Source organism: Hibiscus syriacus, unplaced genomic scaffold, assembly GCF_006381635.1.
Source record: "Hibiscus syriacus cultivar Baekdansim isolate YM2019G1 unplaced genomic scaffold, ASM638163v2 tig00110788_pilon, whole genome shotgun sequence".
NCBI lineage: Eukaryota > Viridiplantae > Streptophyta > Magnoliopsida > Malvales > Malvaceae > Hibiscus > Hibiscus syriacus.
This window is the reverse complement of record NW_024062863.1, coordinates 2,620,657-2,692,579: the sequence shown is the minus strand read 5'-3', so window position 1 is coordinate 2,692,579 and position 71,923 is coordinate 2,620,657. Positions and strand designations below refer to the sequence as shown.

Here is a 71,923-nt window from a genome sequence, read left to right as displayed (position 1 = left end):
AACATTTATTTAATGTACTCCTTTTTTCATTCACTCTTAATTAAACATAATCATTTTCATTGTTTAACGAGTTATTATATATATATATATATATATATATAACATAATCAAACCTCATCATCATCATTAATTATAGGTTAATTATTTATCCAAATCAATATTTGTACAATACCTAAATCTATTCATAATCCGCTTTAGATTTCTAAACCAAATGTTTAAACGTAGTTGAACTTATAAAACAAATTAAGAATCAGTATAAACCAATACTTCATAGAATTGTATATACCTAACATTAATTTTAATGTACATACAAAAGCTTACTTTTGAGAGCGAAGTCGAAGCATAATGATGACGAGCTCAAAGCCTTCCCTATCGATAATGGCGTTAATTAGTTCTTTATCCAAGCCAAGTTGCGAGTATAAAACATCTTGATCTTCAAGCTCTTTATCACCGTCAACAAGCTTTTACTCTGTTTTTTGTGGCAAATCAGTTGTCTGCAGTTGCCTATTTTGGCCATCTTCAACATGGCCTGAGCCTCCGCCTCTTTTCGGCTTCGCAACGACCTAGCGCACTTGAGTTCTTCGTTGAACTCTTCCCACAGCATGTCCATTTTCTCCGGATCTCTCTTGTTCGCTTCGCTTTCCGATGAGGAGGAGATCGAGAGGCTCTTCCTTTGGAGGCTCGCTGGTCCTTCTTCTTCGTATTCGGGATAGATCAAGGAAGATACGCGCCATAACGATGGTAATGAAGTGAATTGAGGCAAAGGATTGGTGATTTTGGGGAAGCTAAAATCTTCGGACACCATTACTATTCGAAACCAGTAGAGAGAAAAATGAATTTTATCTTTGCGGCGGTGCTGGTTTCATCGGTGAGAAAAATATATACGTGCAGAAGGGGAAATTGATTACAGAGATGAGTCATTCCAGCTAACGCCGGATTCTTCGGAGTATAAATTTCATGGAAAGTGATACTGATACACCCGTCAATGAGTTCCACGTCATGTGATGTGATACCAGTGAACATTTTAGATAATAATATTAAATATTATAATTAATTAATTTGTTGATTTGAACATCGGTAATTCAGTAATTCATTTCTATGTAATTAGTAAAAATAGTATGAATTAAAGAATAGTTATTTTTAAATGGTTTAAAGTTTGAGTATCATAAATTATAAAAGTGTTAGGATTTTATTATCAAATGATTAAAAATTTTTAAAATAAATATTATTTGTAATCATCATAAATTAATAAAAAAATAAATAGTAAAAACCAATTTAACAATTTATGTATAACAAAATAGCAAACATTAACATCCTAAGTATTGTGTTTACGACTAATTTTTCACTTTTCATAAAGTAAAATAATCAAATTATAACGAATTAAAGTATTGAGATTAAGAATCTATTATAGTCTTTGATGATTTGAGTTCAAGTAAATACAATTTGCACGTATACATAAGTTTAGATTTAGACCGTACGAATCAAATGATCTCAATGGTTAAGAAATTTATTATTATCCTTTGAAGTTTTGGATTTGAGTAATACGCATGCAAGAGTATGTGCTTTCATCTTCAAAGTATTGAGAGTCTCTAACGGATATTGCCCTTTATATTCACCTTAAATTTATAAAAAAAAATCTAAATCTTTTAAAATATATTATAATTGATTTTTTAATAACTAGGTTAAATTTATAATCAGACCAAAATTAGATGAAATACATAACTATAAAAAGATTTATTTAAGTTAAAGTATATTAAATTAATAAATTGTATTCAAAAGATAGTTCTAATCACTAATTTTTTAAAAATTATAAAATATAATTAATTTAAAAAATATTTATTTTGAATGGCTGAAACAATTATTTAAATACATTTAAATTTATTATTTTTAAAACATTATAATTATAGCATCGATATCAAGTGAATTTGAAACATTACCGTAACAATTAATACAAGCGCGACGATAAGCATGGGGTGTGGGGCAAAACTTTAAAGATTCATTTAAAAACGATAAACGTGGCTGACTAGTGCAGAGGCTCTATAAAGCTAAGTGTTGGTCACGCCGTCCTCCCTGCGTTGGGGCGTACTTTTCCTCAGGAGTCGGGTCATTGCCAATGGTGGACTAATTAAGGACCCCCGACTTGTCTAATTCCATTTGCACATGCTTTTCTTAAATGCCTATCCAGTTCATAACCCCAACTCCACGCAAATCTTATGTTTCCTCATATGCATGTGCTCATACCTAGGGATAAGAATGAGTTTGGTTGAGTTTTTTTATTTATTTAGGTATTATATTTTTATATTCGTCATTATATCAATTGTTGACAAAGACAAATTGAATTCGTCGATCCTTGGCTGGTGTTTGGAGGAGAAAAGAAATGAGTCATTACGATGAAGAAGTTGATTGATGATGACCACTAGCTAGTGTACTAACAGAGAAAAGAGTTGGTCATAGAGGATGAAGGAGATGATGCGAAAACAATAAAGATTTTAGTCTCTACTTCAAGTATTTATAATGATCTTTAGTACGCTATCAGTTATAGAGCCATCATGTTATTTGTATGTCGACATGCTAAATAGATCTAATAGTCAGACTTTGGATTTCATTCTGATGTGTTACACGAGCCTATCGAAGATCTTGTTTTATGTGTCATTATTGGACAAAAGCATGTGTTTAGTAAATATAGATTAGCTGAAGGTTCTGGTGGACAATAGATATATTTCTAAAGGACTCTGATTGACAAATTTTCAAAAACATAATGAGAAAAAAAAATTAAGAGTTCGGGAGTCGATTATGTGTGGGGAATGGTGAACACCTCCACAACGTCCAAATTTTGGTACCTAAATGATTATATGTTGTTTAAATATTGAGAATTACAAACTTCGAAAATGTATTTAAATTATGACCTTCTATTTATCAAATTTATTTAAATAAGTGTCAATTTCTAAAAAAACAACTTAAAATAAGGAATGCAATGGACCAAAAAGATTAAATAGCCCAAAAAATATTTTTATAGAATAAAAAATATTATAAATTTTATAAAAGAAAATGTGTCAGTTTGTACGAACAACCCTTGAAAATGCACTTCCTTTATAGTTAGGAGATTTTTTCATAGATTCCCCTCAACAAAGACGTTATTTAGTAATTTTTTGCAAAAACAAAATAAAACAAAATAAAAGTGAAAAGAGGTGAAAATAATCAAAATAAATAAACGTAGAACAAAGAAAATTATCAAATACAAAACAAACATTCATGCAAAAAATCCTCGAAAAGACACATTCCCTTGTAGTTAAGAGATGTCTTTTGTGAAAACAAATAAAAGGAAGTTGGTGCGGAGGCATGGGGCTACAGTGGAGCTGGGCATGGGTGGTGGCAGCAGCTAAACGGGTTAGTCAATCGGGTCGGATCTCAGGCCGGGTTTGATGCAGTCGGGTCAGCTTCTGGATCATCTTGCTTGGGCCTACAATTAGGCTCGGTTTGGCTAGTATCTGGGTCAGGTTTTGCTGGGTCTGTTGGGCTTTGTAACACCCCAAATTAGGGGCTAAATTTAAGAAATTATAAAGTGATATATTTAATTAGTCTTTTGAAAGAAACAGTGGATTAAATTGTAAATTTTCAAAATTGGCAGACTGTTTTATAAAGTGCTGGAAATTCAGTGGCTAAACTCATAGTTTAACCATTTTTCTTTATGAGAAAATATAAACTCTCTCCCCGTGCTGCAAAATTCATTTCTTTCCCAGTTTTTCTCTCCCGTTGACCCTCCTTTCAACTCCGATCTACTCACCGTCCGACCTCCGATCGACGAACCGAAACCACCATCGTGTTCATTGTTGACCGAGGAACAAAACCCTCAATCCTTTCGTCGTGAATCGTCACCGTTCGTCGTTAATTTCAGTCAGAAGTATCATCGGTAATAACTCAATTTCAGTTGATTTTTCGTCGATTCACGACGATCTGATCATCCATTTACGACACCTCCCGCACCATCGTGTTCCTTGCATCGTTCCGAGTCCACCGATGTTCTCCGCTTCTCTGTTGTCGCCGGCGAGTGAAGGGGTGAGACTGTCAAAGTTTTCGACGTTTCAGAATCGAGCTCTCCACCGTTCAAAATTTTGAACCGAGCTTTGTAAGTGCCTTAAAATCACTTAAAATAATTTTTAGGAATTTTTTCCGGGAATTTATCAACACCGGGTTACTGTTTACGCGCCGCACGCGCCACCCCAAAAGTGGGCGTCGTCTGGGTGATAATTTTGTAATTAATTTCTGTTTGGGTGATATTTGTGTAAAATTCGGGTGTTAGTTTAGTAAATATTTGTAGAATGTGGCTAATTTGGTAATTAATTTCTGTTAGGGTGATATTTGTGTGAAATGGTCGACTGTTGACCGTTCACCACAGTTGACCAAAACTTTGACCAGCTTTGACCGGGCATTAAACGATCTTTGACTTTAACCGAGTATACTTATCTTGACGTTTTTCGACGTTCCAAATCCGATTCCACAGTCCATTTTTTCGAAATTCGGACCCGAAGGCCTCAAAATTACCAGTCAAACCCGTTAACATTGATTTTGACCAAAAATTCCAAATTTTTGAAAAGTCATATTTTATGCTTTTGACGTATTGAATCCGAATCCGAAGTCCGTTTCATCAAATTCAAATCCGATAAGCTATTTTTTACTGATTTATCATCTGATTCGATCCTTTTTTTAGAATTAAGTTTCGTTTTTTATGTAATTTATGTTGATATGGATCCGAGGAAATATTGGAAGATGATTTCAAGATCGAGGGTGTTCGAATGGAATTTAATGGTCGATCAGTATTACACGGAAATCGAGGTAATACTTTACTACCTCTTTATGCTTTATGGAACATGTAAATATTGGTAAATGCATGATTAAGATAATGTTAGTCTTATTTGTGTAGTTAATTAATTTCTACACTCGATCTGAATACGGTTAAAAGATACTTGGATGAGATATTATGAGAATACTCTTGTAGGGTAAAATTACGAAAATACCCTTATGTTATAAAAAGCCAAGATTTGAATATGGAAGTTGAATAAGAGGTTTTTACAGACATATTGATCTGATAAAAATATTGATGTGCATAAGAAATGTTAGTTTTACTTGGAAATTATGGATAACTGATTTTTAATCCTATGAGGGTTTGTGAAGGATACTAGAAGTCTGTTAAGGGAATCATTTCAAGATCAGAGAGTGTAGAATAGTTAAGAAATTACTAAAATGCCATTGAGAGGTAGAATAGTCTGAGTTGACCCTAAATGAGAAAATACTTAGAGGATTTGTACTTAACTCGATTAAGTACAGATTTGATTGTTAAGATCCTGACTTAGTGCAGAAAAATTCCTGATATTCTGTTTGTAAAATCTAAGAAGGCACTTGACCCAGAAATATCCGAGTTATGAGTAAATACCTGAAGAACAATTTATCGTGGGTGTTCTGTTGTCAGAATTGTTCGAAAGGGCTGAAATAAATGATAAGATTGAATTTAATATTAAGATCAGACGGAAGGAAATGATTAAAATACACTAAATCTGTAAAATGACCAAAAAACCCCTATAATAGAAATGACCCAAGAATACCACCAAGATCAAGAATGATTGGATATCTTCGAGCTCTGAAAGGAATGGAATAAAACTGAACACCAAAATTACCAAAATACCCTTGTGTCCTATTCTAAGTAAATGCCTTGGATTAATTAAGGAATCCAAATAAGCATAGGTATTGGACTACCTTTAAAATGTTATGGAACACAGCTTAAGTAAACCGATCAACATTAATGATATGTCAGTACCTGAACGACATAGATAATACTTGAGAGCGGCCAAAAATTTCCAATAGATTTGGAAACCGTGAAGAAATATTTGGAGAAAGGAGTTGGCGAAGACGATGACAAGAACGACTTGACTATTAATGGCATGCCTTCCAGATTCTTCGAGAACTTCATCATGCAAGGTCTCCATGTTGACCACATCGAACAGGGCCGAGTCATTTGCTCCATGAAAGTCCCTCCTCGATTGCTGGTATATTCTCTCAATTTCAATTCATCGATACAAATTTGATTTGTGTTGCTCTAAAGCGATACTTTAATTGATTATTGATGTTTTTTTTAATCTAGGTTTCTTTTCTATGTGCTAAAACAACGCTGGTAATTTCTTGCATGGTGGAGCCACGGCATAGCTGGTGGATTTAGTTGGAGCGGTTGTTATCTGCACCTATGGAGTGGCTCATACTGGAGTTTCTGTTGAAATCAGTATTACTTACTTGGATGCTGCCTATGTTGGTGTTAATGACTTTCTCTTACTTATTTTTTTGATATTTTTATCCATTTTCTTCCCGAATTTGCTTATTTTTCCTGGTTGCTTGAATTGATCTTTTAATTCGAATCTTTTGAATTTCCTTAAAAGAAAAATGGGAAAAATGATTCATCATCGCTCTCCTAGTTCTGATAATAGGAATCTTAGAATAAGTCTAGTGGATTGATATTAGTTTAGAGAGCTTAGAGCTTGTTAATTCCTGATAATTGTTTTAGATCATGGGGGATGTTTAGCTCTCCCAGGCCAACGCCTATTGCTTTGAGGGGGTAAGAGATGCTAATTCAGTAAGTCTTGGTTTCGAGTATTATGAAAAGAGAACACAGGCGGTAGGAGAGCTTTCCTTATTGGGGATTTGACATGGCTTTATTCAGAATAGCCGCGCTCAATTTTGCTATTGGATACTTGGTAGTCTAAAAATAAGTCTCCCTCCCAAGTGTCGCATTGGTAGTTCAATTTTTAGTACTTGTCTTGGTAGTTCTGTCTAAGGAGAGTGAGTTTTAAGAGGGATCATTGTGACCCCTCCACTCTTTCCTGGGAATCTACATTGGGGTGATTTTTAGTACAATCGTTTTCACACTAGTCACCTAGATAATAGTTTTCAAGGTGAATTTGTTATTATTAGTGGAAATTAAATCGAATTCCACAACAATTGGTATCAGAGCTCTTGGTTTATTTTAATATGCTATGTGGTTGCGGCTTAAGCTGATCTTCCACATCAGAAAAAAAATTTCCTTGGGCTAATTGACATTCCAAATTGACAGCTATTAAATAAAATTTATAGCAGAAATGTTAGACGACACAAAAACATCCACATCGTCATCAACAACATCTTAATCTTCAATTTTGGCAAGAAATGTTGTGACAAATGTTAGATTTGCAGTGGAGATTTTTTATGGCACTGGTCATTTCGGCATGTGGCAAAGTGAGGTTCTAGATGCCCTATTTCAGCAGGGTCTAGACATTGCTATTGAAGGAGAGAAACCAGGTGATGTTGAGGAGAAAGAATGGAAGATGATCAATAGATTGGCATGTGGTACTATTTGATTGTGTCTTTCTAGAGAGCAGAAGTATGCATTTTCTAAGGAAACTTCTGCAAGTAAATTGTGGAAGGCACTGGAGGAGAAATTTTTGAAGAAAAGCGGTCAGAACAAACTCTACATGAAAAAGAGATTGTTCCGCTTCAACTATGTACCAGGTACCACTGTGAATGATCACATTTCTAGCTTTAATCAGCTGGTGACTGATCTGATGAATATAGATGTGACTTTTGAAGACGAAGATCTGGCTCTGATGTTGATGGGATCACTTCCTGATGAGTTTGAGTATCTTGAAACTACTCTACTTCATGGGAAGGTTGATGTGTCTCTCAGTGAAGTAACAACTGCCTTGTATAGTTATAAATTGAGAAAAAAAGACAAACAAGAAAACACAAGTATCGAAGCATAAGCTCTTGTTGTTAGAGGCCGTTCGAAGAGTCAGAGTAAAGGAAGGAAAGGGAGATCGAAGTCAAAGTCCAGATTGAGCAAAGATAAATGTGCCTTTTGTCGAGAAAAAGGGCACTAAAAGAAAGAATACCCCAAGCTAAAGAATAAAGGCAAACCTGAAAGGGGAAAAACTGTCTCAGAATCAAATGTGATCGAGTATATTGATGCAGATTCAGATTTCGCATTCGCTGGTACGTCATCAACCAGCTGTTCCAGTTCATAGCTGTTAGATAGAGAATGGTTCTTTTATTTTAAAGAACTAAAAGGTGGAATTGTCTACACAGCAAAAAATTCCCCTATTGACACACTTGGGATTGGTTCAATTCGCTTGAGGAATCAGGATGGATCAATCAGCACCTTAACAGGTGTCCATCATGTACCAGATTTAATGAGAAATCTCATCTCTGTGGGAACCTTAGAGTCAAAAGGTTTAGAAGTGAGGGCAAAAGATGAGATTATGAAGATTATCTCTAGTGTAATGGTGATAATGAAGGGAATCCAGAAAAGAAACAATGTGTATTACTTTCTGGGCAGTACAATTATTGGGACAGCAGCAGTGGCAGCTTCTACTGATAAACAGGAGTCTGAAGCAACCAGGTTATGGCATATGCGCTTGAGGCATGTTGGTGAAAAATCCTTGAAATTGCTGATAAATCAAGGATTATTGAATGATGCCCGGGCTTGAAAATTAGTTTTTTGTGAGCATTGCATCAAAGGGAAGAAGACGATGGTGAAATTTGGAACAACAATCCATGATACTAAAGGTATTTTAGATTATGTTCATTCAGATGTATGGGGGCCTTCCAAGACAACTTCATTGGGAGGAACACACTATTATGTCACCTTTGTTGATGATTTTCCCCGAAGAGTTTGGGTGTATATAATGAAGACAAAGGATGAGGTGCTAGGATTTTCCTTAAATGGAAAAGGATGGTGGAGACTCAAACAGGCAAAAAATCAAACGTCTCCGTACAGACAATGGTGGAGAGTACAAAAATGATCCATTTATGAAAGTCTGTGAAGAATACGGTATTTTCAAGCACTTCACTGTCAGATATACACCACAATAGAATGAGGAGACAGAGCGTATGAACCGGACATTAGTGGAGAATGTTCGGTGTATGTTGTCTAATGCTGGGTTAGGCAAAGAATTTTGGGCTGAGGCTTTGGTCTATGTTTGTCACCTTGTCAACCGCTTACCATCGACTGCTATTGGTGGTAAAACACCATTAGAGAAATGGTTTGGAGAATCTGCTATAGATTATGATTCCTTACATGTGTTTGGTTCCACTGCATACTACCATGTTAAGGATTCAAAGCTGGATCCAAGAGAAAAGAATGTGATCTTTATGGGGATTACCTCTGGTGTGAAAGGTTATCGTCTTTAGTGTCCAGAAACAAAGAAAATAATCTTCAGCAGGGATGTTACCTTTGATGAATCTACTATGTTGAGAAAGGTGAATTCAGAAAAATTGGAGCAGACAGGTGGAGTTTGAAGGAAGTAGAATTGTCCCAGCCAGTAAAGAAATTGATGTTGACTCTCTTATGGAAGAAAAAAGTCATATGAAGAAGAGGTTCAGACCCAAGAACCTCCACAGCAACATGAATCAATTACAGTTAGAAAGGGAAAAAAGACCATTAGACAACCTGTTCGTTATGTTGATATGGTCTCTTTTGCATCACCAATTATAATTGATGACGTTCCTGCCACTTTTAATGAAGCAGTCCAAAGTTCAGAACATAAAAAGTGGAGGATCGCCATGAATGAAAAAATGCAATCCCTTCAAAAGAATCAGACGTGGAAACTAGCTAGTCTTCCGAAGGGAAAGAAGGCAATTGGGTGCAAGTGGGTATATACAAAGAAAGATGGATTTCCTGACAAGAATAACATCCACAACAAAGCAATATTGGTGGCTAAAGGCTACGCTCAAACGGAGGGAGTTGATTATAATGAAGTATTTTCTCCAATTGTAAAACATTCCTCCATCAGAATTTTATTGGTTTTGGTAGCGTAGTTGGATTTGGAACTAGTTCAGATGGATGTAAAAACTGCATTTTTACATAAGACTTGGATGAGAAAATCTACATGACTCAGCCAGATGGATTCAAAGTTGCTGAAAAAGAAGAGATGGTGTGAAAATTATAAAAATCGATGTACGGATTGAAGCAATCTCTAAGGCAGTGGTACAAGCGATTTGACAAGTTTATGATAGGGCAGAAGTACACAAGAAGTAATTATGATCATTGTGTGTATTTACGCAAGCTACAAGACGGATCCTATATATATCTTCTTCTTTATGTTGATGATATGTTGATAGCTTCCAGGAGTCAGAAAAAAATTGTGAAACTAAAGACTCAATTGAACAGGGATTTTGAGATGAATGATCTTGGTGAAGCGAAGAAGATTCTAGGCATTGAGATATCAAGGGATAAGAAATTATGGAGACTTTGTTTGTCTCAGAAAGAATATATGAGGAAGGTACTAAAACGTTTTGGCATAAATGAGAAGTCAAAACCAGTTAATACACCTCTTGCTTCTCATTTCAAGCTCGATGCATCCATGTCACCTAAGGATGATACAGAACGGGAATACATGTCAAAGGTTCCGTATGCAAGTGATGTTGGTAGCTTTATGTATGCAATGGTGTGTACGAGACCCGATATTTCACAAGTAGTTGGGGTTGTGAGCAGGTATATGCATGATCCTGAAAAGGAGCATTGACAAGCTATGAAATGGATTCTGCGGTATATTCTGAACACCGTAGATGTTGGTTTGGTCTTTCAGCAGGACAAACAAGATGGTCAGTGTGTAGTTGGGTATTGTGATTCATACTATGCAGGTGATTTGGACAAGCGTTGATCAACTACTAGTTATGTGTTTACATTTGCAAAAGCACCAGTCAGTTGGAAGTCCACCTTACAGTCAACAATGGCTTTGTCTACTACAGAGGCAGAGTATATGGAAGTTACAGAGGATGTGAAGGAGGCAATTTGGCTTCAAGGGTTGCTTGGTGAATTGGGAATGGAACAGAAGCACATCAAAGTGCATTGTGACAGTCATAGTGATATTCATTTAGCAAAGAACTAGGTTTACCATACAAGGACAAAGCACATCGATGTTCGATATCACTTTGTACGAGATATTCTAGAAAAAGGTGGAGTCATAATCCAGAAGATTCGGACCACTGAGAATCCTGCTGATATGTTGACAAAAGTGGTAATTGTGGTCAAGTTTAAACATTGTTTAGACTTGGTCAAATATTGTTACAAATTGAAAGATGAATTTGCAGACACTACTGAAGATTGGATTTTTTGAGAGATGTGTGTGGAATTTGCCAAGGTGGAGATTTGTTGGTTTTTTGGCAAATTTTGAATCTCACATTGGTTTTGTATAAGGAGGAGGGGAAATTCTTTTGTTATAAATAGAGCCCTCCTCCTTAGTTTAATATCCCACAAATATAAGCATTATTCTATATTAAAGGCTATTTGTACTCTTTCTCTCTCTTTGTAATATTTCCTCTATTAGTGAAATATTATTTTAGTAGTGTTCGAGGACGTAGGCATAATTTTGGCCTAACCTCGTTAAATTTTGGTGTTCTCTTTTATGTCTATTTAATAGCTATTGTTGGGTATAGTTGTTGTTAATTATTGTCCTATTAAAATTACTTGTTTTGGTAGTTCTGTCTAAGGAGAGTGGATTTTAAGAGGGACCATTGTGACCCCTCCACTCTTTCCTTGGAATCTACCTTGGGGTGATTTTTTAGTATAATCGTTTTCACACTAGTCACCTAGATAATAGTTTTTAAGGTGAATTTGTTATTATTGGTGGAAATTAACCCGAATTCCACAACAGGGCTTGCAAGCCCCGTATCTTGCTGTTGGTTGAGTTGTGGATAACATGCTCTTAACTTTATTTGATGGTTAACATGTATGAAACATGGCCTGAACTTCATTTCGAAGTGCGTTTGAATATGAAATCCTTGTGATATAAAGTGATTTCTGGTGGTTTTGTCCTTTCCTTGTAGCTCTCTAATATCTGATGATGGAGTTTCAGTTGAATTTGTGATCCACGAGCAAATAATAGCATAAATGAGCATTCAATTGTACGGGATACATTTTGTTGGAAAAATAACGTTTTATAAAGTCCAGAGACCTCGGTTTTTCAAAAAATCTCAATCCAACATTTCTTTGTTATAGAAGTTTAAGCCTTAGGGTAGTGCACTTGGGCTCTGGTAAAAGCAGCTTTGAGGAGCCCTCTCATGCACTCAAAGAAAAAAAAATGTGGTTCCATTTAGTATGATGGAGAAAATGGTTTTGGCGGAAAAAGCAATTAGAATTACTTAATCGAAGCAAATCATCTGTGCATATTAATTCAAGGATTTAGAACATTATGGTTTTCACAATTAGAATAAATAATCAAGAAAAAACATATGTTGAAAATAACTGATTAGGAGGAGCTTGGTTTCTCTCACTTGACCCTTTAGTATTTGATCAATTTGATTTTGGAGAAAACTTATGTTAAAGATGACCGATTAGGAAGAGCTTAGTTTCTCTCACTTGACCCCTTAGTATTATGGGTAGAGAGAGGACCTAGTTTTTATTGAAGAGTTTCACTTGTTTATATTAACATCATAGCTCTTCACGTTCAACTCACATCTCTTCATATTCAGTTATTCTCATCCTTTCACAATAGGATTTAAACACTTAATATTATTAAACACAATTATGATTATATTTATACATGTTAACATCACATTTATTATGTAACTTCATATCTCTTCATGTTAACATCATATCTATTCATATTCACATTCCATCAATATGAATTAAAATGTCTCTTTAATTAACCAACAGGGTTTAAACACTTAATATTATTAAACACAATTACTATTATATTAATATATAAAATATAATTACAAACACTTACTATTATATTTATATATGAAATATAAATACAAAAGACTAATATCACATATACGACCAAATATAAAATTATCTAACAAAAGCATTGATGCTCTTTATGATTCTATGCTGGAATTCATGTAGAAAGTTATTTAAAGGCCTTTCTGATGTTTCTTTCTCGAGGAAAATAAAGCTCTAATTCATCTATAGAAAGAACCGATACATAAAGGCATTTATTAATGAGCATATTGCTGCTCATGCAGGAGGAAATTGAGATAGAGGCCAAGGCATTGCGTGTTGGGAAGACTGTTGCCGTCATGACTGTCGAGTTTCGGAAGAAAAAGACTGGGAAAATTATTGCACAGGGACGTCATACTAAATACCTCTCTGGCCAAAGTAAAATGTGAACTGCATTTCTATCTGAACTATTGTCATTGCATAACTCCTTTTACCACGAATGAATCACTGCATTTATTAATATATAACTTCACCTTCAGGCTTCAGCTGAATTGCATTTCAAGCTTCTTGCTTGCTCCTGCTCTGATATTCAGTGTATTGAACATCTTCACTAGTTGATTTCCTATTTATGGTTTCCATTTTCTATTGTGCACACATTATCGAATGCATCTCATCTAGACCGTCGACTGATCGATTAAGGCTTCGGGTTTATTTTCTTTGCTATATAATCTGAACAACTGCAGACTGATAGTATCTTATGCAGTTTCGATGCAACAGATACTAGGTTCGATTTTGTTGCCTTTAGTAGTTTGCATCCGTTCTTGAATGCACTCTGCAAAACCCAGTCATGGTTGTGTTGGAAGATTTGACCCTGTTTTTTTTAGTAGGATAGTTATTTTAGTTAATGGAATGGAATAAAAGGTTGTGTCTTGGAGCACATTCCCAAAGCCAGTAGCCTTTAGATGACAATATCCATACTTAAATGGTTTATCCTTTGTTTATTAAATAATTAACCATCGGATATCCATCATCTAAATCCTACATGAATTTTAAAATAACTAGACGAATTCGGATTTGAATATTATAAAAAATTCGTTTTTTAAACCCAACAATAGGATGACTTGGACCGAATCAAAGTCTATACATAAGGGTAAATTATTAATAGTTTTTAAATATTTAGGGTGTTTGCATTATAGTCATTACTTTTAAATTTTGCATCGTACTGAAGTAGCGTGGCTACGTGTTTAACAAAAGGTGAGTTAATATGTCGGTTGAATTAGAGAAATAATACTCTTCAAAAAAATTGCAAAATGAGGGTGCTCTAGAATTAATTAGGGGAATGAGATTATTGTTGCAGTAGAGTTTTTTTATTTATTTATAATTTTGGGATAAATAATAAAAAAATCAATTTTAAAAGACTAAACCAGGAATTTTTAAAAATCATTGCTATCACCAGCATCCTCATCACAATCATTTCCCTTAAAAGAGTTTTTTTTTGTTGAAAAATTACGTTATAATCTCATAGTTTTTATTTGTTTTTTCCTTTTAAGCCTATTCAGCCTTTCTGTTTGATTTTCCTTTCTTATTGGTAATTCTTTTAAGAGATTTATCTGTCAACTGATTCCAAAATCACTAGAGCACTTTCTCTTATTGAATTTAAGAGACTTTTTTTGTTATTTAATTTCATTTAACATTCTTTTCCGCAAAAGAAGTTAGGGTTTTAAAATGGATTGAATGTTGGTGTTTACCTCTCATTATTGCTCAAGGTAACCCTCTCTCTTCCGCCATCGCCGTAATTTCTCGTTTGCCAATCGTTTTCTTTTCCCCCCTCAAATGTAAATTATTTCATCCACTGTTCTGCTTGGTTGCCAGAAAAAAAGAGAGGAAAAAAACCAGGGAAATAAGATTACGAATTGAAAGTTGATGTTTTAGTGGGTTGTTTTTATTTTCTGATTCTTTTTCTCTCTGGAGAACTTTGTGTAGAAGTTTGATCCTTTTCTCCAAAAGCCCTTGATTTCGTTTTACACTGGAAGAGGAATACTTTCAGTGAAGAAGCTGACTTTAGATTCTAGAAACCTTTTGATTAATTGGAAAGCACCATTGGTTGGTCAAATAACATATAGTGGGCAGTGGGGTCAGGTTATATGTAAGCGACAAAACTTTGTTGGCTTAGAAGATCTTTGAATGTAATTACTGATAAAATAAAAGACGTGGTTAAGCTTGTGGATAACTAGAGTTAGGGAATTGCTACTGAACCTATGAGAATGGTGGTGGTGCTTTGCTTCTGGCTTTGAAGTCTAGACGAAGGCACCAAGTTTTTATGCTGTCCTGTTATTTGAATGTGATTTTCCGGATAAAATACTGGTTTGAGAAGAAATGTACTTCTACGGCTTTACCCCTTTGTCTAGGACACAACAACCACTGCATTTGAACAACTATTCAACTACTAGTAATACTGTATAGTGGCCTGCATGTGTAGGGTAATAGTTAGTTGACTGCCTTTCACAGGCAGGGGTGGGCCGGTGGCTTAAATCAAGGAATCATGCTATATTGGTTTTGTCAAGGTTAAGTGTGTGACATTCTAAATTTGGTGCTGCTTATCTTCACCCTTGGCTTGGGGTTTGGGTTGGGTTGGATGTGAATGGGACACCTGTTGGGTTTGCAATACCTTTATAGTTCAATACTCTATTTACATTGGACTAACTTTTTAAAGTTCCCGATTAGATAGATCAATTTCAAATGGAAGAATCTGTTGTCTTTTGTCTGCATTTCTTTCCTGGCTTTCCTTAGGTGGTCCATTCAGTGATAGAGCTAGAGTTCTTCACCAGGTTGATTGAGTGATCGACCAAAGGGGAGGGCTTGAGAAGGAGCATAACATTGAAACAACGTGAAGGCGATAGGCCAACAGATGCATATCCTTTTTTATTTGTCTTCTGTTCTTTGTTACCTTGCTTCACATCAAAATTTTTCTAGTGCGATGCACTAAGGCAGTCCATTTAGATTGTTTACTGGTTGCTTTATTTCCCGGGGTTAAGGGTGGGGATGTCCCAACTCTAGTTTGGCTTTGAAAATTTTGAAGGTGCTTTTGGTCTCCTAAAGATTCTCTACGGTATTCCTCAACACTGCTTCTGTTTCCTCTTTAGTTTCGTAGGATTACACCTTGGCTTGTGGAGGCAATAATCCAATCCATTCAAATGTTTATGTTTCCAAGTTCAATTCAGATATTCTACGGTTTCTAGAGATCATTTATTAATTGTAGTACTTGAAAAAAATATTGCAATCATTTTAATTTTTTTATTTTGCTGTTTGTAATTAAGAACTGAAATGCTTTGAGGTAATGAGTATATTGATCCAAATATGATACAGTACAAAATATAGTAAAGAAAATGAAAACCAGTAAAACTAAGAACAAGAAAATTAGGTTCGGGGTAGAACCATTAATGAATTATATCAAAGTACGATGGCTAAAGTGATCTAAAAGACAGTTTGTACTACGTTACAGGAATTTTAATCCCTGCTCTTATTCTCTGAGGATGTTCATGTTTAGGAGAATTGTTGCTTGCATTAGTCAAATTTCTCAGTGTTATTTGTAACTGTAAATATGGGTGTGTCAGAACTGTGCTGAAGTTGTGAAGGAATAGCTGAAAGATCTGAGAAAGGGTTTTGTTGGTTTGAACTGAAGTAGTACAGGATGGCAGAGCGGGGTGTCTGCCGGCAAGTTAAATTATTCAGCTCTCTAGGAGATAGCCCTGTTAAACAGTTACCTGGCAAAATCGAGGAAGAATATGATGAAGATGATAAAAAACATGTGAAAACAATGTTGATTTCATGCCCAGAAGTACGGAAGAGAAGGTGCCTTTCTTCCAGCCATCTGAGAAAAGAAAAGACTGCCAGATGTGCGAAACAAAGCCCAAGTAATGGTTCTAACAAGGGAAAGAAAAACAAACATAAAAATTCTATAGAGAGATGGTCTGCTGAAAGGTGAAAACTCATTTACCCACTGGTTAATTCTCCCTTCTGTTCATGCTAAAATTTCTTATATTTGCTACGAATATTGAAGGTATAATCTGGCTGAAGAAAGCATGTTAGAGATCATGAAGGCTGAAGGGGCTGTGTATGAGAATCCAATATCTCGGCCTGCTTTGAGAATGGCAGCCCGTAAACTTATTGGTGATACTGGGCTCTTGGACCATCTGCTGAAGCACATTGATGGTAAGGTAGCTCCTGGTGGTACTGATAGGTTTCGGCGTTGTTACAATACTAGTGGAGTGATGGAGTATTGGCTAGAGAGTGCTGACCTGGCCAACAAGCGAAAGGAGGATGGGGTTTCTCCATTTTGGCAGAAACCTGACGGGGCTCCCTTTCAGGCTTCTTCTTGTGCTATGGAACTCAAACTACTTAAGGAAGAAATGGCAAAAATGAAGAGGTGAGAAAAATAAGTAATGGTTTTTAAAGATGAAGCTATTGATTATTTTGTTTTTATCATCTCAACTACCCTATATTCTTTGCAAACAGGGATATGCAGGAGCTGGTTTTCAAGCATCAAGATCAAGATCAAGCTAATTCAGTTGAGGTGAATGTGGAAATAGTTTGAAATGAAATTTTAATTGTATCATTAAGATAAGTTGCTGGTCTTGAATTCTTTATTGCACAGGAGATGCAGAAAGAAATGGTGAAATGGAAAGCAAACACAGATAAACGCCTGATGGAGTTTACAAGCTCATTGAATGGTATGCAGGTAAGGTAACAATACCCTGTTTTCAATCAGTAAATTTGTGCTAAGAACTAATGACATGGAAAGCTAGAGTTGAGCAGCAGATGCTGGAAATTTCAGATTCATTGAGCAGTCTGCAGGCATCAAAGCAATGCACTATATTTAGTCCTTCAACTTCTGAAAGATGGGAAGATTGGCTGGAGAGCACCAACCTGGACAATTTTCAAGGGGGTAACTTGGGACCCTGGTTAGACAATCCAGAGCTAATTAATTTCGGGCAGGATGTAGTTCAAGATTCAGATCTGGCTCCACTAGCATGGCAACGAACTGGTCCTAGCCCCTTTGAAAACCCCGTTTGTGCTCAAGATTTGGATATGATTAATGAAGAGATGGATAAAATAATGAGGTAATGAAACATTCGTGACCAAATTTGAGATAAGATTATCATGCTTAACGTTGGTGCTGCTCTCTTTTGTTTTATGAACAGCACTGTGCAGGAGCTAGGAGTACCTAGGAGGCAAGGGGAAGACCAAGTTAATGTGACACCTGATTCATCTGTAACTGCCAATTCTAAGATGGATCTCAATAATTCGTTGTTTCTGGTTGAGGTGATGTCAAACAAAGGTTTTTTCAGACATACATAAAATGGTGAATTTCCAATGCATATGATTCTTAGATATACTTATAAATCTTTATAATCTTGCTCGTGATAAACTGTCAATGGATTTGCATGTGATGTGAAGGGCCAATTTGGAATCTCCTCTTTTGACAGGAAATGTTGAAGGACTTGGTGAAGTGGAAAGCTAAAACTAAGCAACAGCTGACAGATATTTTGAGTGCAGTGAGTGTTCTGCAGAAATCGAGGCAGTAAATTCTCTTCTTTGTCTCTTCCAACTTCCCGTGAGAGGAGAAAATATGTTTCAATCCCCTGATATGCCCCCTCCCATCTTTTTCTTCTCTGTTTCGGGATAATGCTTAAGTTAAAATTTACATTAGTCGGATATAGATTTCGTATAGGACTCAGATACTTGAGCCGAGGCCCTGCTGCACTTTCGATACATCGAACCTTTAACCTACAAAGCGATAACTTATATTTGTGAGCTGCAAGTTGTCAATATCATGTTCTCAGAGTAGAATCCTGAACCTCTTTTCCAGCTCTAGATTTTGTGTAGTTTTCTATATATATTTTCCAAGTACATGGATGTGGATTATTGCTGCTTCAGTGGTTTGATGCAAGTTGACTACATGAGACGGTAATGGCCAATTCAAGAATCAATATTAAGGGCTTTTATTTCTTTTAAAAAAAAAAGGTCACAAATAATCTTGAAGGACAGAAATTTAAACAAAAATTACAAAAAGAATCCTTAATTTTCAAAAAAAAAAAGTTTTAATGATTTATATTATATATGATAACCTCTTAGCTTTCCTTAATTTGCTATTTTGTTTTCATGGTTTTGCGTTATTTAATGTTTGTTTCACAATTCATAGACAGTTGTTTGTCACTTTTTCTTTTAATTTACTCAATAAATGGCTCAGGTGGTATCTCTTTCAAGGAAAAAAAAATAAGAACCCATTTGTTATATATATATATATATATATGGGGTGATTAAGAGTAGTATGTGTTTAAAGTATTTCGATCATTTGATAGTGAATGCTCATACTTTTATATACGCGATGTTCGAAACTAAAATTTTAAAGAATAACAATAAATTCTTCGTTGAGGTTGTTTAGTCATGTTAAAAATGTGTTTTTATTAATTGGCATTATAGAATAGATTTTATATCTTACGTCATTTTCTCCTAATTTTGTAATAATATAAAACCAAATTAAGGGTTGTCGCTTTAAAAGGAAAATTAAATAAATTTGTCGATGAAATGTGTGATGTATTATCGAGGGATATTATTTTTGGTTGAGAGAAGACGAGTTATCTTTTGTACCATCTCAATTTCAACTCAGTAGTTAGAGGTTCTCATTTGAATTTATCTGGACATGTGGTGATATTTTACCTATTTGAATTCTAAGATACAAATTTATAGATTCAAATTATATTTTTATTCGATAAAATAGAAAAATAATTGAAAAGATAATATAGAGGGTATATAATTATTTCTTTATATGTAAAATTAGTTGACCCTTATTCCCCTATATAATAGGGTAAGCGAGAGGTAGGATAGTAGACTGCCCCAACACCAGATTGAGAACAACTTTTGTGGGAGACCTCCAAATTATGAAATGTCCTCCGTAGGACTCCATCTCACGACCTCAAGATTAAGAACCTTGCACTCTACCAACTGATTTGAATAGTCATTTCTATTTCTTTATACGTAAATTATAATAATTATCCTTTATCAAGTTCGATCGATAAATTTTTATCATAAACTTGATTATTCCTCGATCATGACTCTCTCTTTCATAAAATCCATCTTGAACCCGTACTTGTTTAAAAAATGATGATAGTTCAGATTAAAACTCATAAATTTTAAATAAATTGGCCATCTTTAATCTTAATTAACATTAGATCCCATTGGGTATCGGACAACAAGAAATAAATTTGAAGCATGGACCAGAAGATATGGATATGTTCAATTTAGACAAGATAGTTGGGCCAGCCCACTTCTACTGCAGCTCAAAATGGATTGCCGTTTGCTCAAGTTAGCTCCAATAAAAAAACACACACACTTTCTCTCTCTCTACTACCGTCGGAAAGCCGAAAGCCTAAGGTCAGTGCCCAGTTTTTTCTTAATTGATTCGTCAATATTTTGTTTGGATCTTGGATGGATGCTTGAATCTGTTTGAAATTTGAGAAACCGTCCACTGAAAAATGTTTTAGAGTATTTATATCCATGGCGATTTGCGAGTTAAAATGGGTGTTAATTTATGTCTTTATGATCCAATACTTGCTTGGTAGCTTTCTGGTTCTTCCATCAGGTTTATTCTAGCGTTTTACTTTGAGATAATTGACTGAGTATGATGAAGGATTGAGAGGGGAAAAAAGAAAAATCTGAAAGGGACAGAGAAGATTTATATCAGTTAAGATATTCTATTAGGGTTTTCCGTATGCAATTTGGATTGGGCGGGTGCTACACAGAACTGGTGGAGTTCAAAACGTCTCTGAAAATTGAAAAACCTTCTGCCTTTTTCAGATTCAAACTGACGAAAATGAAGGAGAAAGAATATATAACAAATATAAGATTGCTTCCTTAAAAAGAATAATAAATATAAGATCGCTCGGCGTGCATACATCAGTTTTGGAAAATCTACTTTCTCTTCGTTCTTGGATGTTATGATGCCATGTCATGTGCTTGATTTACACATTTAACTGCTTTCTATTACTTGCATTTTGAATGATTAATGCGTGAATTAGAAGTGTGGCTTGTGGATGTCTCTCATTATATGTTTTTGCTGCTCTAAGTGGCGTTTATCTTCTCGGTTAACTCTGTGTGAAGAAAGAAATTGCCATGGTAAAAATGGATTTGATTTGATTGAATGAAAAACTATATGTTGTCCTTTGTTCCAATGTGACTAGCTCTTTTTTCTCCTCTGTTTTTAGATAACTTTTTATATTAGCCTTAACAAAAATGTCTCGGAGATATGATAGCCGCACAACAATCTTTTCCCCCGAAGGTCGTCTCTACCAAGTAGAGTACGCAATGGAAGCCATTGGAAATGCTGGCTCTGCAATCGGAATATTATCAAAGGATGGTGTCGTCTTGGTTGGTGAAAAGAAAGTTACTTCCAAGCTTCTTCAAACCTCCATGTCTACGGAAAAGATGTACAAGATTGATGATCATGTTGCTTGTGCCGTAGCGGGAATAATGTCCGATGCAAACATCCTCATCAACACTGCTCGGGTGCAAGCACAACGCTACACATATGCTTACCAAGAGCCAATGCCTGTTGAACAGTTGGTTCAATCTCTCTGCGACACAAAGCAGGGTTATACGCAGTTTGGCGGTCTCCGCCCTTTTGGTGTTTCATTTCTTTTTGCAGGATGGGACAAGAACTACGGATTTCAACTTTACATGAGTGACCCTAGTGGGAACTACAGTGGATGGAAGGCTGCAGCTATCGGTGCCAATAATCAAGCAGCTCAGTCGATGTTAAAACAAGATTACAAGGACGAGATCACGAGGGAAGAAGCCGTGCAACTTGCACTGAAAGTGCTGAGTAAAACCATGGACAGCACGAGCCTTACTTCGGAGAAGCTTGAACTGGCTGAGGTTTTCCTCACACCTTCCGGGAATGTGAAGTACCAGGTTTGCTCACCCGATTCGATGAGTAAGTTGTTGCAGAAGTTTGGAGTGACCGAACCTGCAGCCGAGACTTTGTAAACTTTGTTTCTGTTCATCGTTTTCTCGGAGCAGGCTTATCATCATCTTCTTGTTTTATCTATTGTTATATTCTGTCAAACGGAATTCAAATCTCTGTTGGATCGTTAATGTTGCTTGCTGTGTTTTAGACTTGGAATTTATTTATGACCGTTTGTTCAGCTGAAGGAAATGACGTCTTCATTGGTTTGAATAACGGTTATTTGGGTACAAGCTTGATTGGTATATCCCAAGATCATATTTTGAGTGTTTATATATACAGGGGAACAAAATTCAACTCAAAAAATCAAATTTTTTTACTCAACTTGCATTTGAAAAAAATTTAAATACGAATCGAGTTATAAATAAAACACGAACAATAACTCTTATAACTAAAAAAAATTAATAATTAATGTATTGAAATTTAAGTTGAATTAAGTCCTTCAATTATGTAATATATATATATATTGTATATGATTCTAAAAAAATATTTAAATTAGAATTAAATAATATTACAATATAATAAATATTTATAATTAAATTTAGGGTAATCTATGTCAAATACCACTAACCTTTATGCTCGGGATAAAAAATGTCGCTGACGTTTCAATTTTGTCAATTTTAGCACGGACGTTTATGTTTCACTTCAATTTTGTCACTCCACCGTTAATCCGTTAACGGCTCGATGACATGGCATGGATGGGTCGTGACAGCGATGACATGGACGGTTTATTAAAACGACGTAGTCTTGCCAATTACTATTTGTATTCCTAAAACGGTGTAGTTTTATAGTTTTGTGTTTTATTATTCCCGAAACCCATTAAACAATTCATTAGTATTCCAAAAAAAATTAAAACTTTGCGTTGGTTTCCCAAATACAATCCATCAGATGAATGAACCAGAAGTTTTCTTGCATTTCGTTCATTTGTATTCCAAAAGAGTCTAAAATTTCTCTCAGACTAAAAAAAGATTTCCTTCATTTCATCTATGACTGCAAAAGCAAATGGAGAAACGATTCTTGCGATCGAAAGGAATGGCGAGCATGAAATACGGTAATGGTGTTTGAAAAGCCACTGATGTTTTTTTTTTTTGAAATACTTTTAGGGTTTTTTTTTATAAAAACACTCTATCTCTAACTATTTGTTATTTTCTTCGTTAATTATGTAACTTAAATATGATTTTATTTCTGTTGTTGTATTCCAAAAGAGTCTAAAAGAACTGACAGTGTTATGACTTTTATTTCTGTTTTTGAAATATGGTTTTATTTCTGTTGTTGATTTCCCACATGATTTTTATTCCACTGCATATGACTGTATTGAACGAATAATTGTTGTATTCCAAAAGAACTGACAGTGTTTTATGCCGGTGCATATCAATGTAATTATTTGTTGTATTCCAAAAGAGTCTAAAATATGATTGTTGTTGCTTTCCCACGTGATTTTTATGCCGGTTCCTATGACTGTATTGAATGAATAGTTTATCCATATAAATGTATATTGGTGGATATTGGTTATTTTTAAACCTTTTTATAGTCGGTGATTGTTGCATCAAATTTGTTGCATGTATGATTAATTGTTCTAAAGTTGTTGTAGATGCTCGTTTCTGTCCGGGGCCAAGTCGGAGCAGACCCGAAGCAATGAGAGCCCAGATGAGCCCAAACCAGATGGAGGTCCATCTCAAACCCGATGGACAGCAGCAGCATGCTAAAGATGAGAGAAATTGGGGTCAGTTTTAGCAGTTAAAATTAACCACTAGATAGAGAGTGGGGGTCAGTTTTGAGGGGGTTTTTAACCACTAGAAACTATCAACCATGGAAAATCATAGAGAAAAGGAGGGAACGGATAGAACAAAGGGGGCGTGATCAGAAATTAAGGAAGAACGGGACGAAATAGAGAAAAGACAGAAAAGAGAGGATTACAGGGAGAGAGAAGGGTAAACAAACAAAGGAGAAAAATCATCAACAACCAAAAGGGGGGGATAAATTGAAGTCAGTGAAATCAAAGGATCGGCTTTTCCTTTCATTTTCTACACGTAGGACAGCACAACAAATTCCTTTTTCATTTTCCTTTGTAACAGAGGAAAGGTAAGTGTTAAAACTCATTTTTGTATTTGAGGCGTTTTTCTATATCTATAAAAATCAATGGAAATTTCTAAAGAATATTCGATTCTATTTTAGTCTATAGTGTATGGTATTTGTGTGTGGGTATGTGAGTACTTTGGAATGGAGATATAAGGATAAAGGGAAGAGGGTAGTCTTACCTTAGGTGTGGTGTTTTTGTTTATGTAATATTATGCCTTTGGTTTTCATTGTCGAGCGTCGGAGAGGTAAATCTGATAAGTCGGTTGGGTGAAGACAGCGAGCTTCTAAGGTCCTTGTCGAGTGAGTGAGAAGATAAAAACAAGATTCTCGGTTTATATGGCTTAGCTTGGGTTTTCCTCTTTGTTGATTGGTTGTCGTCGAGTGGAATGGCCACCGAGTGGTGGCCGATGCGACCGTTGTGAGGATTAAATAGGAAAAGGCTGTCGTTGTTTCCAAGATGGTTGGGGTAGCCAACCGTGTATTGTGATGTTTGGAAAGCAGTGTCGTTTGAGAAGAAAATGGGAGAGTTGAAAGCAAAGAGAGAGCGGCAGGGAGTGATAGTTAGCTTAGGTTTAGTTTTATTTAGCTTTTATATTAAGATATTTGGGTTAATTAGTGTTTAGCCATTAATATTTTAGGATGAAACTATTATTTGGTCCATGTGTTGATTTTTTTTAGCTTCGATTCCACCATTAATTTTTGTGAGTATTTAATTTTAGCCCCTTGAATCTAATTGTTTTGAATTTTCATTTTTTATACATTTATGATATTTATTTTGAGAATTACATTTTAGTCTAATATGAGATTAGGGATTTATTTTAATTTCAGTACATGGAATGTGATAGTTTATATATTTGGACTTGATTTATATTAAATTTATGATTTTAATTTCAAAGTTATGTATCCATTTATTTTTTGTCCTTAGGTTATTATTATTATTATTATTATTATATCATGATAATATATGTATAAGGGTATTATGAAAAAATAGTGTTTAATTAAATAGATTTTACATGGATTTTAATAAATTATAATTATATTAAGTAATTTTTGTTAATAATTAAGTAATTTGTAACATATGTATATATATATTTATTAATGGTTTTTTTTAAAAAAAAAATTCTTTAAATAAATTAACCTTACGGATATTAGCATTGCTTTTAAAAAGTCATTAGAATATTAAATTTTATTGGTTTTTAATATATTTAATATTATTTTCTATAATTACATTTGTTTTGTTTACTTATATCATTTTATTAATTAGTGGTATTGTAATTTGCATGCTAACCTCATTTGCATAACTCGACTTATTACATAATCGGACTAAGGGTAATACCCTTTTAATTTAAAATTGTCTTGAGTGGTATGTCTTAACTGATTAGAGGGCCGTTTTGATGATTTTAAATTAAAAGTGTATCCCGAAAGTGAAACAAAAAAAATTGATGCGTCACTTAAAATTTGGGAACGAAAGAAAAGGAAGTGTTCGTTTATTTAAATTTATCGAGAAAAGGTTGTTATAGCTTTTAAGATCTGGTCTCGATATTTGTAAATAATCGAACACTCTTTATCTTTCTAAAACGACTTGGTAATTTTAATTTAATTTGTTTGAGTGCTGTTGAATGTTTTTAAATTTATACCTTTGTTTTATGGGATCAAAAATCAAATTAAGTTCGAATTTGTAAAGTTCATTGCAAAAACGTTAATTAATCGACTAGGTACCGATTTAGGACGTTGTGGGGGTGCTAATCCTTCCCCATACGTAACCGACTCCCGAACTCGGATTTTGGTAACGCAGACCTCAATTTGTTGTTTTAATTAAAATTAATTTTTATTTAAAATGACAAAACATTTTTGGGTGCCCAATCACACCCTAATCAAAGATTGGTGGCGACTCTTTGAACCGTATTTTTCGATCGTAAAGGAAATCCAAATTTTTTTTTGAAACGAGAGGTCTTTTAAATCGCATTTGTTTTTAAATTAAAAAGAGATAATTAAGAATTAATGTGGTTTTCAAAATCTCACCTTTTTTCACCTTTTAAGAAAAAATCGTTTCGACAGTTGTCATCATAAATTTTAGTTTTTTACAAGTCATACGCTTGCCCATCTACTGGTTTTGTGTACTTGTTTGCTATCAGTGTTGTAAAAGTAGTGTAAGGGGACCACCAGTATTGTAAAGTAAATTTTTAATGCTGACTGATTTTTTAATGCAGTTTGACAGGTAGGGAATCTGAATATTTCACAATTGTTATGCACCATGGTGTCTTTATAATAAATTCATCTGGTTTTAAATACACTGAAAAGGAGGTAAGTTTTATTTATATGTGCCATGTGGACAGTATGTCAATACTTGAAATGTATGATATTGTGGAAGAGTTAGGTTATTCGGGTTTGTGGCATTTGTTTTGGAAACAATCTGGGCATAAATTTACTGTTAAGCCATTAAGAACAGATTGTGATATCATTAGCATGTTAGAAGATATGCCCAGGAATAGGCACATTCATTTGTACTTAGAAGAAAATGAAGCAAACTTCTCGAACGAAACCATTGAAACCAAATATCAGAATGCAACTGAAACTCATGAAACTGTTATAACTGAAATGCATGAAACTCATGAAACTTATGAAACATTCATGACTGAGTTAAACTCTGAAGAAGATACATAATATGTTGACGATGACATTGATTCTTCTGTAAGTGATTTTGAATACAGTGAAAACAATGTGAGTGAGGAAGAGGAGTTTATACATGAGGTATATGTGGGAGTAGATTTTGAAAGAGATTTTAATGGGTTAAACAATAGAGATGAGGGAAATATTAATGCATCTTTGAATTATGAAAATGAAACTGATGGAGTAGAGTCATTGCATTCTGAAAATGAATCTGATTTTGAGTCCGACTCTGATGGTCAAGGAAAACATAGATGTCCTGAGTTTAACGATGAAACTGATATGGAAAACCCACAATTTAAAGTTGGAATGATTTTTGGTGATAAGTTGAAGTTCAAAGAGGCTGTCAGGCAGTATGGGATTAAGAATAGGGTTAATGTCAGATTCAAAAGAATTGACAGTGTTAGGGTGCATGTTGTTTGCAATGAAGGGTGTCCGTGGTATATTTGGGCATCAAGGGTTGATCGAAAAGATGAAACAAACACCTCATGGTAGATTAAGTCTTATGTAGGAGATCATAATTGTTTGATGGGTTTTAAAAATAAAAATGCAAGCTATAAGTGGATGGCTAAAACATATCTTGAAAAATTTAAGGCTAATCCTCAGTACCCAATTACAGCTTTAAGGCAGGATGTATTAGAAGATCATGTGTATAAAGTGTCATTGAGTAAATGCTTGAGAGCTAAGCACTTAGCTCTTGATATGGTCCTTGGGAGTCACAATGGTCAATACTCAAAGATATATGATTATCTTGGAGAATTGAGGTCTTCTAATCCTGGAAGCACAACCATTCTAAAATTGGATAATAGGGTGTTTGAAAGAATGTACATATGTTTACAAGAATGCAAAGAAGGTTTCAAAGGTTGTAGACCTATAATTAGCATCGATGGTTGTCACCTTAAGGGCTATTATAGAGGTACTCTTTTGGCTGCTGTTGGTATTGATGGTAATGACAGCATCTATCCAATTGCTTATGATGTTGTTGAGAGTGAAAATGAATCATCTTGGACTTAGTTTCTTTTACTGTTGGCAACTGATTTGGAGATTGAAACCTCCCATAATATCACATTTATGTCAGACAAGCAAAAGGTAATTTTGATTTACCCTTTAATTATTTATTTCGGTCTGTTATGAATAATTTTTCTAATACTTTGAGTCATGTTTTTTAGGGACTCGTTGAGACAATGATGCATGTTTTACCTAATGTTGAACATAGGACTTGTGTGAGACACTTGTACTCCAACTTTAAGAATAATGCTCAATTCAAAGGAAAGAACCTAAAGGATGCACTGTGGAAGGCAGCTAGAGCTACCTACAAAAAAGAGTTTGAAGATGCAATGGATGAACTGAAAGCATTATCAAAACCAGCCTTTGATTGGTTGCATGCAAAAGACCCTGTCCAATGGTATAAATCTCATTTCTCCCCAATGAGTAAATCAGACATGCTTCTCAGCAATTTGTCGGAGCATTTTAACAAGGTAAAATGAATAAAATTATTTAAATATGATTATATTACAATATGATTCTAAGCCATTTTTTTGGTTCTGTTACAAGGTGATTCTGGAAGCTCGCGATAAACCAATTTTGACTTTAATGGAGATGATTAGGACCAAGATAATGGAAAATATTGCCAAGAAAAAGGAAGTTGCAAACAAGTACACTGGAAGTTTGTGTCCAAGAATCCAAAAGAAAATTGAACTTGCAATTCAACAGTCCACTAGGCATTGTTAAACTATTTATTCTTACTAATATGTATGTATTGTTAAGTTTGTTTCCAATTATAACTTTAAGTTATTTATTCATGATTCAATTTTATGTGTAGGTGTTGGCCTACACACGCAGGAGGTGAAAAATATCAAGTGTCTGCTGGACCATCTAACCAGCATGCTATTGATTTAGAAAATCATTCATGCTCATGTAGGAAGTGGGATCTCACTTGTTTGTATCAAGTGTCTTATGTTACAATATTGTTCTCATTTACTTTATTAATTTAACAACTTTTATTTCTTTCATTGATAGGAATCCCATGCATACATGTTGTTTTTGTAATGGTGTTAAATAATCAAAGGCCTGAAACTTATGTTCACAACTCTTATTTTGTAACCACTCAGCGAGAAATTTATAATCACTTCATTCAACCCATGAGAGGCCCCAATCAGTGGCTAACTGACACCACTTGTGAACCAGTTATACCACCAACAATTAGAAGACCACCAGGAAGACCTAAAAAAAGAGGAGAAAGGAAGCGAATGAGCCTACAAATTCTCACGCTACAATGAGCAAGAAAGGTCTGATGATGTATTGCTCCAAGTGTGGTCAACCAGGACACAACCAAAGGTCCTGCAAAGGGATAGTTGGAGGCAACATGCCACCTAGGCGACCTAATTCCAACTCAACAAGGGAAACCAACGAAAGAAGGGTTGAATCAAAGCACATCCGGAGAAAACTACATGTATATATTTCTTATTTTTTTTAACCTTATATCACAATTACAATTATGTTTTGAGATTTTGGTACACTTATGACTACAGGTTAGGAGAAGAACTACAACAACGATTACACCATCATCAAAGGTTGCAACATCACAAGCACCATCATCACAAGCACCATCATCATCACAAGCTGAGCCTCCATTTGTCTTTATTCCTACTCCAGGCCACACATTTTATCCAACCGACCACCAAACAGAAAATGTAATGACAGTTAGATGGATGTCACCCTCACAAGAAGATGTGAATGCCAACCAACAATTAAGCCAGTTAAGCACTATAACCCAGACTTCCCAAGAAGACTGTCGAACTGTTTTTGCAAAACGACCAAGGATGTTATAGGTTGCTATTCTCCAACTTTATGTGGATGATTTCAGAACTTAGAAACTTGGGTTGATATTTTGGATTGAATACTTAAGTTTATGAACTATATCTTTTGAACACATGTGTTTATTCACATTGATATTTTGTTTCATATTTTGCTGGGTTTTATAGGTTGATACTGTTTTAACTTAAGTGCTTATGTGCACTTTATGTTTTTGTACACATCTGTTGATTATCAACCACAACTCTAATTGAATGAAATTTATTTTGTTTATCATTCATGTTTGACATTTTAAAGATAAAAAAACTGTAACATCAAACCACCAAATCACCAAGTTTTTTTAACAAGCAAAGCTCAACAGTTAATTTTACAAAACCATCTAGCAAACACCATCATTTTTAACAAGCACCAACCCGTTAATCCTAAAATTTTCACCCTCAATTTTTCGTCCCATTACAAACCAAAAGTACTATCATCACAAATTTCACCCTAAAATTTTATCTCCATCACCATTGTTGTACGTACTAACCCAATACAAACCCTAAAATAAAAAAAAACATTCCAAACAATTCTCTCATTCCTCCTCCTAATTTCAGTTGCTTTGATTTTCTTCAACAATCCCACAAGAACAACGCGTGCTCGTGGAGTCATTGGAGGGTCAAACCAGCAGAAAAATCGACAACTATGTAGAACCAAACTCCCATAGTTTTTGCAGCCAAAAAATCTTCTCCCGAGATTATCATTGGACCATGATGTCCTCAGTTGAGCCGGATATCCACACCCACAGACTGGATATGCAAGAGATTGCTCCATTATTCTGCTTCTTCCACCGGCAAACTTCTTCTTTCTTCCTATTTCTTCTATTGTCGAAAATAAGAGGAGAAAGGAAGCAAATGGGGTAATTTAGGGTTAAATTAGGTATTTATATCACACAAAATACCAATAAAATGCCAACAACGATCCTATGTGGACTAAAAAACTTAAATAAACCGTCCATGTCATCGCCATCACGGCCCGTCCATGCCATGTCATCGTGCCGTTAACAGATTAACGGCGGAGTGGCAAAATTGAAGTGAAACATAAATGTCCATGCTAAAATTGAAATGTCAGTAACATTTTCGATCTCGAGCATAAAAGTTGGTAGTATTTGACATAGATTACCCTTAAATTTAAACAAAATCTCAAACAATTGACTCAAAAAAATTCAAATAAAATTTAATTTACAAAATAAGATTTATAAACTTGAATAACTAAAATTTTTTTAACTCAACTCTATCATTAACCCTCATATATATATATATATATATATATATATATATCACTAATTACCCATTTGTCAACTCATATTATAAGAGATTAGATTCATTAAATAAATATTAAAACCATTAAACAAATACTAAAAGTTTAGATTCTAGTGTTGTGAATAAAGAAAAAGAAACAAAACTGAATGGTCCAAGACAATTGCCATGCATCAAAGAGTATTTTACTAAATTTTTTGGAAAGTAATCCTCTTTACAAGAACTCCTAGAAACGGAAGTATACGACGAACACGACGCGGACTCCACAACTCGATCGAAGTAACAATAACAGCCAGCCACCCTCGAAGACGAGCAGCATAGAACACCAAATAAGACGGCTCCAATTATAAGGACATTTTACATGATGAAGTATCCCGAAGTTCTGTCAATCTTTCAACCGACACCTGACAGCACTAGCGATGAAAATCATAGAAAAAGCAGAAACCTATATGGTTAGTCACTGAAATCCATGCTCCCGCTACGAGAACTGCTAGCATTACGACTGTGTAATGACAAGCCTCTCATATGACCAGCCACAGCAGAGCCATCAACCTTTTTCTCCTTAAAGAATCTCTCTCTCTCAACATGTTTTGCAGGAGGGGGAGGAATTGCAACAGCTGAAGGATTTGCATTGTTTTCACATGATTGTTCCGATGGCAATGGTCGAATAAGCGGACGGTTTAGCCGTTCTTTTTCTCCCAGAATGTTTGATCCAAACCCACCCAAGTGTGGCTGCTCTCTGGAGCACTCTTCATCTTCTGGTCTTGCACATGCTTTCCCTTTCCGCATCCTACACGGTTTCATAGTTGGAACGAAAGAACTTTTGTCAATTTACAATGAACTAAAAGGACTAATTTGTGCGTACTAGAACTTTATCCCTCTATACAGCAGTATTCCATCTGTTAGATCTAGAATCGAATAGGTTATGTCATACGACTCACTAAAAAGGCACGTACGCCATATTGACACGGGAAGGGCCTAAACATCATGTTTTATGTCTGACATGGCAAAAACATCTTGGGACGTTTTGGCATAGCCTTTTTGGAGTATCCTTGTCTTATAGATTTAAAGCAATTGGCGAGTCAAACATTCTAAGACATACCTACCTAAGTGCTAAGTCCAACATGGCTAAATATAATAATTGGGTTTTTTCTTACTAGATTAAGCTTTTGGCATAATTCATCAGCCAACCTAACACCATCATCTCGGAAAGATAACAGATAGAATGAAACGAGAGAGGTTTATTAATTTTCTAGGAATTTTTAAATCTTGGAGAGACAGACCAACCTTCTAAAAAGTTGTTCTGGCTCCTCTTCTTCCACTTCTTCATGGTCAAAATGATTTGGAGTTGATGTTGGTCTTATTGAAACAGTGGTCTTCCCGGAGAGAAGAGCATCATGTCTGATGAGAACATTCTGGAGCTGCTCATTCAATTCAATTGCTCGAGAAACCACCTTCTCATCCCTGAAAGACAGACAGCATTGAGCGAAGTTCAAATACCAAAGTAATGGATTTCTGTATGCATTTTGCATTAGCCACGTGCATCCTAGCAGTTTTAGGACAAGAAACAAATAGTCTCCAAGTTGATTACTAGCTCATAAATCATATAATTTTTACTTGTGTAAGAAAGTAGTTTCTTTCACTTCAAAATACTTCCTTTTGTCACAATGAACCCAAACAATCATTGGAATTTTATTTGTCGTGAAACGGCCTTACCGAGAACTCATCACAAGATGCATCACTCGTTGCTTCTGAAACGAACACTGTTCCACAAGGTCAAGTGTAAATTCATCCTTTGCACCCTAAAATAAAACATATCTTAGCAGTCAAAATTGCACGGTTCAAAATTTCAGACATGCATCTGAGGCTAATAAAATACATCAATCATAAAGCAGGGAAATATCACCCATACCTCAGGATTTTGAGTGTCAACTGCATCAAGGACTTCCTTTAAAACCTCTAATGCATTGCTAGCCTTCTGAATAATACTGTGACGAGAAAAATAGAATTGAGGAATTTCATTTCCTAGGCAAAATAAACTCTCGTATTACAATGCATTATCAATTTATTTAGCAATTAGTAAGCATTAATATTAAATTTTAATATAAACTAATACAGATATATCCTGAAAAAATCAACATATCCCAACTGCACTGAAAATTAAGAAAGCATTTTAGACAGGCAAGAAGCTCAAATGTGTTCATATGCAGTATAATTGTCTATATTCCAAGGAGTTTTTTTTAATAAGGTAGAATTTAATTCATTTTTTAACCTTCGGCACAATGGATAGCTAAAAAAATTTCACATCTATTGAAAATTTGCCGAAAGATACACACACACACACACACACAGAAGTTACCTGGACTCAGGTACAATCTGAGGCTCTGCTTGCTTTGCAGCTGCCTCGTGTCTAGCAGATGCAAGTTCTCCAATAAGCGTATTAGGTTTAGTTGGCAGTGACGCAGGTGGATTTGATGGTGTAGTATGAGACCTTTGAGGAAATTCTACCCCACTACTCTGAAAGGATTAAACAAATATAAACATGCAGTTAGTGTTCTATTCACTTGCACTGTATCTACTGATTGCACGTTGTGGAGAATGAAACAAAAGAAAATTACTTATGCCGGAGTTCAAAATTACATTCACGAAAACATGCTAAAATATTAGTATTGGATTATAATTGCTATTTGATGAAACACCTTGTGACCATAAAGGCACGCTAATGAAAGCTTATAGAAAAATACCAAAACCTTTGGGGGAAATTCAGATGCACCAAGCTGGTCATCTTTCTCATAACAGTGCTTTGAAAAAGCTAAGAACAAAATATGACATGTCCAGTCATTTAAGGCATAACTATAATAAGAAATTGATACTGTCACAAGATAGCCTCGTTAATCCTTTTTTTTTTTTGATAGAAATTGGATAGGCCTCGTTAAAAACCCCCTTCTTAACCTCCATGTTACAACAATAACATGAAGGGCATAGGAAGGAGGAAAAGAGTGCCTAAAAATTCATTAATACCAGAATAATACATATCCATCCTAAGAAGTTCTGTTACAACATAAAACTTAAAAACCAAACACAGAACATAAATAACCAGCTCAATAATTGTGCAACCTAGTCAATAATCTAATATTCATCCTATTCCTTCTTTAGCTAGTTTATCCGCTTCACAATTAGCAGCTCTCAAAATATGCCTAACAATTACCCCTCTACTCTCCACTAATGCAGCAATGTCTTTCACCAACGGCTGGAACATAGGAGTACATACACCCGGATTTTTAATCCATTTCAGTGCATTAAGGGAATCTGATTCCAAGATGACCCTTGGAAATGAAACCAAAGATTTCTCCTCAATATACATCAGCCCTCTTTTTATAACCAATAACTCTGAAAGAATAGGAGGAACCCCCCCAATCCTTTCGGAAAACGAACCCTGCTGCAACCTTGAGCATCCCTTAACAATCCACCAATGCCTCCTTTATCCCACTCCTTAGACATCGCACCATCAACATTTAATTTAACGTAACCTAAGGGAGGAGCAGTCCAACACGAGGAAGAAATAGAATCCTTCTTCATTCTTACCCCCAAATCAGCTATTTTAATATCACCCACTAGAGAATCAAAATTAATCTGCACATCATTGAATCTCGCGACAAACCATGATGCAATTCTAAAACGAACAAGGAAGAACAATAACGGGCCATCCACCTTTCCTTTCCCAAAAATAATATCATTTCTACACTTCCAAACCGTCCAAAGCACCGCCCTAGGGATGAACTTCCAAATGGTGGATTTCGGGATTAAATCATTCCAAACGATTATGAAATCCAACAAAGTCTGAGGTGGCACAAAAGATACATTCCAAGATGACAAGAATCTATACCACAGGCCTCTAACAACCTCACAATGAACAAATAGGTGAGAAACAGACTCCACACACTTACCACACAAAGGACATAACGAGTCTTCAATCCCTAAAACTCCTCGCTTTATCAATTCCTCTCTAACTGCCACTCTCTGATGAGCTGCCTGCCAAACAAAAGTTTCGACCCGAGGAGGAGCAACCCCTGTCCATACAATGTTGTCCCAAGTACCATCATCTTCCTCATTACCAACCCAATCAAAATAGCACTTCACACAAGATTTTGCTGAAAAACAACCCTCCCCATTCCCTGTCCAGACCCAACAGTCATTTTGCAAAGATGATAGAGAGGTAGAATTCAACAAGGACATAAGCTGCATCCACTTTTCAACCTCCCAGTCCACCAAATTCCTCCTTAATTTAATGTCCCAGCAGCACCCTGAAGAAGAATTTTCCATGAACTCTGCAACTTTGCCCCCTTTATTCAGTGATAGAACAAAGATCCTTGGGAACCTAACTTTTAAAGGGAACGAACCCAACCAAGAATCATGCCAAAATTGTACTGTCTCTCCATTCCCCATCTTCAAACACAAATTCTTCCTTATACAGTCCCCAAAATCATCTTTAGAAAAGAAATTATTAATTATTCCTTTCCAAATCCAAGATGCCCGATTAGACAAAGAATTCGTAATTAAGCATGTATTAAAGTCTAAATTATACACGCAACACACAACTTTTTCCACCACGAATTCTTCTCTGATGCAAATTTCCATACCCAGTTACCCAAAAGAGCTCTATTTAGAAGAGCCAAATTCGGAATTCCCAAACCCCCAAACCTCTTCGGCTTGCATACTAACTTCCAATTCAGCCAATGAATATTCCTCTTTTCTGTCGAACCGCCCCAAAGGAAGGCAGCCATTATGGAATTCAATCTCTTAACCACACCAATGCTGATAAAAATAAACAATGTCTGCTGATAAAAGTAATGATGATTCTAGAATGATTACTTGCATACTTTTTTTTTTTGATAGAAATTGGATAGGCCTCGTTAAAAACCCCCTTCTTGACCTCCATGTTACAACAATAACATGAAGGGCATGGGAAGGAGGAAAAGAGTGCCTAAAAATTCATTAATACCAGAATAATACATATCCATCCTAAGAAGTTCTGTTACAACATAAAACTTAAAAACCAAACACTGAACATAAAAACCAGCTCAATAATTGTGCAACCTAGCCAATAATCTAATATTCATCCTATTCCTTCTTTAGCTAGTTTATCCGCTTCACAATTAGCAGCTCTCAAAATATGCCTAACAATTACCCCTCTACTCTCTACTAATGCAGCAATGTCTTTCACCAACGGCTGGAACATAGGAGTACATACACCCGGATTTTTAATCCATTTCAGTGCATTAAGGGAATCTGATTCCAATATAACCCTTGGAAATGAAACCAAAGATTTCTCCTCAATATACATCAGCCCTCTTTTTATAGCTATTATTATTATTTTCATTTTCAATAACTCCGTGGCATTAAGATTTCGAAGTCACACAACCAATCAACCTAACCACAAAATGCTAATAGAATGGACTCTTCCAGATATCTTTTTTTTTTATAGAAGACTCTTCCAGATATCTCATACAAAGTATTGACTTAAGATGGGTTCAACAAATTTTACACAAAAGGATTTCAAATCATATAATGTAAAACATAATTTTGGATCTAAATTTATATAAGAACTTAGAGACTCGAGTTCTTAGGATTTTGATGGGTATAATTTTGTAAAATGTTGAAGGAATCAGGGAAATAACACAGTTTAGAACTTGCTGGAAGAGAAGAAGAACACAGTCAAAGGTAGCTACATTTTTTAGAGCATTTCGAAACAATCATATAGAGGTTTAGGAGGAAGTTTATTTATAATGTATGTTGAGGAGAAGGCCTAGGAAAAGACTCAACATATAATAAAAAAAAACAGAAGAAAAAAAGGAGAAAAAGCAAAACTAAATTTCTTAGTGAAAAAATGAAAAAAAATTAGTTAAAATTGAACAAAAGACTTTACAGACAAAACATAGTGACGGCTATCTCCCTAACTGTTCCACCAAAATCAAGAAGGAATTATAGAACTCCGAACAACAGCAGTCCCAAAAACATACTCATACCATTAAACTACTATAGCCTCACAAAGAGTGTATACGTACAGATTTTTTACTCAAATTTTGGAGAATACACATATAAAATGCTGGAACCATATGATTAAACCCGCTAATGGCTTTGACTATCATCAGTATTAAACCCGCTAAAGGCTTTTAAATTGTGTGCAAGTCAAAAACTTAGCACAAGGTTTCCCAGAGGAAACTTTTTTCTCCAATCCACCAAAATGTGCAAAGTATGAGGATTCACATGTTTTGTGTCTGTACCTACCACCAAATCGTAGTATGCTGAATAGTATTGAGGGAACTTTCCAGAAGCACCACCAAGAGATGTTTGTGTAGCATCTAAAAGCAGAAATATTCTCTCTCGTACTGGCAAGTCCGACTACAACAAAAGAACGAATAAAAAACTAGTGTTTTTTTTAAATCATTGAAAAGTAAAAAGTTATAGAAATGAAACAAGCATACACCTTTTTCTTGACTATCTTCACAAGAATTGGGAGAATGCCCGTATCAATCACCAGCTTATGAACATTTTCACCAATATTGTTCATCAACATCTCCAATAGCTGCAAAAGCAGGTGTTAGAGAATACATTTACAAGATATAGAGCAACATAAGGTCAGATTTTCATTAAGCAAAAATAGCATACACTTACCAATACAGCATACAATTGAGCATTTGGGTTTTTGCTCCCCAATCGTTTCTTAATTGCTTTAACAACATCTTTAGCTAGCCTATAAATACAACACAAAACCAGTGAAAATTAAAACTACAATGAAATATAGGCAACCCAAAAGAATGAATTGTAGAGCCAATTTTAACAAAACGCTCAGTGACCATTTTCAACATAAATAAGAAATGAAAGGAAAATAAATCTACCTTTGATCTCGAGCAACTAACTCGCAAATTTCAATGTTCTTTGCCCAGTCCATCTCAGCCAATTTCTCACTTGTGGCAGAATTGACCAGCTCGGCAGCCATTTCTGCTTATTTCTGGATGTAGTTAAAATAAACAAAATTTTTAGAGCACTGAGAGCAACTCAAAATACAACATGAATAGGTAAAGAAGGGAAAAAAATACATAAGCAGATCACAGCATATACAAGTTAAGAAATTAAGAGGACTGAATAATGTTCCGAACCTAAATCATACAGCCACGCTTAAAATAGAACTTGGATAATAATAAATAGATCAAACTAAAGCATTCCATTAATCTATTTGGCATGCTTCAGATTTCACCTATAATATATAATTCACACTTATAACCTTTTAGAGCTGGACATCTGCAGTGTGGTTATTGGAATGTACAATTTTGTTGGGTAACACTAGTCTCTAGACCTTGGGTTAGTAACAAATACTTCAAATGATGAAGGCAACAAAAAGGATTAGTCATTTAACATTTTAAAAGTTATAACAATCAAACATGTATCTTTTATCAATATCAGGTTTTATTAGCAGACTTAAAGCATTATCCATATTCTTAGATGCTACAAATGCCCAAGGTATGCTCATATATAAGTAGATATGTAGATATATGCTGAAAGATTGCTTTAGAAAAGAACACTAGCATAACCCCCAACTTCAAAGTACTTCTTAGTCCTGTTCTCTCCATTTTTACTTGACCCAAGCTGGTTGGTTGAAAACTAACTCAAAGAATGGTATCACAAAAAGTAAATAGAGCAACTAATCACATGATAGAACTGCACGCAATGCAATAGAAATCAGAATAGTAAACCGATGATTGGGGGTCATTCAATCAGTTAATCAACTCCTCAATTGTCAGGAGAAAGTAGACACAAATGATAAAAGAAGAGTGAAACTAAACTGACCGGTTCTTTTTCTTACTAGCAGTGACTTTGAATTGCATACAGTTTAATTTGTTACTCTGCAAACAACAAAATCTCACAGTTCAGGAAAATAAAAACATTAAAGTAGAGGCAAGCCGATGAAAATCATCATATACATACAAGAGAAATAACATAATACCTCCAAATAAAGCGTGAATTGAGAAAACCGACTTATTTTTAAAATTGTACATTCTTTCACACTCTCAAACTAAGAAGTTTCACTTGAACAAACACTAAAGGACAAATAAGAAAACTACAGGGAACAAAGTAATATTAATCATAAAAAGAAAAACCTTGGATCTACTCTAATGTTCTCTTCTGATCTATCATACTTCACTACTGGAGCTTAGTTCAGCGATTTCTGCTCTTAAACAGGCTCAGATCTCAATTACTTCGAATCCTATATATCTTCCTAACCAATATAACTCAAAAAGAAGCATAAATTTTCGTTTAAAAGAGGAGAGAGATCTCATTTCAGGAACCTTGACCAAGACGTACCTGTAAAGACGAAGACGATGTAAAGGAATCTTAGAAGCAAGTGATAAACCCTACAAGACTGAGACTGAACGAGGAAGCAAAGGATCAATTTACCCAAAAAAAATGAGATTTCTCGTTTTTTTCTCTCTCTTCTTTTTCTTGCCTTTATAGGAATGTTTGATTAATAAAGCTTATATAATAAACTGAGGGAATTTTGGCAGAGATGATTTAGGTGATTAAATAATAATATTACTGTAAAAAGGAAATATTTTCTTTTTCAAAGCTTATTGGGCTGATTGATTGAAGGTTGTAGCAGCACCGCCATGCCACATGAAGGGTTGTCCAAAAGCGTCTTGGGATGGATGGGTAAGTCTAATGTCACTTGAAGGTGAGCTGTCTTCATTATTATTTCCTTGAGTAAATTACACAAATAGGTCACCCAACTACTACTTCTTTTCTATTTGGATTATTGAATTATATATTTTATAAATTTGATCACTAATGTTACGTTTTTTCCCCCTATTTTGATCATTGACAGTGTCGCTCCTACACTAACGAGTTTCTCCTATCAAGTTTTACTGAAAATCAACTTATAATGGTCCCCTCTTTTCTTTCTTCACATTTCATATAAACTTAACTCAAATCCAATGAAATCTCACATAAAATTCTGACTTTGTTCCTTTTTGATCTTTTATTATGATCTTTGAATTGTTGTGTGTTTGAGATATGTTGATCCTTCGTTGAATGAAATTTAATCATCATTAAGATCATAAAGATGATGCTTCGATCGTCGGAAGTAAAGAAAAGGTAGAAGCTCCCTCTCTTTTTTCGTTTCTTTTTTTTTTTGTTTCGTGGTTTGATTTTTGAATTGGTATTAATTAAAGTTAATGGGTATTTTTTTATTCAATTAGCAATGCTAAGTTGAGGTTTTTGCAACTATTAGAGATAGTTGAGAAACTTCATCGACAAGTCGCAATTAATATTCAAAGGGGAGGAAAATGAGACAAAGTACGTGAGTTTCAGTTATTAGATATAAAAGCATAAGCATGGATTTTTTTTATAAAAGTATGTGAAAAATGATTGCAAGAAGGACGGATGAGACGGAAGTAGGGATAAGGTGATGGTAGAAGAAGATGAGATTCAAAAGAGGTGATGGGTGGTAAGAATGATGATACTCGATTCTAATAAAGGGAAGTGGTGGTGATCTTCATGTTCAAAGTTGACATCAAAGAAAAAGTGGCATTCAAACGACGCAGGAAGACATACCAAAAAAGGTGTTTAAGACATCGTAGAGTGACCGAAAGCATCAACAAGACTAAGATTTGTGTTAGAGAATGACCAAATTGATATATTTTAAAATGTCGAGTGTTCAATTTATTGAATTGTTTTGAATTGTGATTAAATTGTCATAATGTATAAATTGTGAGAATAAAATGTTATTATATTCATGTCACATCACCATTTTTATTAAGTTTTAACGAAAACTTAATAGTCAAGGATCAAAATATATAAAGGGAATATAACTTTAGTGATCAAATTTATAGAAAAAAATTGTTTGATGGCCAAAATAGAAAAAAGTAATAGTCAATTACTAATGGTGCAGTTTACAATATTTATATCAATTTTTATTTGACGCGTGTCAAACTTGGAACGTGGAAGGAAGAATTAGTTCCGCAGTTGGTGATATCGAATGGTCCCTTAGTGCTATTCCGATCCCGATCACTTACCCGATAACTGTTTTTGGCTGCATGAGCCGCATGGCTCGTTCACAGTTCGCTCAGAGAATCGTGTGGCTTTTGCTGAGGAAGTTGCCGTAGATCATAGGCCCGCCGTTAATGTACCTAATTATCGGCTGTTTAACTGGTTGTGGTCAGGAATTTAAATAACGGTTCACTATCGGCAGTATTTATATAACAGGATCTGTATGGTTTAAACCGTTATTATATGATTTTGATATCCGTAATGACCACAATAACACGCGTTATATTGGTAAACACAGCGAAACCAAAATAAAAGAACGTGGTATCTTGTTGTTCTTATTAAGAATTTGAATGTTGGATGGCGCTTGTGCTTTAATCTGTTGCCAACTCGGTTTACTTCTTGTGCTGTGGGTTTTTCTTTTCTTTCTAGATGACAACCGTGTGATTTGTAAACAGGTCGTGGAGGACGATGCCCGTATGTTTTGGCATTGTTCACAGGTTCGGGTTTTTTGTTGATCCTTGTTTTGCTTTTCTCTTGCGTTGTAATGCTTCTTCCAGTGGTGTGTTGCATTTCGCCTTTGGTTCAGTGGATGTGCTTCAAAGATTTGCTCCCAGCTTTGGTAATATTCCTAACCGGTGTAGTTTCTCTGTAGCAGAGTTCGCATAAGCTCGTCTGTTACCTCTGCTCCGATTTTGCTTTCAGGTACACGTTGGTATTAAATTACAGTCACATGAAATATTTTTCAAGGTTTTCACGATACTGTAACTATATTCACAATATAAAAACATAATTATTTAAGAAATAAATCACACCGCCCACAATCACGACACATGAGTCACGACTGCAACTGCAATTTAATATTACTGCCACCAGCGGAGAGTTCTGTGAAGCTATATGTTGACAATGGTGTTGGCAAGGAGGGTGCAAGAATTGGCTTTAGGGTGGTCGTGCGTGATGCTCATGGGATTTTCATTGTAGCTCGTACTTGGTTATGTGACTTCCATACATGCATCCAGCCGAGCTGATGTTACTTCTATGGAGTACAAGGCTATTCTTTTTGTTGTACGTTGGCTTCATGAGGCTTTCGTTTCGTCATGAGTAGCTCGAGAATGACTGTTTGTTGGTGGTAAAATCTCTTTCAGACATCGACCGTTTAGTGTCAAGTCCAGGTTATCTACTAGTTGAAATATGGAGTCTTAGTTACGAGTAAACTAAATTCGATTGACTCAAAAATAATAATTTTTTACTCGATTCATGTTAAAAACACTCGACTTGACTTAATTCGACTCAATTCGTAATTTTATAAATTTGACTCGTCTCGCCTCTACTCAAAAAAAATTTAAATTATCCTGGAGTTGTAAAATAAAACTTGAATAACTCAAAATTTTAGTAATTAGTATATTGATTTTGAGTTGACTCTCTCAATTCTATATTATATATATCACATATAAAAAATAGAGAAATATGTATACATGTATATGATTATAGAAAATCATTTAAATTGGAATCATATATTATTAGTAATATAAATTATAAATATTAATAATTAGATTAAAAAGAAACTCGAACAACTCAAATTAACTAAACTCAAATTTTATAAGACCGACTTGATTCATAAAAATTTAAATTAAATTTAAATTATAAAATAAAAATCATCGACTAAATAATTTAATTTTTTTAATTCGACTGACTTATCAAAACTATTTCCTAATCTTACTTCATTTGATTCACTTCACCTTCAAAGTATACCAAAACCCAGAGCGTCAATGGCATAAGATAGGGTGGTTATCAAACGAGTCGATTGCGAGTTGGGTAGTGCTCGACTCATGTTCGTTAAAAAATTTGTTGCTCGACTCGTGCTCGTTAAAAAACTTGTTGCTTAACTCGACTCGTTTATCGTTAAACTCACTAAAAGTTTTACCTTATTTTTTAACTATAGGTAAAATCAACAAATATATAATTTAATATAAACATAAGTTGGTACTAAAAATAAGGAAATAAACATCTCTTCACACCATTCATTATTGTTTGCAATCACTAAACTATTAAAAAATTATATAAAAAATTAACGAGTTGTTCGTAAACTTATCAAGTCGAATTAGACTTTATTCGAATTAACTTATTAAAATCTCGACTCAAGTCAACCCAAATTAAACTTTAATTAAATTTTAATCGAATCAAATTAAAATCACTCATAAATAACTCAACTCATTAAACACTCTTAGACATAAAGTAATAAAGTAAAAATGACAAGAGGCATATATATTATTTAAATTTATATTTATTTTATCTAAATTATTCAGATATTATTATTTAAATCATAATCAAATATTCAAATAAAAAATGCATTGTGGACCAGAGCACGGAATAACATTTGATTTGATTAGAGATTTAGAAGATTATATATAGTTTTAAATATTTTATAAAAAAATTATTTTCCAGGTGGAGAATTAAGTTAAAACAATAATAAAAATATAATAATAATGATAGAGATAATTAATAGAAAGATATAGGAGGAGCAGACGACAGGTGGGAGGTGGAATAATCATATATATAGAGAGAGAGGGGTAAAGACGACCGGCAGCTGAGAAAATACATTCCCCTAAACAAGTCATTGCTCCCGCAGCCATCGCCCTTTAATTTCAAACAAAAATAAAGAATAGGGGGAGAAATTGCAGCAATCTAGGGTTTGACGAGACGAATCCAATTCCAATCAGCGTATTATTGCCGTGTTCAAAACGAGACGAATCCAATTCCAATCAGCGTATTATTATCCGTATTCATAGTCGAGAAATTCAATCTCTCCATTTTTCTCCGTGTATATATGTATGTATGAATGCATGTGTATATATGTATGTATGAATGCATGTGTATACAAGTATATATAGATGTACTCCAGCAATCTCAAGGGCTTTATTCTGGCCATGGTCTCTAGCGCCTTCATTGGCTCCAGCTTTATCATCAAGAAGAAAGGTCTCCGGAAGGCCGGCGCCAACGGCCCCCGTGCTAGTAAGTTTGTTTGCCTTATTGTTAGCTCAATTTCTAAGGTTAAAGTTCTTATTTTGTATAGGTACATATAAATTTTTATATATGTATGTATTTAAGAATAAAATTGTTTGTTAATTTGATGCATACTTTGTATAAGGTTCCGGTGGATATGGCTACTTGTTGGAGCCGCTCTGGTGGATTGGCATGCTTACTAGTGAGTTTCTTTACAACATATCATTGACGAGAATTTATGTTTGACTCAATCAGACCAATTTAATGCCATCATTTGTAAAATGCTCAGTTTTAATATGACAGTGATTTTTGGGGAGATTGCCAATTTCGTTGCATATATTTATGCACCTGCTGTTTTAGTAACGCCTCTTGGTGCATTGAGTATCATTGTTAGGTAACATTTTATTTTTCTTTGTTGATTTTGGAATTTTAATTGATTAATACTATTATGAATTGGTAGTTTACGATCATCTTTCGCTTCCTTTCAAAATGGGCAGTGCTGTTTTAGCACATTTCATGTTAAAGGAGAAACTGCAGAAAATGGGAATGTTGGGATGCCTTTTGTGCATAGTAGGTTCCACAATCATCGTGCTTCATGCACCTGAGGAGCGTTCTATTAGCTCAGTTGAAGAGATTTGGGCATTAGCTACACAACCGGGTAGATTGCTAGAGTTTTCATCACATATTAAATGCTAATATCTTCTTATTCTTGGCTTCCCTAATGTTTACATTAATCTGTTTTTCTTTTTCTTTTCCAGCCTTTCTCTTGTATACAGCTTCAGCAGTAGCTACTGCATTGGTATTAAGTTTGTATTGTGCACCCCGTTATGGTCAAACTAACATAATCGTGTATATTGGAATATGCTCAATAATTGGATCATTGACGGTAAGAAATCTCAGCTTTGCAGCTAACTATGTCTTAACTGTAATAGTTTTATCATTTTGGTTTATAGTAATTGTTGTCAGTCGCAGCTTTGCAGTTAACTATATCCTAACATCTAATAGTTTTATCATTTTGGTTTATGGTAATTGCTGTCAATCTCTATTCTCTGCTTTGCAACTAACTAGATCTTAACATCTAATAGTTTTATCATTTTGGTTTCGATTAATTGCTGTCAACTTCTATCGTTTTGAATGTAGTTTATTCATCAACGTTTTATCAGTAATGGACAATAAATGTAACTTTCTCGTAGGTAATGAGTGTAAAAGCCATTGGTATTGCAATAAAACTAACATTGGAGGGTACAAATCAGGCCATATACTTGCAAACTTGGATTTTTGCAATGATTGCAGTTACATGTATCATCATTCAATTAAATTATCTAAACAGGGTAAGCATTTATTCATACTCTTAAATCTTATGATGATAATTGTAAAGCAACATGCATATAGTAGATGCCTTCCTACAAAAACTATTTGAAACAAAAATCTTATACTTCTGTTGCAGAATTCTAGAGAATATGTTTCAAAATTAAAATTTTTGTTTTTGTGAGAGGTTTGACTATTTAACCTGCATGAATAAATTAATTAGAAATTACTGATACATTTGTTTCAATTTTTTCGTTAATGATTAGACTTGATCCAAGAAGTGTTGCAATATCACGTTACTAGTGAAGAAAACGAATATTCCACTTGTTACTTCAAAAATTCTTTAAAATGTAGCAAACCATAGGCACTAGGATTGCTATAAATGCAGTTGGTTGCTCTTTGTAAGAGATGTATGGATTGCAAGGGACTATCCGTAAGAACTGTATGCTCTGAATTATTGAGAAAAAAGGATAAAAAAATTGAGCAAGGAAAATGGAGGAGAAGAGATCCATAAGCTTCTGATTAGGTTCCTTAGAAGTTAAATCTGAACTTGAATTCATTACATTATCAATAAGAAAAAGAAAATATCCTAAGATCTCTCCTAGGATCCTTAGGCATACCTGAGGTTGATTGCATCTCGCCATCACAGAGGTAGTAATGTCAGAGATTCTATAATAATATTCTATGTTATTTATGTAGATTCCTAGCACCCTTGTTCCTTAAAGAACTACAAATCCTATTTGTATAAAACTACATGGTGAAGACATGGCCAAAAAGGGATATCACAAAAGTATATGACAATTTTTGGCCATCTTTAACTTGATATATAGTTAGAAGAGAAGAGAAATCCATTCTTGGATTGCAGTTCCAAGTCTTTTCAAATTTTTGTAATGCTTTGATGTGGTTGCAGGCATTGGATACTTTCAACACGGCAATTGTTTCTCCTATTTATTATGCATTGTTCACGTCTTTCACAATTTTAGCGAGTGCAATAATGTTTAAGGTATTTTCCTCTCCCATGCACATGGACCTGCAAAGTTTGCAAACAAGTAGATTTTCTAATGCATGAATTATCAATGAGCATTAATATTATAATTGATCCATGTTAAATGCAATATCAAACATTGTTCCTTAAAAGTCATGTACTTTGGTGGATTAGGGATTGCATTGTAATTTCAACGTGCGCAAGCTCTTGTATAATAAGCTTCAGTTTTATATTTTCTTCCCTTTAAATTCTCAAGGCCTAAATTTTATGGAAGGAATACTCACATGCACAGATGTTTAATCATATGTGCATGGATATATCTATATTTGTCTATCGAAATATTCTTATGATGCTTGGATATATCTCCTAATTATCAAAGTATCCCCTATGCTTAGCTGAAGCAATACATGATGTACTTGAAATGAAAACTCTCTTATTTTATGTAAATGAATAAATTATATGAATAATTCAAGTGATTGTTCATTCAAGTGCACCTAGGTGCTCTTTTTCTGCAAGGCAATAGGCATAAAAAAAACCGCCTGATTGAATTTCTCTTTAATTTCATTATTTTTCACATCTTTTTCTTTTAATATGCTTTTGCTAGTAAGAAAAGGATAATATCAAACCCTATCTTTTGTAACATTTGAGCATTCAACAACAAACATTGACCACAATGAAATCATGCATATTAACCAATAAAAAAATGTCATGTTTTGCAGATATACTAGACCTCACTTTAGAGTTTGTTATATGTTTTAAGCTTTATGTGCATATATATATATATAAAACTCACACATATAAACTTGACTCAGGGTAGTGCTGTTTTTGGGCCTTGTGCCTGAGGTAATATAAGGGTTTAAGCGCCTAGAGTGTACCTTGTGCCCTTGAAATCATTGGGACCAAGGACTTTAATGTCAGTGAGTCATATGTGATTCTTCTGTCTCTATATGTATTCATTATAGTTACTTTTCCTTGTTTTGTAGGACTACTCTGGTCAAAGTGCTAGTAGCATAGCATCCGAACTTTGTGGTTTCATAACAGTGTTATCTGGGACTGCTGTATTGCATAGTACTAGAGATCCAGATACTCCTCTTATCTCAGGTATATTTCTTATATGAATTGATGAGTAACTTGTTTTGAATTAGAACATCTGCTTCCTGAATTTGAATGCATTATATTTCTTAATATGTTTGATATGGGACTAAGGACAATTTTCATCGAGTCTTGGAAACTATATTGTTAACCAAAAGAGCATAAAAGTTAGTTTATCTGATTACAAGTTTGGCCTTGAATCAGAAATTGAATCTCTTAAACCCCAAAGGAATGTAATAATTAATATGAATGTGCCTACCAAATTTGATAGTAAAATTCCAACTTGTACAAAATATATCTTGAACCAATACCACCAAAGACTTGGGAAACAGTAATAAGATTCGGGCTCAAGTTGAATCACCGTTGATTGCTGCCGAAACAATTATTTTAATTAGACCTCTCTGTCTCAAGTTGCTTCTTTTTTATACATGCTGAAACTTGGCACCTAACTTTAATTTTATGTATATGTATTAGGCTTTCTTGCCATTCTATTGAAAGTATTTTAGCCTTTCGGAAATGTAGTCATGGTGAAATTTAAAGTATTTGCATGTACATGAATAATCCATAACGCCAGCTGCTGTCCTTCAAGTTTTCTTGTTCATCTTTTGAAATTGAGGTAGCAATAATCAAGTAAGACATGTCAAATAGGGATCATGAAACTCAAAACTTTTTAAGAACTCTAGGTGATGCAGAACTGTTTGGAGGACTTGGGTATAAAATTTGGAACCATTCTTTCTTCCTTCTATTACATCATGTTTGGTTGTGAGATTTGTAATTAAAAAACACGGTTTGATTTTGAAAATTGGTATTGCCTCCCAATTCCCTCGCAATAATTGCACGAGTTTAAAGAAGCAAAATATGAAGAATTTGGATTAGAATTATATCTTGAGAAAGGATGCAAGGGGCACGGATGTAATCCTTCTTGACTGCCAAACCTTGCACTCATCTTCCTTATAGAAAGAATTATTTTTTATCGTATGCAGATCTATACACCCCATTGTCTCCGACAGTATCATGGTACATCCAAGGCAATGGGGAACTGTGGAAGCAGAAAGATGAAGATGGGTCATGCCCTAGCTTCATCACAAATGTCCGGCAGGACTATTTCAAGTAAATATATTACAATGGGGAACTCACTTTTTGGATTCTGTCTCTTTTGTAGACAGAGCACCGGGAATCAGCATATTCTGCCGCAGATCACAGCATTGGTAATTTTTGTTCAGGATCTTTCCCCAACTATTAAAACTTCAATCTTTTTAGAATGAAAAATCAGATCACACTTGATGCTATTTTGTGCAGTAATCAGTTATTTAATTTTCGAAGAATTATTTCTTCAATAAGTTCAGTTTAGGTTTTCTACAATCAACCTTTTTTTTTTATTTTATAAACTTCTAGGTGTGTTATGTCATCGTGCAAACGAGAGGTGTGGTTAAGGTGTAACTTCTGCAAATGAGGTAAACTTTGTATTTGTAGTTTTATGGAATTTTGATTCATTGAAATCTATAATGACAGAAGAATGTAGGGAAATTTATTTGGTTATATGGTCTATCATTTATGATTGTATTGTCCGATTCGATAATGGATAATGGAATAGTATCCACATCCATGTATTGCAGATAGTAATTAAAACACCAAATAATTTGTTATAATTATGGGTAGGCATAGTGGAACTCCATGTCGGACAGTCGAGAGCTAAGAATATAAAATGACGAGGATACAGTGATAAAAGTTAGATTGTTCTTTCAAAATTGCGTGCATTTAACCTCCAATTCAGTTTGTCGAATGGGTACTTGTGTGCGGCGGTGGTCTGGGAAAGGCTTGTTTCCGGTTTCAGAAGCTTTAAGGTTTAAACCAAAGAATATAGTGTTGGTTTATCTTAGGGAAACCCAAGGCACTTGAGGTGTAGTTTTGCAGTGCGGGTCTAATTTACAATTATTTTTAGGGTAAGGTATAGTAATGGTCACTGAATTTTTTTAAACATTGCATTTAGGTCTCTCAACTTTTAAAACATACAATACAGTCCTCTAACATTTAGTCTTTTTGTAATATGGTCCCCGATATAATCGGCAGTTTGCAATATGGTCATTGAACTTTTTAGGCGCTTGCATTTTGGTTCCCAACTTTTAAAACTTACAACACAATCCTTAATTTAATTATAAACCCCAAATTTCAAAATACTTCAATTACATTTTAAACCTTAAATTTTAAAATATTTTAATTTAGGGTTTAGAATGTAAAATAGAATTTAGGGTTTAGAATATAATTGAAGTATTTTTGGAATTTTGAACATGAATTTGTTATTTGATAATGTTTACTTCAATATAAATTTTAGGTTTATTGCATGCACATCCAACGACTGCCGTACTTTGAACATGAAAAGTGCACATATCACAGTTATTGCATAAATCGTTGAAGTGAAAGTAACAAGGACAATTTGTCTTGTTCGTAATTGCAGCACTTTGGTATAACAATACAATAGGCTTGGATGAAACTTAAGCATGCACATCCAACGGCTGCGAAAATAGTAAAGAGTTTTAGTTCATAGGACTATAACATACAACCAAGCAATAACTAAAATAAACCAAGAATATCAATTAATAACTCATTCAAAAGGAGGACTTAATAAATAAAGAAAAAGAGGTTCGGTCATAGTCACTCCAAAAGTTAAGGCATCAAATGGGTTATTTAAGATAAACATTAGATGCTAAATACAATATTATTAGTTGCAAATGCATTAATGGCCTACCCTTCTAACATATAATTGCTTCTAATGCTCCATGTTTAATGTTCCTCAATAGCCAAACATGATGTGAATCTAAAGCAGATAGCTGAACTAAAATCATAAGACCCCATAATTCTTGTAAATTCATGGCATGTCAGCAATAAAAGACATTGTAAGACATAGAGGACACTGGAACAAACATATATATGTTAGAAATGAATGTGTAAATGTGCAATGATCGGGCAATATATCAAGTAGTTGCTTCAAATAAACTACCCCTTCATGATGTCTTTCGAGTTGTGTGCATGCAGAATTGTCTTCTAAAGCTATAATTCAATATAGATTCAACTGTAAAATTTCCAAAACATTTAAAAAAAATTCAATTCGTCCATGACATATCAGTCACATAATCAACATGAACTTATTAAAAAGAATACGAGTTCACATGACACCAAAAACCACAGGTTGGATCAATACAATTCCCAGTAAACTAGTACCAACAGTCTCTCAGATTGAGCTTGACGATTTCACTATATCACTACTCACAACCAATTCCTTGATTTAAAGAAAAACCAAACAAAAAGATAAAAAAAAAATTAGCCTATGACCCTCTTTCACTTCTATTCTGATGGACTGAATATCTTTCATAAGGAGTACTAAAAGTTTTGATTAAGAGGAAAAAAAATAAAATTAGATGGTTTTGGTTCAAAACTAACGGCAAATTCCAAAACACTTCAATTACATTCTAAACCCTAATTTTCAAAATACTTTAATTACATTCTAAACGCTAAATTAAAGTATTTTAGAATTTGGGGGTTAAAATGTAATTGAATTATTTTTGGAATTTAGGGTTTAGAATGAAATTGAGAATTGTGTTTCAAGTTTTAAAAGTTGGGGGACCTAAATGCAAGCACCTAAAAAGTTCAGTGACCATATTGCAAACGGCGTCAAACGGTCGGTTACGTCAGGGATCATATTGCAAACGAACTAAATGTTGGAGGATTGTAATGTAGGTTTTAAAAGTTGGGGGACCTAAATGTAAGCTTTAGAAAAGTTCAATGACCATTACTATACTTTACCCTTATTTTTAATCTAAAATATTATTGTATTTAGTCTAAAATATTATACAACTTTTAATATTTTCGATTACAATAGAAAATTTTGTATTATATAATTTTGGTTGAAACCAAAAAAATATTTGAGAGAATGTAATATTTTCGATTTCAACTTAAAATATTGTTTTATCCAATCTGAAAAATAACACTTTTGGTTAAATATTCAGTTATAACTGATTTTTTAATCGTATATTAACTTTATATTAACAAAATGTATTTTTAGAGACTCCAAGCATCTAAAGGTAAAATTGTGAAAGATTTAGCAACCTGCTCGGCATGCTGTTACTGTACCAAAGAATGTATTTATCGTCGAAACTGTTTCTAATTCAATGATAATTTTGTTGGAGGGACATTTAAAAAAAATTTGTATATGTTAATTAAAATATTTTACTACCTTCAATTGAAATAAAATTAAAATTTGAATATTTAATAACTTAATTGAATTCCTTGACTCAAAAAAAATGAACAACCAAATAGGAAGAAAAAAAAACAAAAATTATGTATCTTGAAATTAGAAATAATAAATGAGAATATATTTTCATTAGATTAAAAATAAAACAAAAATACAAAAATGAATGTTAACTCTTTTTAATAAACGATAACTAAATTTTAAAGTAGTATACATTTTTTTTATAATTACATTTAATATCTTATTGTATACACTTTTTAAGGACCAATTTAAGAATTTAATATGTATTAATATATGACAAAAATAAGTTACTCTAATGGAATGAGACATTAGATCTCTTAACAAGGTCAATGCTTCAAATCTTGGCGTTTGCAAATGGATTAAATTGGGTTGGGAATTGTCTCTTTCACCTCTATAGTACTTGATTCGAATTAATCGATTAATAAATTAGATATCAATAATTACTCCAAATATATATATACATATACATACACACACTCTCTCTAAAAAAACAAAAACTAAACTTTAAGTATGATTTTAAAAAAATTGAAAGTTTATGTACTAAATGTATAATTTATCCTAAAAAATTGGCGAGGTCATGGCCCCCTCTAACCCTTTAATAGTTCTGCAAAAAATAATAATGTTTTCAATAACACATTTCCTTAACCGTATATTAAGGTTACCGTACAACATAACTACCCAATTCATGATGATTTCCAATAGACGGATTGTGGTGAAATTCATACTTCATGGTTGAACAGTTAAGTAGCTTTTATATATCATATTAGGACATTTAAATAAGACTGATAGTAATCCTTCTTATGTGTAAATCAAATGAAAAATTAGTTATTGTCTAAATATGTTATTACCATCTCCTCATCGGATTCCAAAATACATACACTCTACCTAGTAAAGCTTTGTACACGTACAAGATCAAATTTTGTACGCTTTTAATCGGTTGATTGGTCTATATATATATATATAATGACACTTCTGATAGGAGCCTTTCTCTGCTTATTATCACATCCTCTTCTTTAACTTCAACATCTATATATCTATGTCTATGCTTTTGGATATCTCTAATGATCTTTTCCATCACCTTATCTTTAAAAGAAAATTGACATGTTGTTGAAGTCTTTAAAAATACTTAAAATAAATTTTATAGTAGCGATAAGCATGATCGAATCTACGAAGAGTGATGTTAGATTAATTTTATAAAGTAAACAAAAAATAAAAGACTAACCCAGCTTTCAAGTCAAATACTCTCGTGCATCTCTTATTTCCGTTCATACTCTCTTTGTGCTTACTTTTGCGACAAGTTAAACAACCAAACTTAGGTTTCCAGGCTGCCTTAGCGTCGAGCAACCGAGCGAGGCATCTGAGGGTCGCACGAACCTACTAGTCGACAGTCTAGCCCCGTGTCAAGTGGTATCAGAGCAAAGTTTGTCGCCGGACAAGATGGCTCCACAACCCAATGAAGTAACAGGGTCTGAGGGGGTCGAGACTCACAACGCAGGAAAGAAAAAAGACTTTCCAAAGGACATCATCGCATCGTTCCATGGTAAGATCGCTAAACTCGAAGACTCTGTGAAGGAAGTTAGGGAGGTATTGGATTGATTGGAATCCATCGACCTAGAAAAGCTACGGTCCCTGGATCTCGAGAAGCTTAAAGCCTTAGAGAATATCCAAGAGGATGTGCAGGCTGCACTCAACTGATTAGATGCGAAGAGTTCCCAACAAGATGATGCTTTGGAAGCCCAAATCATGGCCTTAACACAAGAGGTCGAAGAACTTAAAAACCAAGGTTTCAGAACCTAGGTTGAAAACCTAAAGAAGGAGATCGAGCAACTCAAGACCGAGGTGGCCTTGTGCAAGGATGTCGTGGCTGGTAGCATGCTAACCAGCGCCCCCAAAGGCCAAGCCGAAGTCCTTATACCAGAAAAGTTTAAAGGGATTAGGTCAACCAAAGACGTTTAAAATTTTATGTAGAACATGGATCAATACTTTCGAGCCATGGGCATTGAGAATGATACTGAGAAAGTAAATATTATTTATGTTTACTTAACTGATTTAACACACTTATGGTGGCGACGTAAATGCACCAAGATGAAACGAGATGGCACCACCATTGGAACCGGGGCAGAATTTCAAGCTGAGTTCAAAGAGCAATTTTACTCTTATCATGTTGAGAATGAGGCACGATCAAAACTAAGGCGTCTTAGGCAAGAAGGCTCTCTAAGGGAGCACGTTCGATAATTTTTCGAGTTAAGTCTATAAGTCCCGAGCCTAACCGAAGATGACATGTTCTACACCTTCATGGACCGATTAAATTCATGGGCAAAAAATGAGTTGGAAAGAAGGGTTGTCAAAGAATTGTCTAAAGCCTTGACAACCGCTGAATCCCTCATCGAACTTGGTGTTAAGAAACCCAAGCCTCCAAAATCAAAAGTCGAGGGTCCTAGTAAGGGAAACCAAGATGAAAGACAAGAACAAAGCCTATCAAGTGATGATGAGGAGCCTACAAAAGGCATATCCTACTGACGCAACAGTCAAAAGAGAAGGGGGACATCCAATCAATCCACTGCTTCAATTGCCATGAGCAAGGATACTTTGCAAGAGATTGCCCTCACACTAAAAAACTCGCAGTCATTGCCGAATAAGACAACGATTCAGAGAAAGAAGTATGTAAATTTAGCTCAATTACAAGTGTTAAGCCGATAGTAAGTTCCATCTCTGAGGGAGGGGACCACAAAGGGTACAAAATTATCCACTCTAAGTCACACAACATCAAAGGGGTTATATAATGTTAATTAAATTAAAAGACTTGATGAAAAGAAAATAAAATTTTATGATGAGAATACATCTAACCTAATCATGAAATTTAATTCATAATTTGATCATTAATTTCAATGTAGGGTTATCTGAACTCAATTTGAATAGATTGATTATAGTTACTCAGGACTCCCTTATAACCTAATCTCTTCTTATTTAATCGATAATTAAAGAGACGCTCGAATGATTGCTTTTATTGTTGATTAGACAAGCTGATAAAAACGTTTCTAGAATTTAATCTACCCAACAACTTTATGAACTAAAGAGACCCAACACTTAACTAACTCACACTATCGTGGAAGATTTGTTCTTGGGTTATTTTACTACTTGTATGAAAACCTACTCACAATTACAGACAAAAAGATTTTAATCAACAATATAAAGAATTAATAAATAACAGTAGTGATCACCTCTATCAACTAAGAGAAGAAATAGAATTTAAATCGTAAATTGCATCGTTTTGACTTATTCTTATTCTATTAGAAAAGAGAGATAAAAATTTAAATTATACATTACATTTTTTTACTTATCCTAATACTAATAAAAAAAATAAAGATATAGTTTCATTAAAAATAAGAATGTCGTCCTTATTTTTATTATTTGAGTATCTAAATTTTATAAGAATTCTCAATTTTAGTTTTAATATAAGTATATTTTGAAATGTAAAATAAAACATCGATCTAATAATAGATCGATGGATTTTGCATGAGTTTTGGGTTTAAAGGTTATAATGTATGGGTCTTCGATTTTTTTTATTCGGACAAAATTTAATATTTTTACTTTTTCGATAAGGAATATTTATAAAATTTTCTTTTTCGTTATGATAATCGTACCAATGAAATTGGTCACAAAAGTTTTGATTGTGTTTTCGTTAGAAGGAAAACTTCTGATCATAACAAAAACAAAATCTGTAATCTGAACGAAGACATATACATTAACAACATGAGATGATTAACACAGTGCTTTGAGATGGTTTAATTCACTAAAAGAGTGCTGTAAATATAGAAAAACACCCAATCAGTCCTCATAATTTCCTCGACGATTTAATCTTAATCTTGGGTTTTGATTGAGGTTTCTCACAAGTACTGATTACATCAACACGGTGGTGTTGAGATGATCTATGGCTACTCTTTACGTTCTTCTTCGCTGCCGATTTGTTTTTCCTCTTCAATCCAAGAGTCCAAATCTTCTTTCGCTTCTTCTTCTTCTCCTTTATGGTCTCCAATTTGGGTTTCCAGTTATGGCGCGACGAACCGACGAGCAACGTGTATTGTTTCTGCAACTGAGGTGTCGTGCACACTCTACTTGAGCAACTCTCTTCGACGCCGACTTTCATTTTACTTTCTTCCATCAACTCGCGTATAAACTCATCGGAAACTCGTATTCTCAAACACCCGGACTCACTCTTTTCGACGCGGAAAGGTTGACAAGCGGCGGCCTTCTCTGCCAAACGAGGAGACGAGTATCGAGCGTTGGCGAAGGAAGCAATGGTGACGAACGATAAAGCAGTCTGGAAAACTTGTTGGGGAAGAAGAAAGTAGTTGTGGCCGAGGTGGAGCTTATCGTCTCTGGAGAGAGGCGGGATCTTTTGGCCTATGTACAACGAATCGGATCGGCAGATCATGTGCTTGGGGAACTGGTTCAAGAGCTCGGCAACATGAACGGGACGGTCGTATATTTTGACTTGTCCGTCGCAGTTGATGACCTTGAGTGTTCGACGAGGCCGCTCACGGCGGTGGTTGTGTTGGTGGATGCACGAAAAGTGGCTGCTCAATAACCGAAACCACCATGGATTTACATGTTTGATACCCATTTCTTAGACCATGCAGATTTCTAACACTGAAAGGTCGACGGAGATACGGTGCCGCCGTGCTGGGGATTGAGATGAAAACGTTGAACAATATTCCAAGGGAAGACAATACTAGTAATAGGAGGCGTCCGAGAGAGGCTGGGTAATGTCTATATATGCAAATTCAAAGCATAAAATTAACTTACTGGTGAAATTCTAGTTTTGGTCCTTTCACTATCATTGAACTCAAGATTTATTTTTTATACTTTTATTTTACACAATCTATTCCTTTGCTTTTTCACAAAATGCTAGTATGCAACTTTCCATATTTTTTTTATAAAAAAATTTCCTTAACAAACCCTAGAATTGTCTCACACACATGTATCAATATAGACAAAGCTAGCTTATGAATTGTGGTGTCGTTTAAAAATAATTGACATCATAATCTAATTTTTTTAAACTTATCCTCAAATAGAACTCAAACTTAACAACAAACCATTCTATCATTGAGCTATCGAGCAATAACGAAAGATTCGTTCTCATTCTATCATTGAGCTATTGAGTTATTGACAACGCATATACACTTTGCAAATGCAACTACTATCATTGAGTTATTATTTTTATATTGTTATTGACGTGATATAAAAGATGTGGGATTGAGATCATAGTATAGAGATTATATCTTTAGTTATGTCAAATTAAAGTATGGAGATAATATCTTTAATTTGAGCATATTACAGGGACCCAAACCATAGTTTGACCAAAACATATTTATTATTATTATTGTATAGTTCAAGTACTAATACTAATCAAATTGAAAATGAGAACGCTGTAGACTTTAGACCAAAATCTAGAACAGAGACGGGGGTTAGGCAATTGGTATGTTATTTAGAATAGAAAGAGGCGTGAGACAATGGTAAACCTTTATCTTATTCTGGCAATCACTTTACTATTATTACACTTTTGGTCCCTTGTTTTTGTCCGTATTGTTTTTGTCAAATTTTGACAACATTTGCTTATGTTTGACTGAAACTTTCTTTTATTTTTTTCCCGACCTTTTGTTCCCGACGGCAATTGGGGCCATTTCGCTATCCCCCGCACTTGTGTTTTGAATCAGATCGACCGTGGTAGGTGACCGGTATCGGTCCTACTTGTTTTAAGCTACAATGGAACCGTATGGAATAGGGATAAATCAGAATCAACAAATAAAAAGCACGAGGCATTACAGGAATTATATTTTTGTAGGACTAAAGTGTAATTTTACAATTATACCTGTTGAGTTAAGATAAGAAATGCTAGATTAAGGTTGTTTATTCTTTCTAATTTAGACAAAGTACTGTTATAAATTTCATCCAAGATAATGATAATCAAGTTGTCAAAGAAAAAAAAATTGTTAGGGGCATAGATCATTCTTTTTTATATCTTCTATTGATGTTACGTGATGATATATGATAAAAAATTTATCTAAATATTTATTTTTAGATCGTTAAAAATATCATTTGATTTATTTGTTTAATTTATTCATCTTTTTGAATTTAATTAATCCACATAAATAAATAAAACAAGATCAGAAACACATGTTTGAATCATTTGGTTAGAACACCAATGGGTGGTTACCCGCACAGAAGTTTAAATATCTCAACCTAAGACTTCCTAAATTGTCAAACTCGACGTCTTGGATTGTGGGTGACCCATCCATTATTCAATTCTAGAACATCAACTTTATATTATTTATTATTTCTTTTTTAATAATAAAAGGTTGTTAAGGCTGTCTTTTGTTTCGTCTTATTATATCTTTTTTTTTTTTTTTGAGAAGACGTCTTATTATATCTTAGTTCGAGTAATAAAGTTCCTTTATCAACTACATGTTTTTCTACATTCTAATAATATATCAAAAACTATTTGATATATAAATTATATAAATTCAATTATTTTAAGATTTAAAATTTCTACCTAAGATATAAAATGTTGAGTTTAAATTTTAAAAATTTAATTTTTTTAATTTTTAATACATATATACATATATATATATATATATATATTAAATTATAGGGTTAGATTTACTTACACAAATTTAGAACTGTTAGATGAGTGAAAACAAACGACTTAGATTAATATTTTTTTAATAAATATATTATCATTTCATAATATTAATTTTTACCTCTGTTTTGAAAAGCGGACCGGACCGGCCGTTTCAACCGGAAACCGTTGCCTAGTCCGATTTAATCTAAACCGGTTAAACCGCTACTAGTAAACCGACCGGAACCGCTGAACCGTTCGAACCAGACTGGTTGAAAATCGGAAAAAACCAAAAATTTTGTTTTTTAAAAAAAAAATTAAACCAAACGTCGTTTGTTAAACGAGCCAAGTCGAACTCGAGTATTGCTGAGCTCGACTCGAACTTGAAAACTTTAAAAGTAAGCTCAACACCACTCAAACTCACAAGTTAAAAATTATCAAGTTCAACTCGAACTCGAAATATAATATTGAAACTTGAACTCAAAAAGGCTTGAACTAAAAAAAATTTAAAAGCTCAATTGAAGCCTAAAATTCGAGCTTGATTGAAGTAAAATAATAGTTCACTCAATGCTCACCAAAAGGCTCCATGATTTTAAATGTCATATTACCTCTATTATTTATAGAAGTTAGTTGTAATGCTCTTCTATGTTTCTTAGCAATGTGGGATTGTTTTGTTCTCATATTTTTACTCTTTAGACTTTTGGGATGCTCTTCTATGTTTCTTAGCCATGTGAGATTGTACCAAACAATATCATTTTGTTATGATTTTTTTAACATCAAATTTATTTTTTAATTATAGTTATACAATTATATTTATTATTTAATATGTTTTACCTTAAATATTATGTTGTAGTTAATTTGAGTCATTTTGTTTCACTTGATTTTATGGTTTTTAATTTATATATGTTATGATTTGCTTTGAATATGACTTGTGATATAAAAAATTATTTTTTATTAAATATTTTTGATATTTTTATTTAATTTTTTAAATAATTATGACGTCGTCCGTTTCTTCCGACCGGTCGGACCGGTTCGACCGATTAAATCAGTGAACCGGTAGCATGACCGGTTCGCTAACCGATCCGATTCTAAAAACTATAATTTTTACCATCTATTTTTACTTATTTAATGATCTTAAATTTATATAAAACTAAAAAAAATTACGTTTTATAATGAAATCTTATCCCATTATAGCTTATATTATATACACTTAGGTAGTCCATTCTATTCACTTCAAAGTTGGACTCTGACCCCAATATTTTTACGTGCATTGGTTAAACACTAGTGAGGTCAGGTGCAGTGCAGGCACCCATTCGTGGTTGTTAACACTTTAGCCTCAACCACAACTTTATCGATGTGCATTCTGACCTCTTTGGAAGGAATACTAAATGATAGATATCTTGTTTTTCTTAAATAATTTTGGATGATTATAAGATAGTGTCTATTCAATATATTTCTTAATTATTGATAATATATATATACCATACAATACATCTGTTCCAACCTAAAATTTCTATAATTATATTTAGATTTTTAACTAATTTATAATTATATGTTTAATACTCTTTAATTTAATTTTTTATAAATTAATTGAATGTTGCTCTTTATTAACGGTGATCATCACGCTCGACGAAGGATGTAAAATTTTTATATTCTTTAAAGCTTAAAACAGCATATATCATTGAGTTAAAATAACATCATCGAATTAGATATCTTTATTTCAGTTCAACTATATTTATATTATAATAGTAATTATTACTGTTAATATCTCAATTATGTGATGTAAAAGTTGTCTTTAAATTTTATTTTTATTTAATTAATATAGAATATATATATATATCTATTCAAATTTATTATAATTTAAACTCAAATATATTTCAATTATTCATCCAAATTATAAATATCAATTAGTTATTCTTCATAAATTAAATAATTAAAACAACAGCAACAAAAACAATAGAAAACGCTAAATTGAATTAATTCGATTTAATTAGATTCGAAGGATCATCTTTCCGCGCACTCTATGGGTGTAATTAACTAGTTAATCCTGTAGAGAGGTGTTGGGAAATGCAGAGGGAGGCGGTGGATCGGAAAGAACACAATTAGAAGTATTCATACATAGTAGCAGGAGCAACCCAGAAACTTGTTTTATATACAGTGAGCATCGGCTAAAGCAAAGGGAGAAATGAAGCTGGTTAAAAATAGGGACGTCGATGGCTGTTTATTGCTATAGCCAAGCAATACGGAGGCGCATTTGGACTGGACAAAGACGCCTCTCTCCACTATTTCCAGCAATGGTCGAACCGGTTAGGGGTTTGGGCTATCCCTCTTTAAGTTTCCCTCCACACCCTCACTATTTCCCTCTGCTTGCCCTACGCCGTCTTCTTCGAGGACGGCGCTTCTTTGCTCTTTGGCTTCTTCCCCGCCGTACTCTGCGTCTTTTCCGCTAAGCTTATGGGGGCTTCCCTTTCTTTCTGGATTGGCAGGAATCCATCTCTGCTCTCCTTTTATTCCATTTTTATATTATGATAATTGAATTATGTTATTATCATCTTAATGTTCCTGGTGGTTTTGCTTGCTTTTGCCTTTTGAATTCCTTCAATCGGTGTTCTTTTGAGCTTGAACCCTTCTCTGATTTTCTTTCAACACCGTTGTTTACTTCCTGATTCGTTTCTCCTTTGTATATTGGCTGAATGAATTGAATTATCTTTATTAATCTACTGAATTTGGGGGAACACATGGCAAGCTAAAGCCGGATAGCGTTGAACATTATCGTATTTAATTAGGTTTCCGATTACAATAGGGGTCAAAGCTGATCAACCCTTTTCCATTGTGTGTCTTAGATCAGATCTTCACTAGTGTCAATATACTTATTATATCTGCATCTATTTTAGTATCCATTAGCACTGCATTTAAGTTGTCATGGCTTATCTAAAACAACGTTTTTCACTTGTTTCCTAATTGAAGCTATTTGTGCTAGTTCTCCCACTCCAAGAACATCAGCTTTCTTGGGCATTTTTGTGGTTATCTTTATTATAGTTGTCTTAACCCGTTTTCGTCCGGGCACGAAAAATTTATTTGGCGGAAAAATTGATGTGAATAAATAATTTTGAAAATAATTTGGGAGTCGACATCGGCCTTTTGGGTCAGGTAGGTCGAATACCTAAAAATTATTATTTTTTTAAAAAGAGTTTTAAGAAAACATCAATTAAAAAAAATGAACTGATCTGCGTTTATAACCAAAAATTCGTTCTTTTTAATAATAAAAAGGGATTCGTGGTCGGTTATGTTTAGGGAAGGATTAGCACCCCTACAACGCCCAAAATTGGTACTTTTTAATTATAAATTGTCTCTATTATTAAAAATTTAAAAATTCAAAATATATTTAATTTATAATCCTATTATTTCAAAATTATATAAAATATTTATTTATTTAAAAATATCAGAAAAAGACTTCTAGGTGCCTTAAGACAGTTCTTTTCTTTGATATTAATAAATATTAATTTAAATAAAATTAAATAATAATTTTTATAGCATTTATTTTTAAAATACCAGAATAGGACATCCAGTTGTATTAAGACTGCCCTTTTCTTCGATATTGAAAAATATTAAAATAATTTATTGAGAAAAATATAAATTATTATTTATTATATATATTTATGACTACATAATAATAATAAAAATATTTAAATATATAAACAATTAAAACAATAAAAATACAATTAGAACGATATATTTAAAAGCAGTAAAATAAATGAAAACATTTAAAATTAGTGACTAAATTATAGTAAAATTAAAATTAAAAACCTAATTCATAATTAATCAAAATTATAGGGATTAAACATGCTATTTTCTTATTTTATTAATTTAGTGACTAAAATAAAACTTATCTAAAATTAGAATATCAGATTAAAATAAATTAAAAATATAAACTCGGGATTAAAATATTAATTATTAAAATTAAGGGATTAAATCTATTATTTACCCTAAATATATTATTTTAATACAAAGGACTAAAATAAATAAAATTAAAATTAAAGAACCGAATTAAAAGGATTATAAATTTGATTTAGTGACTAAAATGTAAAGTTTATAAATTCAAGGGATGGCGGACGTGATTTAACAATTTAAAAATTACACAAATAGCCCTCCTCGAAACGACGCCGTTCGGGAAGGGCTATTTAAAGCCAAATCCGGCTGGCCCGAAGGGCCAGCTTCATTTCTCTTTTTTTCCTCTATCTCTCTTCTCTGAGAGAGAGAATTTTCTCTCGCTTCTCTCTAAAACAGAGAGAAGCTAGCCGGCCGGCAGCCGTCCACCGGCATTCTTCCGCCGCCGGCCACCGCCTTCGGTGGCCGGAATATTTTTTTTGTCTTAAAATATAGATCGGACCGTCCTAATGACGGTTCCGATGATCTTTTCTTTTAAATGGCTCCTAATCGGAGCAAATCTAAGAGATATACCTTCGGTTTTCGAAGGTTGTTGGTGATGTTTGGAGGCCGGTGGTGACTCCGATCAAGGCAGTGACTTTCACGGTGAGTCTCTCTACTTCCTTTCCTTGCTGTGTTTGTGAGGTTTTCTTTTTTTTTGTTCTCTGTTTTTTTTTCTTCTCTATTTTTGTTGGTCTCTCTCGGTCTCTCTCGGTCTCTCCTTTTTCTTTTTCTTGGCAGGGGCTCGGTGGCTTTTATATCCACCACTGGTGATAGCTTCGGACCGATCCCAAAAGGGGTTCTTCGGTGAGTCACCGGACTTCCAGTGGTGACTCACCATTTGGGGAGACGTGTGCGGCTGGTGTTGAAACAACAAAGCTTCTGGATTCTTCAGCAAGGCGACGGCGTCGCGGCGTGGCACTGGCAGCTGGGACGTGTCCCTAGGGTTATGATACCCTAGGGTTTCCTTGTTGGCTATCTCTGGACCGTTGGATCTTGCCAGATCCAACGGTAGCAAGCTGAGACGGCTGGGAAGAGGGAAACCCTAATCTGTTAGGGTTTGTTATGGGCCATTTGTAATTGGGCCGGTCCAATCTGGGCCTGTTTGTAATTATTATTATTATTATATTTTTTTAATAATAATAATATATATATATAATAATTATAATAATAATAATTATGATAATAATTATAATAATAATAAAATGGGTAAAAAATTTAGTATCTTCAGCTGCCCCTCTTTTCTCATTCTTGTATTAACAGGAATAGGGCAAAGACGAAAAGATAAATTTTTTTATCCATTTGGCTTCACTCGATTATGATGGAGATGTTGAATAAATTCTTCTCTTTCCTCAGATGAGTTCTTCTCATTATGAACTTTCTCTGTAAAGGTTGATCCATCAAGTGATGAATTTGAACAAAAGGTTAAACAATTTCTTCTCATTATGAACTTCTTCTTTCTCCTTCAGATGAGTTCTTCTCATTATGAACTTTTTTCTAGAAAAGCTGATCCATCAAGTGATGGATTTGAGCAAAAGGTTAAACAAATTCTTCTCATTATGAACTTCTTCTTCCTTCTTCAGATGAGTTCTTCTCATTATGAACTCTTTTCTGGAAAAGCTGATCCAAAAAGTTGAACAAATTCTTCTCATTATGAATTTATTCTTCTTCAGATGAGTTCTTCTCATTATGAACTCTTTTCTGGAAAAGCTGATCCATCAAGTGATGGATTTGAGCAAAAGGTTGAACAAATTCTTCTCATTATGAATTTCTTCTTCTTTCTTCAGATGAGTTATTCTCATTATGAACTTTCTCTGGCAAATCTAATCCATCAAGTGATGGATTTGAGCAAAAGGTTGAACAAATTCTTCTCATTATGAATTTCTTCTTCCTTCTTCAGATGAGTTCTTCTCATTATGAACTTTCTCTGGCAAAGCTAATCCATCAAGTGATGGATTTGAGCAAAAGGTTGAACAAATTCTTCTCATTATGAATTTCTTCTTCCTTCTTCAGATGAGTTCTTCTCATTATGAACACTAACTGACACTGTTGATCCATTGAATGATGGATTTAATTCTTTTCTAAAATCTTTGAAATTCCTGTTAAAAATTAAACATGGATGAAAATGAATGAAAATGCACCTATTTTTGCAAACACCTAAATATGATGCATGAATGTTAAGTTATTTGATTTCAGATTGGTGAATTGAGTATTTCTTCAATTGTAAAAACCCAATAGATCTTTCTTCTTCAAATCAGAGAATCTATCATCTTTGACAAATGTAGATGTAGATATAATGTCACAAAACCTCTTGAGAATAAAACTCAATAGTATAGGCTCTTGAAAAGCTTGCATTCATGCAACATGTTGATTCTGATAACAACTCATCTGATTATGAAGTGACATTTTCAAATGATTTCACAGATATCGATAGTTCTTTTAATACCGAGAAATCTTGAATTCTGATTCTGATGAGGAGAATAAACTGTTATACTTGACAAAAAAGGGATTCTTAGAGGTTGAAGCTTCAATAGCCCTGGAGAAATGTGGTCCAGATTCATCAATTGCAGAATTGACAAATTTTATATGTGCTGCTCAAATGGCTAAGGTTACTGACACATTTCTTCCGGTAAAATATGGGAAGCCATTATGCGATGATCCCAATTACAAGAAAAGGCGAAACTTGGGCTATGATTTTTTGGGAAAGGAATAAGCAAAAGAAACTTGAAAAAAAACTTCTTAATGAAGACGATCATGCAATTCTTCTTTTAATTCCAATGATTGGTTCTGGGTTTTATATCAAACCAAATTAGATAACTCAAAGAACACTTCCAGAAGATGCTATGAGCACATTCCTCTTCCAAATTCAATAATTGGTTCTGTGGTTCATACCAAACCAGATCAGATAACTCAAAGAACACTTTCAGAAGATGCTATTGGGCTCCTTATTTTTACTATGAGCAAATTCATTTTTCAATATCTAACGATTGGTTCTGTGGTTTCATACCAAACCAGATCAGATAACTCAAAGAACACTTCCAGAAGATGCTATTAACAAATTCATCTTTCAAATTTAATGATTGGTTTTTAGGGTTCATACCAAACCAGATCAGATAACTCAAAGAACACTTTCAGAAGATGCTATGAGCACATTCATCTTTCAAATTCAATGATTGGTTTTACCAAACCAGATTAGATAACTCAAAGAACACTTCCAGAAGATGCTATGAGCACATTCATCTTTCAAATTCAATGATTGGTTTTACCAAACCATATCAGATAACTCAAAGAACACTTCCAGAAGATGCTATGAGCACATTGCATTTGTTCCAGTTAATGTTTGGACTGGAATATCACAGTACTTATTCGATGTAGAGCCAGAATTTGTAGATTCGAAGCATTTTCATGCTACTACACTAAAAAGGGCTATATTCATAATTCTGCTAATTAAGAACAGATTTTCTCTTTATTCTGCTTCCTCCATGTGCTGATGCTTTTCTATTGACAAAGAAATGATGGCCTTCCTGGGATCTAAGAACAAAGTTGAACTGTTTATAAACATGTACAGGAAGTGCCAAATTGACAGAAAGGATCTGTAAGGATCTTGAAGCTTATGACAATGAGCCACATTCGAGTGTCCAGAAGTATGTTCTTGATGAGTGCTGAAAATAGAATCTAGTATGGGTTGGAAGGAATCAAGTTGCTCCACTTGAACCTGATGAGGCGGATATGCTTCTAGGTTTCATTAAAAACCATACACGAGGAGGAGGATCTGCTAGAGATATGTTACCCAGTGATATCAATGTCCTGTTTCTTTTTACTGGAATCAGTGCTGCAGAGGTCGCCTTCTACTGTCTTAGTATATCTTTGAAAACAGATGTGCAAGAACTGAATGATGATCGGTTGGAGCAATTGATGAGTAGATTTGGCGGATTCGACCTTGTTGTCGGTAGCATCCCGTGTAACAATCTTGATGGAAGCAATAAACATCATCATGATGAACTAGAAGATTTTTATTGGTGCATTTTCTTACAATGACTGTTACGACAGCTGTCTCTTCTGCTGTTCCAATATATCCCATTCTTTTCAAATCATGGAACGATTTAGTTAACAGTAAAACTGGTCATCCTCAACTTTTAGAATACTGTAACCAATGTTACCCTATATATCCAGAGTGCAAATAATGACTTGTTCATGGATTTATGATGATGATGATTGGCTTACTTTGTATTCCATGTATTAAAAGTATTAACATAAAGTGATATTCAGAAATCTTTAACTTATTTCAAAATTATGTTAATTCATAGAAGAATAAATTGAATTTTCGAAAATAAATTGAATCTCAAATAAATTGAACTTGAAATAGATAGAATTGTATTCAAAGTTATGACAAGCATAAGATTGATAAAAATTCAAATGTCTCAACAAATTATTAGCATAAGTATTTCTAAATTAATCAAATTGACACAATTTAGAGTAATGATGTAAGCTTTTGTCTGGAAGATCTCAAACGTTGTCAAAATGCTTGTAGATGTGAAGTTTCTCCCAAACTGTCAAAATCTTAAGAGGGTTCAATTTCCAGATGCCTAATATCAACATGCATTTGAGCCGCCTTTTCAGGTTTTCAACTCAAATCCTTCCTTTGGTTACAAGATGCCCTTTGCGGGTTTTCACCTTGACCCCTTTTTTTTCTTTTTTTCTTTTTTCTCTTTTTTTTTCTTTTTCTTTTTCTCTTCAAGCATAATATTTCTTAACAGAATCCGAGTTTATTGGATTTCTCAGAATTTTTCCATCCATTTCTGCCAAGATCAACGCTCCTCCGGAAAAGGCCTTTTTCACAACGTATGGCCCTTCCCAATTAGGCATCCATTTCCCACGGAAATCTTTATGTATAGGCAAGATCTTTTTTAGTACTAGATCACCCTCTTGGAATTCTCTTGGATGTACTTTTTTGTCATGAGACTTCATCATCCGTTTCTGATACATCTGTCCATGGCAAATAGCTTTCAATCTTTTCTCCTCAATAAGATTCAATTGATCAAATCTAGCTTGGATCCATTCAGATTCATCCAATTTTATTTCTCTCAAATTTCGAAGCGATGGAATCTCAACTTCTATTGGTAAGACTGCTTCCATCCCGTAGACTAAAGAAAACGGTGTTGCCCCAGTAGATGTTAGAACAGTAGTTCGGTATGCATATAAAGCAAAAGGTAACTTCTCGTGCCAATCTTTGTAAGTTTCAGTGGTCTTTGTAATGATTCTTTTGATGTTCTTATTTGCTGCTTCAACCGCCCCATTCATCTTTGGACGATATGCCACTGAGTTTGCATGTTTGATCTTAAACTGTACACAAAGTTCGGTCATCATTTTGTTGTTCAGGTTCAGAGCATTATCTGTAATGATCCTTTCTGGTAGGCCATACCGGCAAACTATCTCTTTCTTTATGAATTTGCAGACTGTGGACCTCTTAATATTGGCATATGAAACAGCTTCAACCCATTTGGTAAAATAATCAATTGCCACAAGGATGAAGCAATGTCCATTCGATGCTTTTGGTGTGATTGCTCCAATGACATCTATTCCCCACATAGAAAATGGTCAGGGTGCTGTCATTACATGTAAAGGAGATGGGGGTACATGAATCTTGTCTGTATATATCTGGCATTTATGACATTTCCTTGCATAATCAATGCAATCTGTGTGCATGGTAGCCCAATAATATCCATATCTCATTATTTTTCTGGCCATGGAAAGACCATTTGCATGTGTTCCACATATTCCACTATGTACTTCTTCAATGATGCTTCTAGCTTCGCTGGTATTTAAACATCTCAATAGCATTTGATCATTGCTTATTCTATACATAATCTCTCCATCAAGAAAATATCCAGCAGCCATTCTTCTCAAGGTTCTTTTATCAATTTCAGATGCATTTTGTGGATAACTTTGATTTTTGATATATTGCAGGATATCATGATACCATGGTTTACCATATACCTCTTCTTCCACACTATAACAATGTGCAGGAATTTCATATACTTGCATTTTGATTGGCATCATATCAACTTTCTTAGTTGCTTGAAACATAGCAGCTAATGTAGCCAAAGCATCTGCCATTTGATTTTCTTCTCGAGGGAGATAATTGAATGTGACTCTTTCAAATTATTTCAATAATTCGAGGGTAAAATTTCGGTATTCCAACAATTTGGGATCTTTTGTTTCCCATTCTCCCCGCAATTGATACACCACTAAAGATGAATCTCCATATATCTTGAGACGTTTGATTTTTCTTTCTATAGCTGCATTTAATCCCATGACACAAGCTTCGTATTCCGCCATGTTATTAGTGCAAAAGAACTCCAGTCTACTTGTAAAGGGATAATAAATATTTTCTGGAGAAATTAACACTGCCCCGATTCCTCGTCCCAAAGCATTGGATGCTCCGTCAAAGTAAAGCTTCCAAGATGCAGATGCATCATTTGTTCTGACTTCTTTATTCATGGATATGCACAACAAATCTTCATCAGGAAAATTGAAACTCAAAGGCTGATAATCATTTGATACACGACTGGCCAGAAAATCAGCTATGACACTTCCTTTTATCGCTTTTTGGTTGACATATACAATATCAAACTCAGATAATAACATATGCCATCTAGCCATTCTGCCTGTCAAAGCTGGTGATTCCATTAAGAATTTCAAAGGATCAAGTTTTGATATCAACCAAGTAGTATGGTATAACATATATTGTCTGAGTCTTCGAGTAGTCCACACCAAGGCACAACATAATTTTTGTATTGGTAGATATCGAATTTCACAATCAGTAAATTTCTTACTCAGATAATAAATAGCTTTTTCTTTCCTTCCAGATTCATCATGCTGTCCTAGTACACATCCCATCGAATTTTCGAAGACCGTCAAGTAGAGAATTAACGGTCTATCAGGCATTGGTGATACTAAAATGGGGGCATTGGATAAATATTTCTTAATAATATCCAGAGTTTCTTGACATTCTTCATTCCAGACTTCAGGATTGTTCTTTCGAAGTAATTTGAACACTGGATCACATTTGTCAGTTAATTGAGAAATGAACCGAGATATATAATTTAATATTCCCAAAAAGCCTCGAATTTCTTTTTTTGTAATGGGTGGTTGAAGATCTTGAATTGCTTTTACTTTATCTGGATCAATCTCGATTCCTTTTTTGCTGACCACAAATCCCAAAAGTTTTCCAGAAGTTACCCCAAAAGTGCATTTAGCGGGGTTGAGCTTTAATTGATATTTCCTCAATCTCTGGAAAAGCTTTCTCAGATGTTGAATATGCTCTTCTTCAGTTCGGGATTTGGCAATCATGTCATCTACATATACTTCAATCTCTTTGTGCATCATGTCATGAAACAAAGTCACCATGGCTCTTTGATATGTTGCCCCTGCATTTTTCAATCCAAATGGCATCACTTTATAGCAGAATGTGCCCCACATGGTTACAAATGTTGTTTTTTCCATGTCTTCAGGATTCATTTTTATCTGATTATATCCTGAAAAACCATCCATGAATGAAAACCATGCGTGTCCTGCAGTATTGTCTACCAATGTGTCTATGTGGGGTAATGGAAAGCTATCTTTCGGACTAGCTTTGTTAAGATCTCTGTAATCCACACACATTCGAACTTTCCCATTTTTCTTTGGTACGGGAACAATGTTGGCTGCCCATTCTGGGTATTTAGATGCCTGTAGGAAACCTGTATTGATCTGTTTCATCACTTCTTCTTTGATCTGCAACAACATTTCTGGCCTCATTCGTCTGAGCTTTTGTTGGACCGGTTTATATTCTGGATTCATTGGAAGCTTGTGTATCACTATATCTGTGCTTAAACCAGGCATATCTTGATAAGACCAGGCAAAGATATCTTTGAACTCTTGAAGGAGATTTATCAATTCCTGTTTTATCTGGATGGTCAGAGTAGTACCAATTTTTACCTCTTTTATTTCTTCATTTGTTCCCAGATTCACAGTCTCAATCTCTTCTTTGTGGGGTAGAATTTGTTTATCTTCTTTTTCTACCAGTCTTAATAATTCAGTAGGAACATCACATTCCAGTTCATCCTCACACCCATTGATTTCTTCCAGACATATGGGCTGCTCTAAATTTATCTCTTGATTAAATTTAGGAATAAACATGCTATTAACATGGTGACACCTGCAAATTTAAGTCGGACACATTTCCGAAAGAATATAGTAAATTTATGAAATAAATAAATGTAAAAAATGTAAGAAAATGTAAAGAATGATTGCCATCTGAAAATTTTAAAGAAAATTTCTTATATTTAACCTAATTTCCTTTACAAGATAACAAAAAGTTTTCATACTTTTGAGCTAAACATAAAGATTAGATCTGAATATTACTCTGCGTTAATATTAAAAACTATAGGAAGATCTTCAGTGGTCCAATTGTTGAGTGTTTCTCCAGGAAAACAGTTTCTCCAGGAAAACATGGGCGAATCCTATCCAAGTATTTGCCAGTCTTGTTGTCATTCATGATCATGTTGATAAATAATCCATTCATAGCTTCTTCAAATATACTTTGATCTTTCATCAACTTTTCTTCTTTAAAGGCTTCAACAAGCTGTTGTTCTACATTAATTGTTCCCCCTGATCTGAATGTGGTCTTCAACTGTGGGAAAAACATGTGTTCCCAAAGGATTTCTTTCCCTTTCAACCTTGCCTTTCTATCTTCACATCTTCTTTTCATCTCATTGTTCTTTTGCTGAAAATTGGGCTTAAATCCAAGTCCAAAACGATTTTTCTTCATCTTTATACTTACAGGAATTGAAACCCCTTGAAGATTCTTTCGTAAACCTTTCCCAGCTTTAGCTCCGATGCCTAAAGTTTGTCGTACCGTCATCTTGGTGCAATCAGATAATCTGGGATATGGAATTTTGCTTCCTTCTGCAATAAAGGTTACATTGACAAATTCAAGAGCTCGGAAAGAGCATTCAAGAGCATCATCATTGGTTTCAATATATGGAACATCACTTGTTATAGACGCAATGATTTCTTCTTCAGCTCCGACACATATTAGTTGTCCATCAACAACAAATTTCAATTTCTGATGCAATGAAGAAGGAACAGCTCCTGCTGAATGAATCCATGGCCTCCCTAATAAACAATTATATGTAGGGTGGATGTCCATCACCACAAAGTCAATATTGTACATGACTGGTCCAATTAACAACGGTATTTCCATTTTCCCGAGCACCTCTTTTTGAGTACCATCAAAGGCTCGCACTACATTCTGATAACTCTTCATGTGTGATTGATCCACATGCATTCTTTGAAGTGTGACTAGAGGCATCAAGTTGAGAGCGGATCCATTGTCAATCAATACTCCTGGCAACACATGACCATGACAATGTGTTGTGATATTCAAAGCTTTTACTGACCCCATTCCGCCTTCAGGTATTTCATCATCCGTGAACGTTATGTAATTGTCAGCGGCTATATGTCCCAAAATTCTGTCAAGTTTATTGAGGGATATATCTTCAGGTATAAATGTTTGATTGAGCATTTTCATCAAAGCATTTCTATGTGCTTCTGAATTCATCAATAGATCAAGAATAGAAATTCTCGCTTGTTGTTTGTGTAGTTGTTCAACCACACTATACTCACTATGTTTCAGGAATTTCAAAAATTCTTGAGCTTGTTTTTCTGTCACAAGCTCATTGAATGCTGGAGGGGATTCATCCTCAAATACCTTCTGAGGTATTACCATGGCTTTTCCTTTTGCTTTCACTTGTTCTGAAGCATTGGATATTTCGGGAGAGTAACATCTCCCACTTATTGTAAAGAACCCGACTTCGCTCACTGCTTCAGATGTCGATGTTGTACCCAAACTCTGTATTTTCTCTTCTGTTTTTTCTAAAGAAACAGATCCTCCTACCATTGAAACATTGGTAGTATAATTCCAAGGTACCCTGCGGGTATCTTTGTATGGAAATGGTAGAGGAGTGGTGATAACTATTTTTGACTTTGTTGGTGCCGGGATTACTGTAGATGATTTCACATTAATGATCACAGGATCATTTGTTCTTTGACTAGGTTTAGAATCCTCTGATGAGCAAA

General features: G+C 34.3%; 5 protein-coding genes across 14 annotated transcripts; 3 read left to right on the top strand and 2 right to left on the bottom strand.

Moving 5' to 3' along the window:
• The first annotated feature begins 4,583 nt into the window (after nt 1-4,583).
• LOC120140701 (protein DYAD-like) lies at nt 4,584-18,533 on the top strand. 8 transcript variants are annotated; one of them, XM_039155684.1, is made up of 8 exons: nt 4,584-4,594; nt 14,282-14,312; nt 16,291-16,660; nt 16,740-17,105; nt 17,195-17,252; nt 17,334-17,799; nt 17,881-18,001; nt 18,137-18,533. In XM_039155684.1, exons 3-6 carry the CDS (start codon nt 16,371-16,373, stop codon nt 17,424-17,426), a joined length of 807 nt encoding a protein of 268 aa, XP_039011615.1. In that variant the 5' UTR covers nt 4,584-4,594; nt 14,282-14,312; nt 16,291-16,370; the 3' UTR covers nt 17,427-17,799; nt 17,881-18,001; nt 18,137-18,533. The 8 variants fall into 8 exon arrangements, with proteins under 8 accessions (XP_039011615.1, XP_039011612.1, XP_039011617.1 ...); XM_039155681.1 differs by lacking the exons at nt 4,584-4,594; nt 14,282-14,312 and adding an exon at nt 14,351-14,445 and having other exon boundaries at nt 16,294-16,660; XM_039155686.1 differs by lacking the exons at nt 4,584-4,594; nt 14,282-14,312 and adding an exon at nt 14,353-14,445 and having other exon boundaries at nt 16,365-16,660.
• Nucleotides 18,534-20,029: 1,496 nt separating this feature from the next.
• LOC120140702 (proteasome subunit alpha type-4-like) lies at nt 20,030-21,900 on the top strand. 2 transcript variants are annotated; one of them, XM_039155687.1, is made up of 2 exons: nt 20,030-20,116; nt 20,940-21,900. In XM_039155687.1, exon 2 carries the CDS (start codon nt 20,972-20,974, stop codon nt 21,722-21,724), a length of 753 nt encoding a protein of 250 aa, XP_039011618.1. In that variant the 5' UTR covers nt 20,030-20,116; nt 20,940-20,971; the 3' UTR covers nt 21,725-21,900. The 2 variants fall into 2 exon arrangements, with proteins under 2 accessions (XP_039011618.1, XP_039011619.1); XM_039155688.1 differs by having other exon boundaries at nt 20,058-20,113; nt 20,944-21,900.
• An 8,809-nt stretch (nt 21,901-30,709) lies between these two features.
• Nucleotides 30,710-39,026, bottom strand: LOC120140881 (TOM1-like protein 5). 2 transcript variants are annotated; one of them, XM_039155879.1, is made up of 11 exons: nt 38,924-39,026; nt 38,408-38,463; nt 37,459-37,571; nt 37,235-37,313; nt 37,047-37,145; nt 36,848-36,961; nt 32,919-33,076; nt 32,472-32,547; nt 32,276-32,361; nt 31,847-32,023; nt 30,710-31,349 (listed from the first exon to the last, which is right to left on the bottom strand). In XM_039155879.1, the coding sequence occupies exons 3-11, from the start codon at nt 37,557-37,559 to the stop codon at nt 31,013-31,015; spliced, it is 1,227 nt and encodes a 408-aa protein (XP_039011810.1). In that variant the 5' UTR covers nt 37,560-37,571; nt 38,408-38,463; nt 38,924-39,026; the 3' UTR covers nt 30,710-31,012. The 2 variants fall into 2 exon arrangements, with proteins under 2 accessions (XP_039011810.1, XP_039011811.1); XM_039155880.1 differs by lacking the exon at nt 38,408-38,463 and having other exon boundaries at nt 38,924-38,995.
• A 4,133-nt stretch (nt 39,027-43,159) lies between these two features.
• On the top strand, nt 43,160-48,360 carry LOC120140756 (probable magnesium transporter NIPA6). Its single transcript, XM_039155736.1, has 9 exons — nt 43,160-43,612; nt 43,749-43,805; nt 43,907-43,997; nt 44,101-44,261; nt 44,362-44,489; nt 44,797-44,934; nt 45,822-45,914; nt 46,880-46,997; nt 47,972-48,360. The coding sequence occupies exons 1-9, from the start codon at nt 43,492-43,494 to the stop codon at nt 48,100-48,102; spliced, it is 1,038 nt and encodes a 345-aa protein (XP_039011667.1). The 5' UTR covers nt 43,160-43,491; the 3' UTR covers nt 48,103-48,360.
• A 6,605-nt stretch (nt 48,361-54,965) lies between these two features.
• Nucleotides 54,966-55,969, bottom strand: LOC120140757. The gene is made up of 2 exons (XM_039155737.1): nt 55,953-55,969; nt 54,966-55,897 (listed from the first exon to the last, which is right to left on the bottom strand). Exon 2 carries the CDS (start codon nt 55,877-55,879, stop codon nt 55,091-55,093), a length of 789 nt encoding a protein of 262 aa, XP_039011668.1. The 5' UTR covers nt 55,880-55,897; nt 55,953-55,969; the 3' UTR covers nt 54,966-55,090.
• Nucleotides 55,970-71,923: the final 15,954 nt, after the last annotated feature.

What these genes read in the sequence shown, in the direction of transcription:
- LOC120140756 (XM_039155736.1), top strand. Translation starts at nt 43,492, where the DNA reads ATGTACTCCAGCAATCTCAAGGGCTTTATTCTGGCCATGGTCTCTAGC. An exon ending in GCATTGAGTATCATTGTTAG is followed by an intron (nt 43,998 to 44,100) that starts GTAACATTTTAT and finishes CAAAATGGGCAG; the next exon opens with TGCTGTTTTAGCACATTTCA. An exon ending in GGCATTAGCTACACAACCGG is followed by an intron (nt 44,262 to 44,361) that starts GTAGATTGCTAG and finishes TTTCTTTTCCAG; the next exon opens with CCTTTCTCTTGTATACAGCT.
- LOC120140757 (XM_039155737.1), bottom strand. Translation starts at nt 55,879, where the DNA reads ATGGGTATCAAACATGTAAATCCATGGTGGTTTCGGTTATTGAGCAGC.
- LOC120140701 (XM_039155684.1), top strand. Translation starts at nt 16,371, where the DNA reads ATGGCAGAGCGGGGTGTCTGCCGGCAAGTTAAATTATTCAGCTCTCTA. An exon ending in GAGAGATGGTCTGCTGAAAG is followed by an intron (nt 16,661 to 16,739) that starts GTGAAAACTCAT and finishes CGAATATTGAAG; the next exon opens with GTATAATCTGGCTGAAGAAA. An exon ending in GAAATGGCAAAAATGAAGAG is followed by an intron (nt 17,106 to 17,194) that starts GTGAGAAAAATA and finishes CTTTGCAAACAG; the next exon opens with GGATATGCAGGAGCTGGTTT.
- LOC120140881 (XM_039155879.1), bottom strand. Translation starts at nt 37,559, where the DNA reads ATGGCTGCCGAGCTGGTCAATTCTGCCACAAGTGAGAAATTGGCTGAG. An exon ending in TTAGTTGCTCGAGATCAAAG is followed by an intron (nt 37,314 to 37,458) that starts GTAGATTTATTT and finishes TTGTATTTATAG; the next exon opens with GCTAGCTAAAGATGTTGTTA. An exon ending in TGAAGATAGTCAAGAAAAAG is followed by an intron (nt 36,962 to 37,046) that starts GTGTATGCTTGT and finishes CTTTTGTTGTAG; the next exon opens with TCGGACTTGCCAGTACGAGA.
- LOC120140702 (XM_039155687.1), top strand. Translation starts at nt 20,972, where the DNA reads ATGTCTCGGAGATATGATAGCCGCACAACAATCTTTTCCCCCGAAGGT.